The sequence below is a fragment of the Pinus tabuliformis genome, chromosome 6, assembly GCF_031772625.1.
Source record: "Pinus tabuliformis cultivar Carrire ecotype Pingquan chromosome 6, CPIR1, whole genome shotgun sequence".
Lineage (NCBI taxonomy): Eukaryota > Viridiplantae > Streptophyta > Pinopsida > Pinales > Pinaceae > Pinus > Pinus tabuliformis.
This window is the reverse complement of record NC_142292.1, coordinates 1,408,253,563-1,408,325,651: the sequence shown is the minus strand read 5'-3', so window position 1 is coordinate 1,408,325,651 and position 72,089 is coordinate 1,408,253,563.

The following is a 72,089-nucleotide window of genomic DNA, read 5'->3' as shown; positions in this document are numbered from 1 at the left end:
GTATGGAATCGCTCCACTCTCATCCAAAACCTCTTACCATTCAAGGGCGCCCCGATCAATACCACCAGTTTTCCAGAGCACAGGTCCCGCCTTTGTACTTTAGCGGTTGTACCTTTTCCGCCCGTGGTTCTCTAGTTCCCAATGCGACTGAGTGCTCGGGCTTCCCATTTCAGCCCTGTTCTCCAATCGCGCATCAAAATACACCTCCATTTCTCGATCCAGGGCTCCCAAGGGCTAATTCACCCTCCCACACAGTCTCCATGCGCCTCGATCAGCACCCTTTGACCGAGGTCCTCGTCGTTCCACGTTGGCTGCCATTGCCACTGGTTCAGGGTGTTTTTTATCATTGTTTGGATTCTTTAGAGATTTGTTCTGACTTGATACAGTCATGGTTCTTTGACAATCTTCTATGGATCCAATTCGAATCACGACCTTCCCACTGAAAAAGCTTTTGGACCACCAAAAGTTGGTTTTCAAGCATCGACTAAGTGAGGGTATTGCTTTCTCACTTGTCCAATCTCAATCCACTTTGTGCTGCTCGACTTTGAACCTTTGAGCCCAATCCTGAGGTATTCGACATTTCCCCTGCGTGTCGTCCTTACCTTCCTGTCCAACACTGTGTCTTCCTACAACTCATTGAGATATTCAGGTAGCAGGTCATTAATAGAAGGCAATTGACTCTGCTCTTCAGGGTCCTCAATCATTGAAGGTTCAAACAATCTCAAGAAATCTGCATTTATGACTAAGTAGATGTGCCTGTAAGCTAGTAAATCAAGGCAAAAAGCATTTTCCCCAATCTTCTCAAGTATCCTAAAAGGTCCATACCTGATAGGCTTTAGCTTTTTACCTTCACCTTGCATCTGGTCCTTGCTAATATATAGCCAGACTTGGTCTCCAACTTGAAAACTATGCTCCATCCGATGTTTGTCATGCCTAGCCTTATACTTGGCTTGGCTCTTTTCTAGCTATTCCTCTATTTCCTGGTGGATCTCCTGGATTTGTTCAATGAACCTAGTTGCCTTGTCCACATCACTGTGTCCATCAACCATGGTAGTTTTACCAAAGACAAAATCCAAAGGAGACCTTGGTGTGAAACCAAAATAGGTCTCAAAAGGAGATCTCTGTGTAGAAGAGTGTTTGGCTCAGTTGTAAGCATGCTGCACATAACACAACTGTTCATCCCAAAGCTTAGGATGCTTGCTGCAATAACCTCTCAGTAACTAGATCACTTTTCTGTTTACTACTTCTGTCTAGCCATCTATTTGTGGATGAAAAGTTGTGCTTTTCTTCAGTTTGGTGTCCATCAGTTCCCACAGACTCGACCAAAACTTCCTCACAAATCGGGTGTCTCGATTAAATATAATGGAAGTGGGTAATCCAAAATGAACCCATACATGTTCAAAGAACAATTTTGCAGTGTGTTCAGCTGTAATCTGTTTACTACAAGGCATCAAAATACACATTTTGTTGAACCTATCCACAACAACATATAAATAATCATGACCCTTCCTAGATTTAAGCAGTCCTCCAACAAAATCCATGGAAACACTTTCCCAAGGGTGAGAAGGAACTGGCAATGGAGTGTACAAGCCTAGTTTTCTATTGCTGGGCTTGCTTTTAGCACACATGGCACACCCTCTTACATACCTAGAAACTGTCTCATTCATTTTCAGCCAATAACAGAATCTTTGCAATTGTGCAATTGTTTTACTTACCCTAAAGTGACCTAATATCAGATAAGTGTGTGCTTCCCTAATTATCTTTACTCTCTCGGTTTGTGGAATGCAGAGTTTCCCATAATGATACAAGAGTTTGTCCTTCATGTGATAGTCCAATTCTTCTACTCTTTTGCCTTGACTCAAAGTTGCATATGCATCCTTAAAGTCCATATCCTGAGCATATTGTTCTATATAGCTTTCATGTAGCACAGAATTATGCTTAAGTATGGTAGATGCATTTATAATGGGTCTAGATAACATGTCTACAACCTTGTTATGTATTCCCTTTTTATATCTGATGACTAGATGAAACTGTTGTAGAAAACCCATCCATATATAATGTCTTGATTGCTGCAACTTAGTTTGGGAGTGTAGATATTGAAGTGGTTGATGATCAATATGTATTACTATCTCTTTTCCCATTAAATAATGTTTCCACTTTTTCACACTCTGAACTAATGCATACAATTCTTTATCATATGTAGGATAGTTAACTACTGCAGGATTAAAAGTCTCAGAATGATAACATATGGGTTTATCGTGCTGTGTCAACACTGCTCCCATGGCATAGTCACTGGCATCAGTTTGGATCTCAAATGGTCTTTGTAGATCTGGTAGTGCTAGTACAAGTGTTGTACTAATTTTTTCTTTCAATGTGTCGAAGGCTTTCTGATGTTTGCCTTCCCACTAAAACATCTTATTCAATCCTATTAAAGCATGTAAGGGAGCTGCAGTCGAGGAGAAGTTAGAAATGAACTTCCTCCAATATTGTGCTGCTCCTAAGAAGCTTCTCACTTCTATAGCAGACCTAGGTTTAGGCCAGTTCACAATGACTGCCACTTTAGAGGGATCTATTTTTAATTCACCTCCCCTACTATATGACCCAAGTAGTTTGGAGATGTTTTTCCAAATTCACATTTTGAGAGTTTAACATAAAGTTTTTCTCTTTTCAAAACATCTAATGTCTACTTAACATGCTTTAAATGTTCTTCCCACATTTTACTAAAAATCAGAATGTCATCAAGATACACAATAACAAAATCATCAAGAAAAGGTTTGAGTACATCATTCATTATTCTCATGAAAGTAGCAGGAGCATTGGTCAAGCCAAAATGCATAACCAGCCATTCATACAATCCATGCTTTGTTTTGAAAGCAGTCTTCCATGCATCTTGCTCTGCAACTCTGACCTGATGGTATCCACTGTGCAAATCCAGCTTGGTGAAATAAACAACTTCTTTTAATTGATCTAAGAGATCATCTATGCGAGGAAGGGGATAACAATTTTTTATTGTTATCTTATTCAGTGCTCGGTAATCAATGCACATTCTCCACAAGCCATCTTTCTTTCTCACCAAAACGATTGGTGACCCACATGGTGATGTGCTAGGCCTAATGAAGCCCTTCTCGAGAAACTCCTGCACCTACTTCTTGATTTCAACATTCTTTAAAGAAAACAACATGTACATCCCAATGTTAGGAAATGGAACATCTTGCTGCAAAATAATATCATGTACTATTCCCTTTTTGGGTGGCAGATCTTTAGGTTCTTGAAATAATACATCATACTCTGAAACAACCTTTTCTATATCAGCTTGTTGTTCAACATTACAGCCCTCAAATATATTGGTTTTATCAGGTTTCTTTTCCTTTACAACCATCAGTAAGAATTGTTTACATGAATTTATCATTCTTTTCATCTGTCCTGAGTTTATGAGAGTATAATTATTCTTGAGCTTATGAGCTCTTACAAAGTATTTGATTCCATCTTTAACAAGTAGATACTTGTTCTCACCTCTGTAGAAAATAGCCTTTCTATCATACAAGTAAGGACTTCCTAAAACAATTCCACATATGTCCAAAGGAATTATGTCTAACTCAACCTCATCTACAAATGCTGACCCAAAAGAAAACTTGAGTTTGCACTGTCTAGTCACTTGTAGTTGTGCTTTATCATTCAACCATCCTAATGGGTATGGTTTCTTGTGAGGTGTAGTTGCTAATCCCAATTTCTTTACAATTTCTTCAGAAATCAAATTTACTTGTGAGCCACTATCAAACAAAGTATCAATATTTTGATTTTTGGAAATAACTCGAATATGGAAAAGCTCATGTCTTTTTCTCTCATTTTCTTCATCAATAACAGATTGAGTAGAATTACTAGTAGATGCTTCAGAATTCTTACCTTTTATACCTGTGGCTGCTATAGTTGTTTCATCTCCCGAGTCTGACCCCAAATCTTTCTAAATAGCTGTAGTTGTCTTCTTCTTCTTGCCCTCGGACTTCTTAGGTCTTACCTCTGGATGCAGAATCCAACAATGCTCATCATCATGCCCCTCCTTTTTACAGTGAGTGCATGAAGCTTTGGCTTTCTATGTCGTGTTAGCCTTCCTTACTTTCCACTTCTGCTTTCTTTTCTCCTTGCTCTTGCTTACAGTGGGTTGGGATGGTCCCCCAACTTCTGGATTTCCATTCTTTCCTCTAGCTTCTAGATGAGTACCTTGTACAGATACCTCATCTATACTAGTGGGATTAAACATGAGGATGGTATGCCTCATGTAGTTGTGTAGACCACCAATGTACTTCAAAAGAGTCTCTGGTGAGTCTAATGAGATACCCAACATCAATGCTCTCTTTTTGAATTCTTGAGTATACCCTTGCACACTTTGCCCTTTCAACTGTCGAAGAGTTTGCCAACTCATCATGGCTTGTTGCATGTAGGCCAATGGATAGAACTGCTTTTTGATTACAGAAACAAAGTCACTCCAGACAGAGATTGTCTTACCATGTCTTTTCATATCAGCTTGGGTTTTGCCTTCCCACCAAACTAAGGCAGTGCCTCCTAGGTGTAGGCTTGCCAGCTGAATCTTACTCTTGTCTGAGTTTATGTTCTGTACCCTGCAATACACATCAATTTGTCTAATCCAATTGTCCAACTTTTCAACATTTAGCTCTCCATCATATATAGGCAAATCAAATTTAACATCTAGTTTAATCAAAGATGCTTTCTTATTATGCACAGGGATATTAGGAGGTGTGAGAAAGCTTTCCTCTTTCCCCTTTCCTTTGGAGTGTTCATGGCAGTGAAACTCATCTTCTTCCTTATCTTGTTTAGAACCTGATGAATCTTCAACCTTATGCTCTCTAAAGACTCTATACATTTCTTCTACCATAGACTTTATAGCTAGGAAACTCTCTATGAATTGAGAGTCTAGGCCTACAGAACCTTCTTCTGACATTGTCTTCCAAGAATAGACTCTCCCAATTTCAGGATTAGTTTCCACCAACTCTCCTTCTCCTAATTTGAGCTTTTATCTTGTGAGCATTCACAGCTAAACCAACACAAGCTTGTCTAACCTTACAGCCTAGAGCTCTGATACCACTTGATTTGATATTCACCCTATGAGTGACATCAGTTAAAGATTTATTAAACAAAGGTATTACAGACTCATGTGCTGGTGTGTGTTCTGTGTTATTTAAGCAACGGATTGATCAGATTGCCAATACACAGACATTTAAATGGAAAGACATCAGAGAAATATAGTAAGAAAACACAAAGACACAAGAAATTTAATAAGGAGTTCACCCTATTCTCCAGGGTTACATCTCCGGTCCAGCTTTCAGTGGTGGCCTTGTTTTATTGTGTCTTGAAGTAGAGAATTACAATGCAGGGACTCAATGTGAGTTCTCCTGAAGCAGGTTTTGCTTGGCATGGTGGTACTTGGATTCCCCAAGCCACTGGAGTGCACAGACTCTTCTTCTTCTACCAGCTCTGTGACCTTCTGGTCTACAATGGCAAGAGCCCAATGTGGTGCTCAGCCTGGACAAATCCTCTATGGGATGGCCTGAGTCTTCAAGCTCTCTGGTGCTTGATGTTGCCGCTGGTCAGCTCGACCCTCTGTCTCTTTTGCTTTTCTTTACTGTTCTCTATGTTCAGTCCTCCTCTCGGGGTTCACTGTTCCACTTCTTCGTCTCTCGACTTTGACTAGCTGTCTAAATTCCTTTTTTATTCGACTGTCTCTATTCATGGCTTTTAGCCATCCATCCCCTATGCCTCTTTGGGTCCTCTTCCACCTCTGTCGATTCATCTTCTGCAACTACGCTTGGAGTTCCCTGTTCGACGTCATCATCAGTGCTCCGGGGCTCCCAAGGGCTAATTTGGCCTCCCGCGCAGTCTCCATGGGCCTCAGTCAGCGCACTTTGACCGAGGTCCTCGTCGTTCCACGCCGGCTGCCATTGTCAGTGGTTCAGGGTGTTTTTTATCACTGTTTGGATTCTTTATAGATTTGTTCCGACCTGATATAGTCATGGTTCTTTGACAGTCTTCTATGGATCCAATTTGGATCACTAACAAGCATGGATTCCTTTGGGTTTCTTCACCAATACCTTGAGGGATTTTCCCATCCCCTCTCTTAGGTTTTTTCGTGTATCATGCGATTACTGATTAAGAGGTTCTTAGGCCCTTGGAAATTTTCTTGAGACCACCTCACCTAGTTTCGAAACCATCCGGAAATCCAGCTCAACCCAATGAAATAACCCCATCACACCATGGCTATCCGGAAATGGCAAGGCAAGGATGAAACCACTGTCACACCTAGAAAAACCCATGCCAATGATAACAAGAGAACCAAATACACACATGCATACCAAACATAGTAAGGAAATCATACATGCAACTCGATACCTACAAGTAATCCCACTGTATCCACTTGATCCAACTCTTCCTTGCTTGATCCTTTCTTCCCTTTGTTTTCTTATCCTTATTTTTCCTTTCTTTCTCCAATGCTAGAGTGCTCCAAGAATGCTATAAGTATGCAAGAGTATGAGAGAGAGAGAATATAGAAAGAGAGATCCAAGCTAAAACTGACAAAAGGTTGTGAATTGATCCTCAGAAGCCTTTTGATCAATGAGGCCTCTATTTTCTTCATTTTCCTTAATTTTATTCAATTTCCTCCTCACATGCAACCTGTGACCTTTCACCTTCCTTTTCTCCTATTTTCCATTATATTCATAAATAAAATGCCAATTAATGTCTCTTTTCCTTTTCAAAGCCTTTGCCAATGCCTTTTCCAATTTCCCTTTAACCATAATAACCAAATGATAACTTACTAGGATGTTTTTCCAACATTTAGCTTGGAATACGTGTCCCATGACCTTGGTCTTATTTTCCTTTTATTAACTTTATTACATGGATTTTTAACCAGGGTTGTTACAAGGGAAGTTGGGAGGTGAAGGTTGTGTAAATGCATTTATAGACAAAACCTGGAAGGTCACTAAAGGATCCCTAGTAATATCCAAAGGAGAAACAAATTTCACATTGTATTTATGCAATGGTATTTCTAATTCTGTTAATGCTTTAACCTCCACAACAATAGATACGACACTCTAAAATCATAGGCTCGGGCACATGAGTGAGAAGGGGATGCAAATTCTTCACTCAAGGAATTTGTTGTTAGGTTTGAAGCACGTTTATTTGGATTTCAGTGAGAATTGTGTTAATGGAAAACAAAGGAGAATCAGATTTCTCATATTTGGCAAAGAAAAGAAGAGTGAAAATTTAGAGCTTGTGCATACAGACATATGGCGACCTTCTCATGTATCATCTCTCAGTGGATCTCAGTATTGTGTTACTTTTATTGATGATGCCACTACGAAAACTTGGGTATATTGTATTCAAAATAAATATGCTATCTTTGATGCTTTTAAGAAACGAAAATCTTTGGATGATAATGAGACATGAAAGAAGTTGAAGTGTCTCAGATCAAATAATGGAGGTGAATATTGGAGCAAGGAGTTTGATAATTATTTTTCAGAGCATGGAATTAGTAGAGAGATGATAGTTCTAGGAACACCACAAGAAGAAGTGTCAGAAAGGACGAACAAGACAATCATGGAGCGTGCAAGGTGCACGAGATTGCATGCAAGATTGCCCTTAAAATTTTGGGAAAATGTTGTAGATATTATTGTTTATCTAATATATAGAGGGAATTCAAGTTCTTTGGATGGTGGTATTCCAAAGGAGGCATGGACATGTAAAAAGGTAAACTTTTGGTTGTGAAGTATTTTTCCACAATAATAAAGAAAACAATGCAAAGCTTGAGGAAAAATCAAATAAGTGTACCATTGGATATGGTATTCATGATTTTGGTTATCCCTTATATGATTATGAAAACCATAAAATCATCAAGAGTAGAGATGTGGTATTCAATAAAATGATTTTCTACAAAGATCAGTTGCAAGGAAAGAAACAAGAAAAAGAAAACACAATACACAGTGCTTGATGAGATCACAGGAAAACTAAATTCAAAGTTTTTATAAAATCATAATGATCAACAATAGCAACAATAGCAGCGAACTCCTAAAACTCTTGCTAATGTTGTTAGAAGATCCACCAAGTTAAGTAGACCCCTTGAAAGATATTCTCCTTCATTTTATTATGTAATGTTGACTAATTATGGTGAAATAGAAGGATATGAAGAGGCAATGTAGGTAGAAACTAGGAATAAGTGGGAGCAAGCCATGAAAGAAGAGATGGATTCCTTGGTACATAACCAGATTTGGGACTTAGTCAAATTTCTTATAGGTAAAACAACATTGCATAATTAATGGGTTTAAAGGTTGAAGGAAGAAGATAGAGGAAAATAAAGGTATAAGGATAAACTTGTGGTGAAGGAGTTTTCACAAAAGAAAGGTATATACTTTGATGAAATACTTTCTCTTGTTCTTAAAATGACTTCAATCAGAACTATTTTAAGTCTAGTGGCAACAAAAGATTTGAATCTTCAACAATTAGATGTAAATACAACCTTTCTCCATGGGGATTTGGAGGAAGAGATCTATATGCAATTGCCACAAGGGTATGAGGTCAAAGGGAAGGATAAATTAGTGTGCAAATTGAAGAAGAACTTGTATGGCTTAAAATAGGGTCCAAGGCAGTGGTATCTAAAATTCAACGGGTTTATGTTTGAACAAGGTTATACTAGATGTCACTCGGACCACTGTGTTTATCTAAAAAAGGAAATTTATGGTAGCTATATTATATTTCTATTGTATGTAGATGGCATGCTTGTTACAGGGGCTAACGTGCAGGAAATAAATGTGCTCAAATGAAAGTTGGCGAATTCATTTGCAATGAATGATTTTAGTGATGCAAATAAAATCCTTTGTATGAGAATAACTAGAGACAAGAAAGTCACAAATTATCATTGTCTCAAAGTGAGTACATAGAAAAGGTGTTGGAAATATTTAATACGTAGAATGAAAAACCAAATAATACACCATTGACTAGCCATTTCAAACTAAGTAAGGAGATGTATCCCAAGACCCAGGAAGAGATTGATTACATCTCTAAAGTTTCATACGAATCAATAGTTGTAAGCCTAATGTATGAAATGGTGTGCACAAAGTTGGATATTTCACATGCAGTGGGAGTTGTGAGAAGGTATATGAAAAAACCAGGAAAATAGCATTGGATGGTAGTGAAGTGGATTCTCAGGCATTTGATAGTTACCACAAATCAAGCATTACGTTTTGGAGGCTCAAACATTATTTTACAGGAATATGTTGATGCATATATTGCAGGTGATAGAGATAACATGAGGAGCAACATAGGGTATGTGTTTACTGTAGGTGAAGAAACTGTCAGTTGGGTATCAAAATTTCAAAACTTTGTTGCACTTTCAACAACAGAAGTAGAGTATGTTGCTGCTACAAAGGCTAGTAAAGAAATGATTTGGTTACAGATGTTTATGGATGAGTTGGGCAGGAAGCAGGAGATGAGAATGATATATATCGATAGCCAAAGTGCCATTCATCTTGCAAATGAATCATCATTTCATTCCAATAAAAAACATATACAACTCAGGTACCATTTCATACATGCAGATATGTTGACAAAGGTGGTAACTAGGAAGAAACTGAGTTTTTTCTCAATTTCAATTGGTCTTCAAGTATGATGGTGAAGATGAGAAACATCTAGGTACAAGTGGAATCATTGTCTAGTAAGTGAAGCAACAATGAAGTTAATATAATTAGTCTCCAAGTGGGATATTTTTGGGTGTGGAGCCTGATTATCTTCTTAATTGTTCAGAGGATTTTTTATTTCAGTCGTGATTGGATCCTAGTCCCTGATGGGGGGGTTGGGGGGGATTTCCACCCCACTATTTCTACTGTGGGGGTCCAAGTGGGGTGGATGAAATTCTTTGGATCATCTCCTAGCGGGGGTTCAAGGACAATGCCCCCAAAGAAAAAATTAGATGAACAATTGCCTTGTAAAATATTGTCATTTTGTATTCAAACTGGGTCGCTCACTAAGCGAAATATCTGATGGTAGAAGTTACGTTAATTTAGGGTTTTTATTCCCTAGAATGAAACCTTCGGTTTATATGAGGGAATTTCATTGTGGCTATGTATTACTCTATGCGTGAAGAAAAGAGGAGAAATTATGTGAGAGAAAAGAGAAAATTACAACAAATTTGTTGTAGGTTGTATCCCCTCATTTTGCTGGATAATATAAAGGAAGGATTGGATGTTTATCCACAGACATAGCCCAAATTGGGTGAACCATGTATATATGTGTCTCTCTTATTTTATTCTTTTATGTGTTTATTTTTTTGCAACATTTTATATGGTCCATTACTCTCTTAATTAATTTGTAACAAGAATATCCTTCATGATTTGTTTTGGTCAAAAGAAAATATGAAAGGGAATGTTATTTGTGACCCTTGTGAAAATAATAAAATTTGAATTTTGTAAGTTTCATTTGTGCTTCCAAGTTTCCAAATGGTCCCTCCTAGAAGATAAGTTGGCATACCCAAAAAATGCTTTCGAATGAAGGAACATCTATATATTAACACCTATCCTCTAACATTTGGAAACCAATTCAGTGGTCTTCTTTGGAAAAATAATTTGGGTTTGTGGCATGAAATCTGAGGCACCTTCTTATGTTGTATTCAATCAATTTGTGAGACCTTGTATCTTTGTGAATACAAGTTGTAGGAAGACACCAATTTCTTTGATGATAATGATGTGAGTTTCAGTGATATGTCTCTCCTGGATGATACAAAGTTCCTATGGTATATCTTTGTACTCATGCAAGTTCCTATGGAATCTTTCACTTTAATGAAGTAGTATTTCTATGGCACCTATATCTCTATGATAGGAATGTATAAACAATTTGGTTGACTATCTTGTGTACAAATGATTGAAAATATTGGAGGAATGAATTGGCACTTGGAACAATGGTTATATTGAATTGGAAATCTATTGTTGATGAAGAATCTATAATGAAAGGATTGATAGGTTTTCCCCTTGTGGTTTTCTCCTTGGCCTCTGGCCTAATCTATGGTGTCTCTTGTTTCTTGTGCATTATGATATCTATTTTTAATGCGTAATTTCTTGATGACATAACTAAATGAAGTAAATTCTAAAATAAAATATGTATATCAGTCACAATTAATTATCGAGTTAAGAAATTCTACATTACATTCGAATTTCAACATGGTATCAGAGCTAGGAAGATCAAAGAGCAATTTAAAGAACATAATAAGGATGTATATCTCACTGACAACAGAGCTAAAGAAGGAGGAAAATTCAAGTCTGATATAACTCTAAAAATAGGCTGAGTTAACCTCGTGAATTAACCAAAACTTTCTGTGAATAAAGTCATTTGTTTTGGGCCAAGTAAACTCTGAAATTCTATCTGTGAATTCAGTTGAGATTCAAGCCTCCCCTCTTAAATGTAATCTGAGCTACATCTTAACTGAACTCCTATGGTTAATTATGATTACTATGGATAAAATAATCTAATCCAACCCTCTACAACATGACAAGGAGCTTGTATAAGATATCAAGTCTGAGTTTGTATTAAGAAAAGAAATGAAACCCTAATCCAAGGCTATGGCATGATTCAAGTCCAAACAAATGTGATCATATTTGAGTTTGCAATTTTGATGAGATATGAGATCCAATATTATTACTGAAATGAGAAGTTTTGTGGATGGTGATTTGAATTTTTGAGGGATCTAAGTTATTTCCTAGCCAAGATCTAATCCTCCTCTTGAAAGCCTATACAAGCCCCTTTCAAAGACTCAATACTATTTCAAGACATTATGATAAAGTTGAAGAGACCTAATTCATTAATGGAATTCAAATCCAAGACTTCTCCTATCCAAAGTATGAAGCTACATGATGATACAAAGAGACCAAGCTCATTGTACAAAATTATTGTTATCACATAGTTACAAAGGATAACTCTTAGCATATGAATCTAGTTTAGAAGCAGATCAAAGGAATACTCAAAATCTCTTCTCTATTCTAGCTGATCTTATGAAGTATTAGTCGAAATGTTGAAGAAACCAATTTTATGAGGATATTTATTTGTTGTTTTGCAACTAAGCATTGCTAAAAGAAAGGCCTAGAATAGGCCTAACAATATATCTATTTTGTATCATAAAAAGGGCCATGATATTTATGTTGTAGAGGAAGGACTGAGAGAATTTGTTAATAATTATAGGAGGACCAAGAGGATTGTTTTATTGTGGAGTGAAGGCACAAATATCCTCAAGAAACAATGAAGGTATGGTGGATATATTGGGTTGTAAAGAGTGTTGCTACAAGACAAGGTTATATGGCCAAAATCTGAAGGACTGAAGGATTTAACATGTAAGGTTGAAGAGGTACATATAATCATTTTTCTTTCATATCTCAAAAGTTATACATAGATCTAATTTTCTCTTGAAAACAATAATGTCAGATATCTATAATCATTTTGCATGAAATATCTCTAGGGTATGTAGAGATCACATGTAAGCTAACAAATTGTATAAGGTATTTCCTCTCTTGAGAACAAAGACATAATAAATATGTTAGGTACTACTCTCATAAGAATTTAGAACCTTTCTTATGAAAGCTAGGTCTTGTGATCAAAGAATGGAATGAAATTCATCTCATATATAGAAATAACATTTTTAGGGTTTGCAACTAACACAATTGAATAATTGTAGAATTTGAAAATTTGAAGTATGGTAGATCTTGTAGAATTTGGATATTGAAACATATAGGGTTTGTAAGCACTAGAAAATGTTTGAATTAAAAAACCATAAAACTAATTGTTTTCGCTGAAGAAGAAGACCTAGCTCTTAAAAATGACAAAAAAGACATCATGTTGATGTGAGGACAAGGTTGGTGAAAAAGGTCCAAGATTAAGAGGGAGATGGCTTTCCTAAAAAAGATAAGTACTCTACATCTCCTTTCATTCATTACTACCATTGCTATTTTATCTATTCACTTTTCTTAATGATACTTTTTCTTTCATAGTCTTCTAACAGAGTTTGCAGGTCAATGATAAGATTTGCCAGCAGATGAAAGAATTAGAAGAATATAGAAAAGCACGAAGACTTTCCTCAATCATAAAAAAAAATATAAATGCAAAAGAAAGAAATAGTTTGAAGTATTAATGCACCAAATGATAGCATGAAAGAAAGAAGGCTCTTCTAGTAAGAGGGAGAGGATCATGTTAAGACGATTACCTCAGTTAAAATAGTTATCGCAAATTTTGAAGAAGCCTCGTGACTAAAGAAGATATTGTACTTTGAAAAGGAAGGACTCATGAAGAAATATTGACTTCAGAGGGAGCTAGAAGAAAAAGTTCATATGTATAATCTTACGCTAAAGGTTTATACTTGAGGATAAATCATTTGGGTTGGCAGTGCTAACAATGAGTAGAGATACTACTGATGGTTGGGATCTAGTATAGTTTCTTGGAAGAGTATGAAGTATAATTTTGTTGCACTGCGAAGGAAGAATATGTGGCAATTTGTACAATTCTTTGTAAAGAAGTTTGGCTCCATAAAATGTTTTGATAGACTATTTGATGACATTCTAGATTTAATCATGGTGCTCTATAAAGATTGTCAGAGAACTCAGTTTTTCATGGAAGGTCGAAGTGCTTTATGATTCAAGAGTATGGTGCAAATAAGAGTCGAGAAGCTACATCTCCATAGATGAATAGGTAGCTAATTTAATGGAGGTATGATTACTTCCGACACAAGCTTGGGCTTGTAGTTATCTCCTCCCAAGATTGAGAGGGAGTGAATATGGACACTGTATTCTCCATGTGTCATGTCCTATGGCCAGGAATAACTATCGTAAGTCTAGTGGCAAACATGAATAGGGAGAATGGTGGATTGGATAAGCATCTTGGATGAACATTCTTGAGTTATGTAATGTAACCAGGACTAACAGTCATAAGAGTCAAGTACATGGACTTGGTAAAGAATGGTCTAGTGGATGAAATTTTCCTTGGGATTAGGAAATAGTCTTGTCAAGACATAACTTAGTGAGCCTAGGTGGGGTATGTGCATTGAGAGGCATTAATGTCCAATTGAATTCCTCCCAGCATTGTGCTATGATCTAGTGGAGAGATAGAGTGTACTTGTTAAGGCCTTGGTAATTTGACAATATTAGTTATGATGATGTTATCATAATTGATTCTTATCAATTTGGATCCTTTCTTATAGAAATTACCAACTTGAGAATCTCATGATAATTCATTATGAATACCTCCCTAGTTAAGAGGGAGTTTTGAAATTGTAACTAGGTTTGGTCTTCATAATTGCCATTGTACTTGTATCAATAGGTATTTCATGTAAAAGCAAAAAGAAAAAAAGTATATTATTATCATTTTTATTTTCAAGCAAGTTCTTCATGCTTTGTTTTTGTCAAAAGAAAATATAAAAAGGAATGTTCTTTGTGACCCTTGTGAAAAGAAGAAAATTTTAATTTTGTAGGTGTCATTTTTCCCTCCAATTTTCCAAGTCGACCCTCCAAGAAGATAAGTTAGCCTTCCCAAAGATGTGTCCTTTTGGATGAAGAAACAACTATATATTGGCACCTATCCTTCAAAATTTGGAAATCAATTAAGTGGTTTTCTATGGAAAAGAAATTCAACTCTCTAGCATGGAATCTGACATGCCTTCTTCCATTGTATTTGATCAAGTTGTGAGACCTTCTATCTTTGTCATTGTGAGCTACAAGAAGACACCAAGTTTTGTGATGATAATGATGTGAGTTTTTGTGATATGTCTCTTGCAGATGATATGAAGTTCCTATGGTATATCTTTGTACTGATGTGAGTTCTTATGGCATATTTCACTGTAATAAAGCATGACTTCTATGGCACCTCTATCTCTACGACATGGATGTATAAATAGTTTGGTTGACTATCTTGTGGAAAAATCATAGCAAAGATTGGAGGGTTGACTTGGCACTTGGAACAGTGGTTAGTTTGACTTGGATTTATCTTATTGATGAAGAATCTATAAGGAAAGGATTGACAGGTTTTCCTATGTGGGTTTGTCCTTGGCCTTTGGCCTAATCTTTGATGTCTCTTTTTTCTTGTGCATTATGATCTCTATTGTTAATGTGTAATTGCTTGATGACATAACTAAACGAAGTAAACACTAAAAGAAAATATGTATATCAGTCACAAATAATTATCATGTTAATAAATTCTACATTACATTTGAATTTCAATAGAAGGAAAGTTAATTTTGAATAGAATACAACCATCAAACTATAATTGGAGGCCAAGAATTCTGTGAAAATTTAAAATAAAACTATTGGGGATTTCAAGCGACAAAAATGGCCTAACAGGCTATAGCATTCTAGAGGGAATAAATTTTAGCCTAGAGGTCGAAATGAAACAAATGGGTAGTCAATATAAAAATGTTGACAAGGATAAAAACTCTAAGTAGTCCAAAATTGGAACTGGGTGCGAAATTTGGAAGAAAAACTCACAAGAAATTGCAGATGACCAAAAGTGGTAAAATGGTGACTTAACAAGTTGAGTTTTCCTAGGGAATAAATTTTAGCCTAGTTATCATAGTTCAATATGTGAGTAGTCAATAGAAAGCTATTGAATAGAAGAACATGTTAGTGAACCCAAAATTTGAATCTGGGCGGGGATTTTGAAGAAATTTTCATAGAAAGTTGCAGGATTACAACAAATCCATGGTGTGTGTTATGGCAGAATCATGCCATACTCAAAAGGTTTATGGAACACCAAAATAGGTGTTGAAATAGGATTGTAATAGGGTCATGATGGCTTTTAACAGTGACAATAGTATGTATAGGAAACAATTAGATGCAAATGACAACTAGTATAACATGAAAATAGATATAAGTATAGTTGTAATGCCAGTAGAAATATGTGATATAGGTGGATAGTACAATAGAAAGGAATAATGGGAGAGACCATAAAATAGGAAAACCATGTTATGGATTCCATGTTATGTAGGAAATTGAGCAGGAAAACCTCTTTAATATTTCCCATGTTGCTTGGTCATGTGTTAAATCAGATGTATAATTTTATATGTTGTATATGCACATATATATGTGATGTTTATGCACATATGTATATGATGCATGAGCATGCACTTGATTATTGTATGTTTCTTGCTAAGAATATGATATAGCATATATATAATAGTAGATATGAGAAGCTAATCATGGTTTTTGTGTTGCTAATGTTGTAGTTGTTCAAGAAAACAACCCTATGAAGTACAAGCCTTATAGGACTACAATATTCCTTTATATGAGGACCTTAGAAAGATGGATCACTTGAGGAACTGTTAATGAGTGAAGGGGATGCCTGAGCCTAGAAGAGCAACTGTAACAAAAAATAGATGATTTCACCAGATATCCTATGTGCTAGAGAGTAAAGTGGATTACTTAAGGACCTAAAGGGTACCTAGAAACCTGTTTGAACTCCTAGAGCTACAAAATCTAGAACATCCATCTCCAGTAATAAGTCGCCCTAGTGATGGTGGCACAGAACCTGGGGGATGCCAGAGGCAGTGAAGGGGTGCACCACTTGGGTGTACATTGATGGGGGATGTGAGTCTGTAGGTTGGAGGTTGTTGGGGTTTGGTACCTTGGTCGATGAAGGGTACCGAGAATATACCCCATAAAGGGCGAGCATATTCCCATGAAGACAACATCATCTGGATGTTAAAATCTGAAAGTTATAGGCAAAAATTTAAAAATTATTTGCAGAAACTTGAAAGTTCTATGTAGAAAACGAAATTTACTTTGAAAAAAAATGAAGGCTCTTTGCAGAAAATTGAATGTTCTATGATGTTACAATTACTTAGAATGCATATTTCTTCAAAAAAAAATTCAAATCATCAATTTTAGATAAAACAACATAAGGATCTTATGAAGACAACCAAGCACAAATATGAGACACTGATATTTTGTTCTAATGACCAAGGAAAAACCCCTCATGCGGGAAAACCCAAATGATTTTTATTCTATTAGATTTATTCAATTGTTCAGAAAACTACACACACAAACACACACACATAGAATTAGAATGAATAAAGTCACCAATGTCTAATCAACTTGCAGCTAAAGTGCATTTGATCTTTTCTTGAATATCTCCTCCTTCTCTTGGTTAGATCATGTCCTTCACACTTCCTCTAGCTCTTCCCTTGCTCTTTCTATTCCCTAGATCTCACACTTCTCTTACACACTCAACACTTTCTCTCCTTTTTCACAATGAACATGTTACTCTCAATTCTCACTTGCTCTTTCTTAAATAGATGAGAAGGGAAGGAGTTAAAAAAATGAATTCATGCCTTGAGCCAATAATAGAAAAATTGAATTCCACGAGGGAGGAGTTACTTGAGGAGAAGTGTAACTCATCCCAAGAATAAAGAGAGATGTACACTTGTAATGAGGAGTTACAATTCGAATTAGGTAGAAATAGAGTTACACTTCGACATGAGAGAATATTTGGTGAGAGTTGTGCATCGAATTGAATGAGGGAGTTACAAATGCATCTAATGACGATTAGTTACACTTTTTCCATACATTGAATTAGTGAGGGAGAGTTACATTATCTTAAGTGTGGAGTTATTATTTTATTCCAAGAGAGAGGTTCTGTTTTCCAAGTAAGAGATTCTCAATTTAGTTTACTTATTCCATGAGACAATTCATTTTTATTAATCCATTAAAGGTGACTGCATTTAGACTATTTTATAAATAATAGTATCATAATAATAATACTAGTAAGGATAAAAATATTAATTCTTGACTTGTACAATTATGATTGATTTCCTTTTAAAGTGGATTCCATATGTCAAGATCATCCTTAATCATTTAGACACGACTTTCTATTTTTGGAAAGTTAGTTCCAAATTGAGATTTGACTTACTATTTTTGAAAAGTCATATTAGAATTGCCAGGAATGAAATGTTATTATAGGGGGTTCAAATAGAACTGAAAGAAATGATTTCTTCTAGGAAAAAATCATACCTAAGCTGCCAAATTTTAACAATCCCTCTCAGCTAGGGAGGAATTTATTTTTGCATCAAAGATCTCTGCTTCCTCTAATCTATTTCATTTATCTTAGTTCAACTCTACTCTGTAACATATATAACAATGAAGTCACAATCTAAAGAAGAATCATCCACTTGACAAAAATTGGGAAAGGAAAGGATAATCATATGGACAAGACTCAAGTCACACAGAAAAGAATGAAACACAACCAAGTTTCATTAAACGTCAAGTGGTGGAACACCTACATCCTAGACAAGTCACATAGACAAGTCTCACTACACCTATTGGCCAGATAGGTGGATCTTCCCAAGTCCTAGATGATGGGCCGGATGCATACTGAGGCCTAATATTGTGGTACACACTACACAATAGGTCCCTCATCCTTAGGATTTTTCAGCATCATTGCCTAATCCTGTAAGCTCTGATAGGGGGGAAAGGAAGCTCAGTGTTCTTGATCAGTTGTGACCACTTCGCGGAAGGGTCATGTCCATAAGTCCAAGTTGTTCTCTAAAAACCAAGAACTTTCCTTTTAGTAAAGGCTTAGTAAGAATGTTAGCTATCTAGTCATCAATGGAAATGTGATGGAGCCTCACTGCTCCACTCTGCACCATATCTAGAATATAGTGATACTTGATCTCAATATGATTGGCATTATCATGAAACACATGATTCTCTACAAGATGAATCCCACTCTTATTGCCACAATATATAATTGTTGTGTCTAGAACTTGCTCAAATATTTCCCCAAAAATCTTCCTCAACCAAACTGCCTCATAGCTAGCCATGCTAAGAGCAATATACTCAGCTCCAGTTGTACCCCTTGCAACAAAATATTTCTTTATGCACATCCAAGAGATCATGGCAGATCCTAAGCTAAAGGAACATACAGAAGTTCTCTTTCTATCAGCAGAGTTACCAACCGAATTAGCATCAGTATATCCATGAATTATTACATTTTTAGCAGTGTATTTCAATCCTAGATTGATAATTCCATGCAAGTATCTGAGTAAATGTTTTGCAGAAATATATTGGGCATGAAAGGGATCAATAATATGTCAACTTAAAGTGTTTACAAAAAAGCATCTATCAATCCTAGTGTTTGCCCAAAACATCAAAGCACCAATTAGCTGCCTATACTTTGTGAGATTTTCCAAACTAGGTCTTGCAACTTTGCCACATAATTTCTTAAAGTTCATTTCCATAGGAGTATCCATAGACTTACATTCTACCATAGCAAATATTTCAAGAAGCTTAAAAACATATTTTCCTTGAGAAAGATAGATTTCACCAGGAAAGTAATGCATCAAACCAAGGTCTTTTAATCCAAATTTAGAAGTTAACTCCCTCTTACACTAGAGGGTAAGAGGTTCTCCTCCTATCAATAATAAATCATCAACATTCAATACCAAAATCAAAGGAATACCTTGAACTGTATTGAAGTAGAGGTTTGGTTTTCATTGCTTCTTATGAAATCGAGCTTTATTAGGTAGTTATCAATGTAGGCATACTAAGCTCTTAGAGCTTTCTTTGACCCATATAAGGATTTCTTTAGTCTGCATACATGAGTTTCCCTATCATTCTCTTCAAAGCCTTAAGATTGTTCCACAAATACCTCTTCCTTGAGGAAGCCATGCAAGAAAGAAGATTTCACTCCATTTGGTGAAGAGTCCATCCCTAGCGAGAAAATAAGGCAACAACATATCAAATAGTAGTATACCAAGCTAAAGGTGAAAATTTATCATCATAATCTATTCCCTCTTTGTGAGAGAAACATCTAGCTACAAATCTAGCCTTATATTTTTCAATACTACCATCTGCACCATGTTTAATATTAAATAACCATTTGGAAGTGACAACATATTTACCTTAAGGTCTAGGAACCACTTCCTAGAAATCATTCTGGATGATGCACTCGTATTTTTCAGTCATGGCATCTTTCCAAACTTTTATTTTTCAACTTCTTCAAAGTTGCATGGTTCTGCCTAAATGATGTTACTCATGGCAGCAACATACCCTTAAAACTAACTTGGCTTCTTACTTTCTTTGAACGTTCCTCTTGGAGCAACATGTTGTTCAACATCTTGAAAGGTATCTTGCAGCCATAGTGGTCTATTTTTGGTAGGAAGATCATGAGGTGGAGGATCTAGAGGATTCGTGGAACACATTGGATTATCAACAAGCTCATTCTCAGGTTCCGGTTCAGACTCAAATGCAGGATCTTTTTCATTAACAACTTGTCTTTCAGCAATGTAGGAGGAGGTGAGTCTCTTTATTTTCTAAGAGCTACACCTTCATCAAATGTTACATCTATGTTAAACTCTATATTTCTTTGACCAAGTACATAAATTCTATAATATTTTGAATTATCACAATAAGAAACAAACATATATTTCTTACCTTAAGCTTCAAGCTTGTTCCTTTTCTCTTTTGGCACATGGAAGTACATAGTACAACCAAAGATTCTCAAATCACTCACTTCAGGCCTTTTACCAGTGGAAGTACATAGGACAACCAAAGATTCTAAAATGACTCACTTCAGGCCTTTTTCCTGTAAAGGCTTCTTCAGGAGTCTTATTGTCTAAATCCTGATGAGGAGTTATATTTATCACATAAACAAAAACACCCTCCAGGATGATCCTCCTGGCTTTTGTACTATCCTTCTTCTATTGGGCTAACTTTTGTTCATCTGATACTACTGCCTTTGGAATGCCATTTTTGGTGTACTTCAACACACTAATGTCATCGAGCACTGCTTCCATCTTGTCCTTCCAGATTATGAAATTGGAGGTTCCCTCAAGGGAATACTCCAATCTCAATCCATTGAAAGACATTTTCCTACATGGAAGAAGAACTACTCCACTGAATATGCAAATAAGAATATCTGAAAAAGAAGCTCTATTAATTGTTTTCTAGTGCGATTTATGCTCTGATACCATGTAGAAATCAAAATATTACAAATTTCCTCTACTATTCTGCAGAATGGAAAACATAATTTAGAAACACATGAAATGACATGCAACCGTTAGAATGCCACAAGAACACAATTATTTACAAGGGAACCCAATTAGGAAAAACACCTCCGCTGCTTTTCATTATTCAAAGAAAAATGAGAAACTATTACAATGTCTTGCTTCGATCCTGAAGCACACCCTACACTGTAAACTTTTTCTCTTGTTGATTGTCTTACTTTGGCCAACACTTAGCCGATTCAAGGCCCCATCTAGCTCCTATTTCTTTGAGCAATCCTAGACGAAATTAGCTCCTAAAAGATAGGAATTTTCTCCTATTTCCTTGTGCAATTCCCAAGGTATGATTCACCTGTGTAACTGCCAAGCCTATACACTAAACTAGTATACAATTGATAATTACAATGTTCTTTTTCCTCCACTCTAGCTAGGCAATTTGAATCCCATGCATGTCTAGGTTATTTTTAGTTGATTGACTAGTTTAATTGAGAGATCACTGAGTTAACAATAGTTCTACTACTCAACTAACCTTCAACTGACTCAACTAGGTATTTGATCTCAGTTAACTGGGTCAAACTGAACCAAATTACTAAATTTTAGCAATTACTACAAGCACAACTCTACTTCTATCCTATAACTCGAATTTATTGAGTGAACTAGTAGACAAATCCATGTCACACAAGTTAATTGCAATCTAAGTCATCTTGCTGATGTGGAAAATTGAATTGCTAAATTTGACTAAGGAACAAGTCAAACTTTTCCTTTCTTTCTACATTTTCTGACAAGAAGCTCAGGATTTTCATAAGTTTAACGTGTCATGAAAAGAGACCAAAATTTTGTGTCTCGGAATTTTCATTGATTAACGAGGATGAAAAGAAGGAAAAAAGGAGCTCGGTGTCTTTCGAGGTTTAACGAGCATAAGAAGGGCACAAATGAATCTTTTCCTAGAGGAACGAGTGGTATAAAGGTAGAAAATAATTTTGGAATGATGGAACTTCTCAAAGCATAAGAAGGAAGAGAGGCTAGAAAATCAGACCACTCGTCACAATCATTCCTCTATGAAAGGGTAAAACACCAAGTGAAAGTGAATGGTGGGAAAAAAAAATGATGATAGTGGTGGTCAAATGAAACCAAGGCTTGTCAACATGCATAAATAGGCTAATAAAATGTGTCAATCACAAGGGATAAAGTGTGGAATCTTCCTAGGGTAAGGCTAGAAAGTGATGAAGAATTCGTTTCATATTCTAAGTTGTGGCAAGTCAAAAGGAGGAATTCTTAAAATAAGATAAATAGACACTACATGGCCACCAACATGGCAAAGAGGTGCTAAAATAGGGCATCCATTTATAGGTAAGCTCTACTGCCAAGCTACGATGTGCATAAAAGAGGGTTAATACTGCAACCTGACAAGGTCAGACCTAAGGAAAAATGAAATTGGTAATGATGGTCAATAATGAAACGAAGATGGAAATATGTGACCTACTCCTATATTCCAAGTTCAAAGAAATGTACCTAAGGTTCGATGGATATCTCAATAAAAATTGCCACCCTATCCTATAAAATCCATCCAAAAAGACTAGACCCATGGTTAAATCACATAATGAAAGAAATAAAACATGGAGGAGGTAAAAGCATGATCATATATTTTTCATTTTTGGGGATTTTATAATTTTTTTGGATTTTGGCATATATGATGTACTAGAAAAATGCTTGCATCACACACCAAACAAAAAATAGATAAAAACATCACACTCCTATGTACAGTATGTACAAGCGTAACTCAGTTTAATAGATCACATCAAGGTGTTCCCATTGTCAGGCACATGCCAAGGATTTCGATACATGAACTCATGGAGGAGTGGAGGTACCATATGGTGCACCTTAAATGGGCCATCCCATGAAAATTTGAATTTCCTGATTCCTAAAGGTTAAAGATGCCAAGGAAAAACTAGAACCATAGCATTATTAGGAATGACCCAAGGACATACAAGGTGAGTGGTATGATAAACTAGTGGAGCTCCTTAACCAAGACGATCAAGATATAAAGGGGGTACAAGGCACTTGTCAACAAGTGGAGATGAGTTGGACAATTCATTGGCAAGTTCAGCATTAGAAACCCAAGACTTGACTCGGTCCATGGGTGGCACTTCCAAGGAGGTCTGAGGAGATACCAGTTGCATTGATTCAATATTTTTGTTTCCAATATCTACCTTTTCCAATTTAAGAATATTGGAGACATGAAGAGACATAATATCCCTAGGATAATCTATAAGTGAATCCATGACCTCCAAGATTACTTGTCAAGAAGAAGGCTCATCGTCAAGGGAGTCATGTGGAAGAGGCAGAGTGATGACTTGTTTGGGAAAGGGATCCTGGTTATATTCCATATTGGGATGGAGTTTCTGACCAACATCAGGAGGTACTAATGGAACTGCTAAGGAGGCAATCTCTTTCGCTAAAGGTAGAGTATACTCACCATGTTGATCTACATCTACAAAAATAGGCACCTCCCAAGGGTCATGAGACTGATGGGGTCCACAGGTAATCTAACAAACCATATTCATAGGAGTAGTGGTAGAGGAAGAGGGAATGTTAGGAAGGGGTAAGGGAAAGACACCCACAAGAGATCAAATTTTAAGCAACTCCACCCCAACACTCTCATAGCTACTAGGGTTATTTCCAATGAATGGAATTATACTTCCCATAGTGGTAGAATTGGTCGAAGGTATACACTACTCAAGTTGATCTATCATGACAATATTTCCTTAATGGAGAAAGTGAAGAACACGAAATATCAAGGACACAATAGCACACATGGCATAAAACTATTTACGGCCAAGGAGAAAACTATGATATAAGGGAGTGTCTACAACTTCGACATCAACATAGTTAGTCTTGCCCCATAAATCAATGGAAAATATTGGAAGCACTCCCTATGGTACAAAATGGTGTTCGTGGAAAGCTTGTAAAGTGGTACTGATCTGGAAATGGGGCACTAAAGGCTTCTTGTGAACTTACAAGAACCTCTCCCACTTCCAAAGCTTAAACATTCCCCAAGATATTATGATTAACCAATGCGGAATTAATAATGTGCTTGAAAATAAGGTGTATACTGGTGTTTATTTCTGACTGTTTATGCGCTTTAAAATTATGTTGTTTATGCTGATATAACATGCATATAACAGTAAAACAATGCAGTAAACATAAAACACATAAGACAACAATTTAATTAGGATTTCACCCAAAACTCTTGGGCTACGTCTCCATGAGCTCTAGTCAACTCGACTAGGCTCTCTGGGATTATGGCAACAGTCCTTTTACAAGCTCCTCACTCAACTCCATTGGTTTACACAGAACACAATGGGTTTAGACACCATCTTATCCCTGGCTCTGAAGCTCTCGGCTTTCTGGCTTTACGCTCTGGCTTTGGCTCTTGGCTTTGGCTCTGGCTCTGGCTCTTGGCTCTAGCTCATGGCTCTGGCTCGTGGCTCTAGCTCTGGCTCTTGGCTCTCAGCTCTGGCTTCTCTAAGCTCTCTCTCGGCCTCTGTGTGCATCAGTGGTTCGGTAGACCTCCCAGCGACCTTTTGCAGCTTTTCTACCTGTCAATCATGCTCTCTGGTTCACGTAACCTCCAAGTGACTCCCAAAAACTCCCTCAGCTCTCTGCATTGCATGCTTTTTGCTAGCCTATCCTCAATCGTGCTCTCTGGCTCTTTTGAGGTACTTTTCCGGCTCTTCGTCTTCCTCCAGCCATTTCTCTGCATATAATCATCCCTCTGTGGCCCTGTGGCTTCTCTGTGTGTTGTCTATTCGACTGGCCATTTGGCTCTGTGGCTCTATGGCTTCAAACACATCATTGTCTACCAAAAACGCTCGCTTGCAGTGTGGCATGATGATCAGGGGCCGTTACAGGGGATTTGGGGCCTTTTCTAGGCAAAAACCCAGAAATGGGACAAAATCCCAATACACAACATTTTACCGGAAATACACAGGAAAACACTATCGGGTGTGAAATCCAGACTCCAAATTCCATTAAATTGCCCTTATAAGCCCTTTCAGGTCTGCCTTTCATCACTATCGCAAGCCCACCGTTGATCTAGGTGACCTTAGATCCACGGCTAATATTCATTTCGGGTGGCTTATATGCGCAGAGATTACCTGCCCGAAAAGGCGGTTTTCTCTCTCTTGTGCCAATCCACGTGTTGGCCACTGTATGGGATTAGGCAGAGCCCGTCCAAAACCACTTACCGACTGAGGCCCACTCTAAATCCCACTCATTACGAAACTAAAATAATATAAGGTTGTGTCTATGATTCCTTTCAGGTCTGTTTTATCACTCCAAGTGCATTCCCTTTGTATTTTGGTTTTTATAGCGGAAAGACGCTAATACACAAAAAACACAAAAAACACAAAAACCCTAGATTTCAAATATTATGCAATCGGGTCCATAATCCCTATCGGGTTCGGGTCCTAATCGCTAATCGCAATCGCAACGGCCTGGGGGTCTGCCCTTTGGGTATGTCGACCCGCCAATGCCGATATCGGCGATCACATGTCGCATTGGCCCAGGGGTCCTTCCCTTTTGGGTGTGCCAATGACCGATCCGTCGATCGTCTGATCGTCGATATCGGTGATCGCAATGTCACATCATCCAGGGGTCCCTTCCTTATGTTATTTACATATGTCTGCCTCCAACCTGATATGTCAAGGATCAGCAATCGGGGTTTCCTCTGTCTCTGCTTAAGTCCGCCTCTTGGACCATCTCCGATGTGATTTCCCTTTATAAGGGTTGTTTGCCATTTTTTGAAGATTTTTCCTCTTTTTCAAAGGATAAAGGGCAACTTATTTTTGTGATAACTTCTACATCCAATGTCCATTTTAGCCCATTCAAGTTGCAGTAGATTTAGAATGAAACAATCTCTGCAATGGGGCTATTTCTAGTAACATCCTTGGACTTTCATTTTCCTCTGTGAGGAACACTTAGACTTAGAAGTCTATCCAAAATCCATTTTGGATCAAGTACTAGACTTCGTGAGTGTTAGAGACTGGAGATATTTCCAGCATGATGCTAACATGAAATAAGTGGAAGACCCTTCTGTTATAGATGTATTTGGGTACTGCAAACCCAATCTTATATGTCGATAAACCAAGGGCTCTTTAACCCCTAAAAGTGTTGTTTCATACCCTAAAGGATCATGGTCAATTGATTACATCATTCCCCAAAAGTTCCACCTGAAAAACCACTCAGAACTGGCCAAAACTAGACCATACTGACTGCTCCATTGTCAGGGTGCAATGCATACTGACTCCTACACTAGCCAGGTACGATGCATACTGAGGAAGCCTTCTGTGAGGTGCGATGAGCGAGAATGGACAAATGTCTGAGACAGTTTGCTAAGTGGATGCTCACAGAATATTCTAGAAACTTCTCCTATGACACTTGCCTCTCTGAATTCGCCCAGGGATGAGTAAGAGATCCAAGAAATCTCAAAGTGGAACCAAGAACAACAACTGGAATGACACTAATCAAAAACCCAGAGATGACTCACACCCTTGTAAACATCTATAAATGGATCCCTCATTTGAGAGATCTGGAGGCTGGAATTTTGTAATTTGTAAGGAAGTGCTGATAGTTTGTATTTGAGAAAGAGCATTGTATTGTTGGGTGATATTGCTTTTCATGAGGTGAAGAGGGCTTTGATGCTGGGAGGATGATACTGGATCAGACAGCTGGGTTGTAATTTTCCCTTCTATTTTAATGAAGTTCTTTGAGTTTTCCTCCATACAATCATGTATTTGTGAATGTTGTTATTTGTGAATGCCATGTATGTCTAATGTATTTCTGATTCTGCATTGCTTATGATATAATAGAACAAGATTCTTTGATGGTGTTTTGTTACTTTGTCTCTACAGGTATTCTCTAAGCGGGATAAGTAGGAGAAGAGGCGCAATATCTATCAAGGGAGAGAGAAATCAAGCAAAGGAGTCAAGCGGAAGATCCAATTTGGTCCCTTTGCTTTCTCTGATCTATCATACATAGGGGAAATCACAAATTTCTTTGATTGTTTGTTTCTAGGATCGCTGCCAATCCTAGTGGGACTAGCAGATCGAAAAGACACTAGTTTTCCTGGAAACAAAATGGCGACTTCACTGGGGATCGAATAGTTTGTTTTTTTGTTGTTGATTGTTTGTTTTATAAACTATAGATGGAGCCTGAAGTTAGCTAGATAGCCTTCGAACTGCTCTTGCTCTGCAATTGCAAAGTAGATGAATGTTGCTTCAGTCAATCTCCGGTTTAGTTTATGATTTGAACATCTGACCTACAAGAATTTTAGATTCCTTGTTGGTATCTCAATAACCTTCCAAGATCATACCCCTGTACTTTGTTCTTTACTGTCCATAATAGCTTAGATTAACTCAATGAAATCAGCTGCAAATTTGAACCAAAACCCATCTCAATTGTGCTCCCTGGCCCATCGCACTTTCTGTCACTAGAACTTAGTATGCATCGCACTTCCCAAGTGTAGCAAGTGAGATGCACCCCTATTTCTGTGAAGCACAGGTGCGATGACTGAGTGATCCTATTTCTCTCCTTGAAATTTGGGTTTTTATCCTTGTTTTCAGCTCTGTTCAATTGTTTTGTTGCTTATGAATAGTATCTCATTGCTGAAGCCTCCTTGCTTTACATAGTTCAACCTCCATTTATTAGGATTAGAAAATGTTTTTATGTATTTGTCCATCATTTGCAATCCTTTGTCGAAAAGTTTCTTAAATCAAACTATCGTTTTGGTGCAAAAAAGTGTCGTAACTGTCATTTTGTATCAAAAAGAGAAGTGTCGTTGAGTCTTCCTTCCTTGGATAGTCGATTGAACTTTTTGTCATGTATTTGATTTGATTTGTTGATATTTTGAAGTGTCGAAAGCATTCTCTATTCGAAATCGAAAAGTGTCGTTTAGTCTTCCTTTCTATTTTGGAAAAGAAATTGTTGAAATGTCGCTTTGAAGAAAATATTTCAGATCTATACTTAGTTTTCCTTTTGGCATTCTTCACATTAAGGGGAACAAAAAACAAATACATGCATTTGCATTTGCATTTAGACTATGTGCGAAAAATGATTTAGGAAAAGTGCATTTAGTGTGTGCTCTTTGCTCTTTGTTTGAAAGAATCGTAATCTTCTTTCCTTAGTAGCTAGGATTTTCATTGCTAAAAATAAACGATTGTTTATAATTTTAGATTGCATATTTAGGAATTTTACATCTACATCACGCGGTGAACCATTGAGAGGCAAACTTCTAAACAAGTTCAACTCTAAAATAAATTTCAATGAACTTAACAACGCTTTGGAACCTAACGCAACACATCTAGAGGTCTAGGCTAGAGACGTGTTCCGGCATCATAAAATCTAGTAACTATAGTTTTCATCGAAGGTTGGGTGATTCCTCCTCTTTGATACGACAAGTGCTAGCACAGACTTGTGCTCCCTGTATTGTCGCGTATATATTGGGAGACCACAATAGGCTAATATGCTTTATCCATAGGAATCCGTGTCTGCTGCCCTATTTATAGCAATGCACTGAACACAACATTCGGGAAGATTGACTGACGTACATAAGTCCTTGGTAATTTCTCTTTAATTTATCACCAAGGTGTATTTTGCAATTTTGTGATTGGTTGGGTAATCCCTCTGTCTAGATCTCCAGAGTAATCACTTTCATTCCTTTTCGACTCTTTAAAATAAAAGGTCCATCTGAGCACTTGTCACTTCAGGCTCATTAAAAATCAAAGGGGACTAGAGTCATCTTTAGCTTTTTCTCGACTCTTAAAAATAGAAAAAGCAAAGTTGTGTCAAAGCGTCATTAAAATTTATTAATTTCGGAATAACATACCTATTTCTGTCATTGATCTTAGGTTGAGATAATGGAGTCCACCAATCAAGGAATCCCTTTGGAGGGGATTCCTTGTCCTTTTACATCTTGGGCAAAAATTGGTGCACCTCATATGGCCACTTTGTCCCTTCCAAGACTTACTATTTGCCTACCAATATGGCTATTCTCAACCTTTGTGGTCAAAATAACGTGATTCCTCAGCAATCGAATCAGCATCCAGTTGATACTCAAGTTGACCCTTCACCTTCCTCTTCATTTGTTTCTCCCTCCCCTTCTTCATCTTCGCTTGGTGAAAATAGTGATGCTAGTAACCAAGTGCCTGTGAAGAAGAAGAAAGGGAAGGAGAAGAAGAAGAAGCCAATTAAGAAAAGGGGAAACCATGCAGCATTGAAAATCCAAACAGTGAACTTTCCAATCCCAGACATCCATGCATAATTTGCAAAGGAGACCATTTTCATCAAGAATGTCTGTGCATCCCTCGGATCTTGAGATAATGGTCTCCCCGTTCGCACCATCAGGTGTCATCAACCTCTAGTGATCATGTTGACAGCACACCATCAACTAGTAATAGTGAAGTCAATGGACAGAAAGGGAAGGTCAGAGTTCCATGTAGGTTATGTGAAGGTAGTCATTCTCTTCACCGTTGTCCTTTTTTGGAGGAAGCTAAAAGAGTCTTGCATAACCATCCTGCTTCACCACAACGACTTCCACCTGGATACAAGAAACTCTCCCCTAGTCCTTTACTAGTTGAAAATATGACTGACTTAACTGAACCATTGGTCGAAACAACTGTTGTTGAAAGTAAATCTTCTGAGTCCATATTGGACCAAAGTCAACAGGTTGAAGTGGTAATCGAACCAGTTTTTCCTTCAGAAGGTCCACCTTTAGATGATACCACTCCCAAAGAGAGTAAGAATGACACTGTTCAAATTCTTTTTGTTACTTTAGAGTCCGATCAACTTGGGGACAATCCACCTGTTCCTTCACAACAGGAAGAGAATCTCCCAGTTCTCATGACTCAAGGGGTTAATTCAAATGTTTATTTGGTACCCCCTCCAAGCACTCTAGTTACTTCCTTTGATTGGAATCGACTAGCAAGATCCTGCCTTCCTTCTAATGTACCATTCCGGATCATAGTACAAGCTTACAAAATGATCGTGTCTAGCACTATCATAGATGAAGGGGCTTCAGTGAGTATCCTTTCCTCAACTGCTTGGAAAGCGCTTGGTTCACCATCGCTTATGCCTGTTACACAAAATTTGTCAGGGTTTAACAAAGGAACCCCTCGACCGTTAGGGATCCTTCCCAAGTTGCCAATAACTTTGAGAAGAAAAATCGTTCACTTGAATGTGATGGTAGTCCAAGGACCGTTATATTACAATCTATTCCTCAGACGTGACTATGTTTACAACATGGATGCTATTGTTTCAAAACTCTTTCGAGTGATGTGTTTTCCACGTGAAGGCAAAATTGTCACTATTGACCAGCTTTCATTTCCTGGTTCAAACACAATTTCAAGTCAAACATCATCCCTAAATGGTCCTTTTGCATCGAGAATGTCTCTTCAACCTTCATTCCATCCACCTAATTACCGTGAGTAGTCTGGTGAATGTAACGAAGCTTGGGGGCATGCACCCTGGTCTGCTTAGGCAGACAAACCCAGCTGAAAAAATAGGTTTCCCTATAGGTAAAGTGATTGGAAGTGTTATCTCACACCATTCATCTTTGTCTATTTGATGGACAAAGCAAAGGAAGTGTTTCGCTGGCTTCGCTGACAAAAACAATCCTGCTTAAGTAGAGTGATTTCCATATGGTTACCTGGAGACTCTCCTTTTCTCGATGCCTGGGGGCATGCAAACCTTTTTATGCAAGAAAAAAACGACAAATTTCATTTTTATAGCTTTTTGGTTTTTTACCTTTTAAACTTCTTAGGTTAGGTTATTGGTCTGATCCACCATTCACCTTTGTCTACGCTATAGACGAAGCAAAGGAAGTGTTTTGTCTAAACTGCTGACAAAACCATCCTACCTAACCTTAGTAGTTCCTTAGCTTTTTAGTTTTTCTAGCTTTTAGTTTGGTCATTTCTAGTTCGCATAAAAGGAGAAATTCATTGAGCATGTTGTTGCATGGTTTAAGCTCATTAAAAAATAAACCTACCAAACTGAGCATAGTTTCCACAAGGTTCAAGCTCATTAAAAAATGAACCCGCTCCCAAACAGAGCATATGTTCCCCTAGAGTTCAAGCTCTTTTAAAAAAATGAACCTACCTTCGGTAAATAACCTTTGTGATTTCCATTACATTAGCTTCTTAAGCCATGGTTTTGTTCCTGCCATCAGCTCCATTCTTTTGGCCGATCATACACTTCCACTTGATTGTTTACCCTTTTGAGGAACAGCTGCGACAAGTGGTCTTATTAGCCACCGTCTTCACATCACCATGTTTTGAGAAGTTCCAAGCTTACCTGGAACCAGTTGCTACCCTGAAATGCCACTCGTTCCTCAAAAACGAGTCTCCTTTAAACTCTTTTCAGACTCATTAAATATGAAAAGATTGTCGAGCTATTGGCCTTTCCAGCTCGCTAAAGTGATTGGAAGGACCATCCCTCCTGTATATTTTAAACTTTTCAGACCTGAGGTATTATCTCATGAAAAAGTTCAAGCACTTGTCTTTTTCGGCTGACTAAAGTGATCGAAAAGTCATCCCTTTTGTATTATTTTAATCTTTTTCGAACTTAAGGGATTATGCTACGAAAAAGAACTGCTGGAGTTTCTTTTTTGTCCCTTTTCAAACTTTCTAAACATGAAAGGACTGAGTTATCTTTGTCGTTAAACTCGTTAAAATAATAGCGATAAACTTGTCCACCCAAACAAGAACGAGTTTCACTGTCGCTAGACTCGCTAAAACATAGCGACAGGTTTGCCCGAAGGGAAAATTATAGAACAAGCATATGTTATCCTCCTCAAGCTTGAAAAAAATAAAGAGGTACTGGTCAGCAATGGCTGGGGAAAAAGGGAGAAAACTTGAAGAATTTTATTGGTAGCAAGTTGCTCTTGAACATGACACTTTCACTCCATCACCATGATTGAGTCGGGTTGGGTTATTCCGTTCACCAGTCATATCACCATTGGTCCTCCATACCATCCATATTTTGTGGTTAACGCTACCAATCCATCTTAGTGTCTCCAATATGTTCAAGAGAAGTCATTCAGAGAATTCACCATCCAGTTAAAGCCTCATCCACTGCAATACCTTCACCCTCCATTTTTCATGACCGCCATTCTTGAACCTTGTATCATCAGATCGTTTTCACCTCCAGAAAATCATTTGCTTTGTTTTGTGTCATAGATGTGGGATACATTAAGGCCCTCCTACGACGAGTCACTTCTTGTGGACATCACCTCATTATCCAAGAAGTTAACTTAGAAACAACCCTTTCAGTACTTTGAAGCTTACATGCCTCAATGGCAAGTTTCTCACTTCCGGCAATAGGTTTACATAAATGGCCTTTGACCAAAAGATTTTGCGTGGTGTTCGACATCGGATCATATATTCACACCACATGAATTGTACTGTAGTACTTTGAGGGTCATTATCATTATCGATGATTCTTCTTGCGCATGTTAACGGCTTACATTATTGGCCAGTAATCAGGCGATGCCTTTCCATGTTCGACTTCAGGACGTCTTTTCACATGGATCGACTTGTACATCGGCCGAAGATTGAAATAGTTTGAAGACCCGAAATCTAGTTTCATCCATCCGGGCTATGATATATTCAGGAATATAAAGACATCAAATGTACACAGAAGCTGTACAGATGATCATCCAAGCTAGGGATGATGACTCTACATTTAAAGAATCACCAATCTGCAATTGCAGACGATTATCTATCCTACGTACATGAAAATGAATTTATAAAGCTAAGCATGGGAATGCCTGCCTCAACCAGATCATGAAAATAATATGATGATGATGTATTGTATTGTATCTTATACAGGTCACCTTCCAGTTTGAATACCTCGAATCCTCATGATAAAGAATTTCACCCGACATCAAAAGATTTACGACTTCATGCTTTAGGGGGGAACTGTTATAGACGTATTTGGGCATTGAAACCCCAATCTTATATGTCGATAAACCAAGGGCTATTTAACCCCTAAAAGTGTTGTTTCATACCCTAAAGGATCATGGTCAATTGATTACATCATTCCCCAATCTTTTCAACCTGAAAAACCACTCAGAACTGGCCAAAACTCGACCATACTGACTGCTCCACTGTCAGGGTGCAATGCATACTGACTCCTACACTAGCCAAGTGCGATGCATACTGAAGAAGCCTTCAGTGGGGTGCGATGAGCGAGAATGGACAAATGTCCAAGACAATTTGCTAAGTGGATGCTCATGGAATCTTCTAGAAACTTCTCCTATGACACTTGCCTCTTTGAATTTGCCCAGGGATGAGTAAGAGATCCAAGAAATCTCCAAGTGGAACCAAGAACAACAACTGGAATGACACTAATCAAAAACCCAGAGATGACTCACACCCTTGCAGACATCTATAAATGGATCCCTCATCTGAGAGATCTGGAGGCTGGAATTTTGTAATTTGTAAGGAAGTGCTGATACTTTGTATCTAAGAAAGAGCATTGTATTGTTGGGTGATCTTGCTTTTCATGAGGTGAAGAGGGCTTTGATGCTGGGAGGATGATACTGGATCAGACAGCTGGGTTGTAATTCTCCCTTCTATTTTAATAAGTTTCTTTGAGTTTTCCTCCATACAATCGTGTATTTGTGAATGCCATTGTATGTCCAATGTATTTTTGATTCTGCATTGCTTATGATATAAAAGATCAAGATGCTTTGATGGTGTTTTTTTACTTTGTCTCTACAGGTATTCTCTGAGTGGGATAAGTAGGAGAAGAGGCGCAAGATCTATCAAGGGAGAGAGAAATCAAGCAAGGAGTCAAGTGGAAGATCTAGGTTGGTCCCTTTGCTTCTCTCTTATCTATCATACATAGAGGAAATCACAAATTGCTTTGATTGTTTGTTTCTAGGATAGTTGCCAATCCTAGTGGGACTAGAAGATCGAAAAGACACTAGTTTTCCTGGAAACACCTTCATTCACCAAAGTGTGATAGATATCTCGATTAAAGGCATGCACTACAATATGAAAGGAAACCTCATGGAAGAGTCTATAATGAGGAGCATCAACATCAGAAGTGATCAAACTAGACTCTGAGGGATCCACCCCTTCGATAGTAGTTAATAAGGCCTTGAGTTGCTTAGGGAAGCTCTCTGAAACCTCCAAGGTAGAAATGGAACATGGTGCTTGGGCAAAGTCCTCAACAATATTGTAGTGTTAGGTAGCCCAAGCATTAGGGTTGTGTGTTGAATTTTGGACTACTCCCTTCGATGGGTGCTATATTGGTTCTATAGCCATATCTAAGTGAGAGGTCCAGTGGAAGCAGTAGGGGAGGTCAAATCCTTAGAAGAAAAACTTGACTCAAGAATGTCATAATATTTTTCTCATGTAGTCACATTAACCTCTTCTTCACACATAAGGATTGGTGCACTAGTAGCAGTGGGATGAAATTGTGCCCCCCCATTATCCCCTTGTGGAAGTTGAGGATCTTGTGCAACCACTTGTTATTGTGGCTAGGTGGGAAATGGATGGGTCAATATGACTAACTATTGGGAAGTTTTCGATGGTGCAAGGAGATGATGGACTTCATCCATATGTGGGAACTCGTGGTTTAAATGCTCACCTTGAAAATTCTTACAAGGGAACTTAATCTTATGACATTGTTCACTCATTCCCTCATCCTAAGTAGGTTGGGTTTGTTGATTCTCCTGAGCATTCTTTTTCTTTTGCTTATTCTTTTTTCTCTTTTTCCCACCAAGTTTTTGAGTATTCTTAGGTGATGTCGACTTCACCATAAGAACCTTGATGAGTTTCTCATAAGAAGTGGGTGCTTGTTGAAAACATTTCACCTGAGCAAGAAAATTACTTTTAAACCAGTATATCAAAGGATGATCTACCTAGATGTGAGTGTGTGATCATGAAAGAGATCAAAACGTGTCACCCTTATTCCTTCCTACACAAGCAAGCACATTCCACACTCATACAAGATGATGCAAAAGAAGGGTTGAAGGACTAGTACTAGTCTCCCTCGCAGGTTAGTGTAGTCTCTTGAGTCCAATGTAGAGAAAACTCTACTTCCACTTGAATATCTTGCTTCCCCTTGCAATAACAAATACCTTGCACACATGCACCACTAAAAAACCCATAATATCCTTCTTCAAAGGTCTTATTAGTCTAAAAACAACATGCACAAGTATAAAACATGATTCAGATCATAGATATAGGAAAGGAACATAGATCTATTAATCAAAAGACGTAATACAAATAATGTATGCCTCCAAGAAATAAGATTCTCTCCCCCAACTTTCAATTTGGTTTCCTTCTCCTAATATAATAGAGATCTCACACTATAATATGGATCCTCCCTATCCCCCACTTTCCTCTTGGTGAGATTATATAGGTTCATTCTATCCTTTGGGAGAATGTATCTAGACAACTAGGGACTTGAGAAGTTAAGAAACTTATACAATAATGGACCCCTAATCAACTCATACACAAGTGCGTAAAGTTGATCTCTTTGGGAAGGACAAACTCTAGAAACCTTTTTCTTAATTGTCCCAAATATGAAATAATTATTATCTCATAATTATAAAATTTTGACAAAATAATTATGAGAAATAACTCAATTATGTAATTCCTCCCTTTTAACATGGAATAAATCCCACATAAGTAAAAACGGTGAAAGGGGGTGCATTCTACCCAACAACTGAGGCAAGTTGAACTTGGGTCTCTCTCACTATAATGGATTCCAAAATATGGTTATAATATATACAAACCAATATTTGGTAATGATGAGTAGGCAAAAAACTATACCTCATGCTCCACTTCCCTCTTAGGTTGTATCCCTTTAAGATCTTGGAAAACTCCTTTATATGCCTATAAAAACTCGTCCAACTGTTGTTTTTTCTCTGTAGTACATCCCATAAAGGATTCCTTTTCTCCTACCAATTCATCACCTAGATGATTCTTTATTAAGAAAAGAAACACATATTTTTGGCTAGAACTAAACAATTTTTTAACTTATTTGGCACTTACTAGTGAGATATTCAACATATCTTTGTATGTGTTGATGATGTAGGACTTCCCATCCCTAATCAAGTAGCACTAGTCTTCTCTCTACATGAACATCACATCCCTCATATTCATATAAAGGCATCCAAACACTAAAACAAACATATCAAGGCGTACTACATCTAACTCCACTTCATCAATAAATTATACACTTCCATCAAATTTTATCTTACACTATTGATGAGTGTCAATATTGTAGCAAGAATGTTGCAACTCTCGGGGATACCTACTTTACTTCATCAACCCAGGGTTCATACAAACTTGGAGTTCATAGTGTTGTATATGAAAATAGATGTAATGGTCTACTCTTTGTCACTTTTCAACTGGGGTGATAGACCACTAGGGTTTCTCAAACCAGTCTTCTATTGACTATAAGAAGTCTGACTACCAAATGGAGAAGGGAAAATTATCCTTAATGCAAGAAAGGGAATTCTGCCTACTTTAAGGAATGAAAGACTAAATTATAAGATGCTTGTAAAGTGACATGAAATCCTTTAGCTACTCATTGACAAAATTTGCTTGCAAAATAAACGTAGATTATCTTTATTTATAACATGTGATGATCTAAACTAAATGATCGTGGAATCTGATATAGGGAGTATTATAACTGCTGCATTCATGTGCTAATTTAGAAGTTATAGATAAAGCTCTTTTTTTATGTTTTCATTTTATGAATGCAAATGCTAATCTTTACTTGTTCTTTGGCAAGGGAGACAGGTATGGAGGAAGAGGTCTAGACTAGTCTTAAGGGTATGGAAGCCAAGTGGAGGCCTAATCCAATATTAAATGAAAAATTTTCTAAATTCGAGCTCAAAACAAGCTACTACAGGGTTTCCTGTAGTACTACTACAGGGTTTCCTATAGTACTACTACAGGATGTCCTAGTTCTACTATAAGATGCCTTGTTTTATTACAGGAAACAAGATGAAAGCTTAGGAGATGGTAGGAAAGGTGAAATGGAGTGTGGGAAAGGTATATTATGGGGGAATAAGGTATGGAGGAGGTGAACACTATCCAAGGTTCAATCAAATGCTTTAAGATGGTTGGATTTGCTCAATGGAAATGGAAATTTTTCTTACAGAACAAGAATTTGGATTTAGGGTTTAATGGACTTTGGCAACATGGGTGGATAAGGGCTGGATGAGGCAAATGCGATGAGGTCTCCCTACAATTTAGAAGCTCCTAAAACAACATACATTCTCGTCTAGATTTATGCACAAATTCATTTATACATGGGAAAGATTTATTAGATGGAAGAAAACAGAGTTATTACCATCTAGTGGCTAAGTTCATGAATGGAAGTTCTTTGAAACCAATGCAAAACTTAAGAGATCAAAAATGACAATTGTAACTCATCCTAAGAAACTCAAAGACAATAACCTACTCATCAAGAAACCCTAGATTATGCAGCAAAGCAAGAAATCTGTTTTTGGGCTGAATAGAACCCTCAAGTCATGATCCCATAAGGGAGATGAGGTGAAAGCCATTATCACCATCTTTTCTGGAGTGCCTTTTGTCACTATGATACCACTGATTTAACTATCCACAAATGGAAGCAAACTAATTAATCATCCAAATACTTGCAAATTAACAAAACCTAAATTACTTCAGTAGCTAACTATGAATGTAATCTAAGCATACATGTACAAAAAGAGGAACCTCTACTTCTAGGGTTGGGAACTAACCCAAGAGCTTCAGCCCTCTGAGTCAACTTAGTGCTGGATCAAGGTAATGCTTCTCATTTTCATTAAATTATCAAAAATACATAAGTGTCATCAGCCACAATGTCTTAGCTCGAAAATGCCTCTTGGATACAATTAAAAAATTTGAATCCTAATGAGGCTCTAGGCCTTCTTATTTATACAACTGAAGTTACCAACAAATTCCTTAATTTTAGGGAGGCTTGGCTCCCAAACTCAAGATCAAATGGTCTTCAAATATGACTGGCTTGGCTACCAATGATCTTAATGGATTGGTTGCTTAGAACTTTGAGCTGATGAGATCTAGTGGAGGAATCTTCGAGTGAGTGAGGAGTTAAGGAGGGAGATCCAATATCCTAAAATCCCTCTTGCTTGTCTACTTCGAGTTCCTACACTTTAATTAGCCAAAATTTTCTCCAAAACCTACAATCAATGCACATTAGACCACAAGACATGACATCTCATCTTTACCCTTCTCATTAAGAAAAATATAACAAAACATGTAAATAAATGTGAGAAAAGTTGATTTTAGTAAGCTGGAGAGTGGCATTAAGGTCCATATAATTTACCCATTGATGAGCCTCATCATCACCCCCTACTGAAAGTGTTTCTCATCCTCTGAGCAACTCAATCTATGTCCATGTCTTTCATTTCTTTGGTGGCCTCCCTGACATTCCAGGCTTCTGTTGTAGTATCCTCCTCTTGTGGATAAAATCTTGCATGCTTCTCTATTTCCTCCCACTTCTTTCTTTCTTCTTCTTCCTTTCTTCCTTCTAACATACCCAAGAGAAATGGTGGACTAAGTTTCAAGCCAATCTAGTTGACTTTGAGTCTCTGCAATTCTTTCTTATACAGTGGGGTCCTTTCTAGTGAATCCCTCATTCTTTCAGGGGAATGATACTCCCTAATATTTAGAATGCAAGGTAAGGTGTTCCATCTCCTTTGGCATGCTTTCTGGCTTTCATCCCCTAGCAATCTCAAAGTGTCCTCAAAATGAGTGATTGCTTGCTCTTGTGTAGCTAGGTATCTTGGTGCAAGCTGGGGATCATTAGCAATGAGGTTGTGGGTGCTAATGATAGCCATGGAGTTGTTATGTTCTGCTCTGATGTAAAGGGGTTATGTTTCTTCTCTTTCCAATACCCTTTTTACTTCTTTAGCCTTGGCCTCTTCATGATTCATCCATGATGCCAAGGCCATTAGTTGTAAGTCCCCTAGCTTTGGATTTGGGTCCCACACATTCAAATATGTTAGGGCCAAGTTATGTAGGTATAATTCAGATATCTTGGCCCTGTCCTCCAGGGTGCTTTGGTCATAGAGGTCAATGAACTGCCTATAGTCTTGGAAAGGCATAGTTCCTCGTTGTGCTAGGGTTTTTATTTGAAACTGCAACCACTGTTCTTTGAGGTATAAGGCATATGATTTTGTTGGCATCCTGCACTGGAGTGCCCCATGGAGAGACTTTCCATAGTTTCCAATTGGATCTCTTTTCTGTACTTCCCTCCTCAGCCATGTGTTCTCAGCCTCTAGTTGAGATTTCATCACTCATTCCCTATCTCTTATGCTACTCAACTATCTTCCCATTTCTAGTAGTGTTTATTCCATATGGCCAGCATTCTCTACACTTTTTGATTTAAAAATTTGCATCCATTGAGTGTCCTTGCTCTCTCCTTTTTAAGCTCAAATAATAGAGGGATAGAAATTTTTTGTGGTATTACTCTGTCCCCCTCAATGAATCTATAATAGGAGCTGAGGTTTGGCTATGGGCTAGGTTCCTTCAGCTCCTATGACTCTCCCTTTACTATCTCTTGAGTATTTTTTCGTCCTTGTATTTGGGTTGATACCTCTTTTCTTTCCCTTTTCCTTTGTTATCCTTCTTGATCTTGTTTCTTTGTTTCTTGTAGTTTTGACATAGTTTCCTGTAGGACTGTATATGTTTCTTGTAGGAGACCTTTCCCTTATTGAAAAGGGGTCAAAGGTTATTTAACTTGTTTTGTTGAGGTTGACCTGGTGACAAGCCTCCTAACATAGGTGATTGGTGACCTTGGGGAAGCCTGTTGTGTTGTGCCTTCTTCACCTCTCTTTCCTAGAGGGACTAATTTCTCTTGTTCTTTTAGTGAGTCCTCTATGATTATAGGAATCTTGGTAGGTGTTTGAGGTCTCCCTTGTTTTATCCTGGTGCTCCTCCTTGTTCTAAAGTGTAGGGGAGTCTGCCTCTACCTCTTTCCTTTTGATTTGATAGGTGTACTTAGAGAAATTAAGGCAGCAACTACCTCCTTCTCTGTGGGCTCCAAAAACACCCTTGGAGATTCCTCTTCTTCATTGCTATGTATTTCAAGACTTGGTTCATCCTTTTGTGCCTCTTTCATTCTGTCTTTTTCATCCTTTTTCTCATTTATTTCTGCCTCCTCTTCTTCAGGCTATTCTTCTTCTTCTTTATGCTCCTCTTCTTCAGTTTCTTCTTGCTCTTCTTCAGACTCTTCTTTTTCTTCTTCATGTTCTTCTCCCTCTTCTTCACCACTAGAAGTAGGGTCTCTTTCATATTCAATGGCTTGAATTGCATCTTCTTTGTTCATGTCTGCAAATTTTGACCACATAATAGGGATTCTTAAGTTTTTTAGGGCATCTTCTAGTATGAGTTTGATCAATCCATGATGTGTCAGCTGCTGATGCTTCCCTTCTTGTACTTTGATTCTCATGTCTATTATTGATTGCAACAAAAATTAAGGCACACTAAGTCTTCTATGAGGAGGTAACTCTTCTCCAAATCTCAGCTCATGGAGGAGTCTAAACTGGTACCCATAGACTATACTGAGTCTACCCTCACAAGAAATATACTTGAGAATGTGATAGTTTACTTCATCCAAAGGATATGGAATTCTCCCCCTTCTAATCCCATTTTTTTCCTCAATTGGTTCCTCTCCTTCCAAGAAAAATTTCTTCTTGGCAAGAGTGTTGCTATCTTTGTCCTCTTTTCTCCATTGCAACCCTAGAGGAAGTGTAGTGATCCTACTAATGCTTTCATGGGTAATTGTTACTGACAAACCCCTCACTACAATAGTGGCACTGACTCTAGCTAGAGGTATGAGTGACATTGCAAATTCCCTAGCTATATCATCATCATATCCCCTAAGTAGCTCGAATAATCCCAACCATTGATGCCTTGTAAAAATTTCTACCACAGGAGGATGTTGATGTATTCTAGTTGTTCTAGTGGGCTCCCTTCTGTTGAAACCCCCTGTCATCTTTTCTCTCTATTAATATGTTTGTATGAAGTTTTGGTGGCTATAGCTTAAGAGCTTCCCTAGGTGATGAGGGTTTAGAGTTTAGGAGGGTGATGACTACAATTCTCCTTTTACTCTACATAATCCTCCACATAATTCTGCCTATCTCTATGCACACTATAATTACTAAAAGAAATGACAATTTATTTTCTTTTCCTCTTTACAAATGAAAGCACAGAGGATATGGCACCTACCTTTCACTACAATGCTTTGATTGAGGATAATTCTTGAATTTCTGGCCCTAGGCACCCCCTCACAACATTTTTGACAATCCTCCCTGTTTCCTGTAGTTTTCCTGTAGGTGCTCACTGTAGGATGCAGAGACTAGATTCCCTCACTATTTCTTGTAGTTTCTCTATGTTTCCTATAGGTGCTCACTGTAGGATGGCCGAGACTAAATTTTCCTTTCAATGTCTCTTCGAGGTGGTATCAACTTGCAAAATATCAAAATTAACAATACCTTGCATGAAAGTTAGGGAATATTTCTATTTATGGTTGATTTCATAGAGCGATGTACTGGCCGGCTGAGTACGTATTTCTCTTTTTGGATCGTTGGTCCCACTATTATTTATCATGCAACCCTTCCCCGTAATCATCACCCACTCTTGTTCAACATAACTTGACCACATTTCTGATTTATTCCCTTTGATGTCACCTTGCCACATGTTCAATTGACTAGCACTTTAACTTTTTGTTATCTGGACGAGGGTGGCCAAGTTAATCGGCCACCTTCGCTTATAAAACCAACTTTCTACATAGTCCTACAACTTTAATCATATTCATAATTATGAAAGAGTGTAGATGAGGTGACATACCTATGGCTCCATTTGCCTTGTTGATGCATGCTGGAGGGTGGTTCTATTGTGCTGCTCATGACTCAGGCACATCTTCTCTACTGCTCTTTTTTGTTGATTTTATTTTGTTGATAGATTTTCTTCTTGTTGATGTGCATGTGCTAGCTTCCTTTGTTTTTGCTGAGCTTTGGAGAGGTGCCATGATGCCAAAAGTTAAGCTTCTCCTCTTCTAGTGCATGGGTGCTGAAGGTTAGGCTTGGAGCCTACTACTACTTCACAATAGGCTATTACAAGGTTTCCTGTAGTACTACTACAGGGAATCCTGTAGCTGCCTTTTTTATTTTTTATTTTTTTTTCCTTTCTATGCTTGGAGGGTGAATAGGTATTAGAATGAGTGGAAGGTGTGGCCATGGAGTGGTAGGTGAGGTAGGTTGTTGTTGGTATGCCCTTTTGATATTTCTTTTTTTTCTTTTTTTCTTTTTTCTCTATTTGTTTTTCTTCTAAGTAGATTTTTTTTATGGACATAGAGGGTGACATGGTCATGAAGGGTGTTGGATGAGATGTGGTGAAGTCAATGGCCTCCTTTTTTATCCAAAACAAACCTGCATCATAATTTTTCCATTGTACTTCCTTTCAGGTAGATTTTCAAGACTTCTTGTAGTACTACAGGAAACTCTTGTAATAACTACAAGAAATCCTATAGAAGTCACATAATTGCCTGAAATTTGGATTTTTCTATTGTTGGAGATGAGTATGGATGAATGAACATGGGGGTCATGGAGGAGATGAAATGGATGAAGAAAAACATGGGGTTTTGCATGGCTTGTTTCCCTCTGATATCTATTTCCATTATCTTTTTGAAAACCTGCAAAAACCAGAATTGCTATGAGTGGGTAGGTTTGAGGTCCATATCATTATTCTTGTGTTTTTTCTCTCTTTTTCTTCTCTTTTTTTGAAAGACAACCAAGTTGCCTCAAAGGAGGTTTTCACCCGGGGGTCTTTTATTTTTCTCTCTCTCTCTCTCTCTTTTTTTTTTAAACTCATGGGCTGCCTCAAAGAAGTTTTCAACCTAAGAGTGGGCCTCAAGTGCCTCATGGAGGTTTTCACCTAGGTCTCTTATTGTTTTTTTTTCCTTTTTTTTTCAAAGATTCAATAGTCCTCAAGAACTTGGTGAGGTGGAAGCTGAGACTCCTTCAATCACCATTACTACCTTACTGATGCTACTGATGAACTCCTTCTTTGACAAAGTATTTTTGTAGACTTTCAATATTTACCCATTGACAAGCAAAGGGATACCTTCTTCATCAATGGTTATTATTTGAACATCCCCATTGTCATGGCACTTTTCTATCACATATGGGCCCAACCATCTGGTCATCAACTTTCCTTTGAAATCTTTAAACCTTTATTTATACAGAAGAGCCCAATCACCTTCCTGGAATAGTTTGTCTTTGATATTTTTGTTATGCCAAACCTTTCTTTGTACTTGAGTCACTCTATGTGCAGGAGGGACTGCATCCTGAATTCATCCAACCCATTTAGCTAGAGAAACCTCTTTTGTTGTGCCCTTGTAACATATATATCCAATTATGCTACCATCCTTAAATTGTTGTACTCAAACTCAATGCATAACAAAGAATTCTTCCCATAGACCAAATCATAAGGGGTGAAGCCAGTGGTTGTCTTCCAAGTTTTATTGTAGGCCCAAGTGGCCTCCACTAGTTTGTCATCCCAATCCTTCCTACTGCTGCTAGCCACTTTTGTCAAAATTCTTTCCAATGCTCTGTCGGTGACTTCCACTTGCCCATTGGCTTGAGGGCGGTAAGGAGTTGACTTCCTGTGTTTGATCTTATGTTGGCTTAACAAATTCTCAATCATGTGTGAGGTGAATTGAGTGCCCTGATCAGTGACTAGCTCTCTAGGGTATCCAAACTTGTAAAACACATTCTCCCTCAAGAACTCAACCACTTTCTCTTCTGTGGCTACCTTGACAACCTTATTTTCAACCCACTTTGTTAAGTAGTCAGTGCACACAATGATGTACTATTTATGTCCCGATGGAGGATCAATGGGCCCAATGAAATCCATGCCCCATTTGTCAAATGGCTCAAAAGTCACTTGAGGTTGCAAAGGCATTTCATCCCTGGGAGTAGGTTTCCCCATTCTTTGGCACCGATCACACTAGCTGGTATACCTTCTTGCATCCTGGTGGAGAGTGGGCCAGTAATAGCCAGCTTGTAGTACCTTGAAGGTTATCCTTTTGGCTGCAAGTGACCTCCGCAAGGACCATCATGATAGGAAAGAAGGATGTAAAAAATTTCCTCCTCCCTGACACATCTTCTCAAAATTTGATTTGAGCCCAACTTGAAGAGATTTCCCCCAATCCAAGTGAATGGGGCGCTTTTCCTTATAATTTTTCTCTATTCCTTGGAGGTCATATTTGGAGGGAATTGTAAAGCTACTAAGTAGTTGGTTATGTCATAAAACCATGGAGGGAGAACTGAAATGGTGAATAAATTCTCATCTGGAAGTTGGTCATCGACCATTCCTTCCTGACCTGCAGGCACAGTAAATTTGGACAAAAAATCTGTGACTACATTTTCTCTGCCATTCTTATCAATAATAGTTAGATCAAATTATTGTAACAAAAGTAACCATCTAATAATTCATGCATTCACATTAGGTTTGTTCATCAAATATTTAATGGCAGCATGATCAGTATGTACAAAGGTCTTGTAACCAGTAATGTAATGTCTAAATTGATTCAAGGAACGGAAAACAACTAGGAGCTCTTTTTTAGTCACTTTCTAGTTCAACTCAGCTTTGGACAGATTTTTGTTGATGAAGTAAATGGCATAAGGTAGCTTGTCATCTATCTGGTGCATAGCTTCTCTTATATCTTTGTGAGAGGCATCAACATGTACGTGAAAAGGAAGAGCCCAATTTGGGCCTCGGAGTATAGGTGCAATAGTCAACTTGTCCTTTAAGGTTTCTAGGGCCTCTTGGCAGCTTTCCGACCATAAAAATTTGAAGTCCTTGGCCAACAGTCCAAACAAATGCAAGGCTACTTTGTTGAAGTATTTTATGAATCTTCTATAGTATCCAGCTAAGCTAAAGAAATTTCTGACATCCCTCTACTTCTGAGGAGTAGAGACCCTCTTTATGATAGCTATCTTATTTGGGTCTACTTGCAATCCTTCATGGGATATTGAGTGACCTAGAACAATCCCTGCAGTCATTAAAAACTCACACTTCTTAAGACTAAGGGATAAGTTAATTTCAATGCATTTGTTTAATAACTTTCCCAAGTTAGAGAGAGCCTCTATGAAATCACACCCATAGGGGGTGAAATCATCCATATAAATTTCCACATAATCATGGACTAGCTCTGCAAATATGCTCAGGACTGCCCTCTGGAAAGTGGCAGGGGCATTGCATAAACCAAAAGGAAGGACCCTATAATAAAAGGTACCCCAGGGACATGTGAAGGTGGTTTTATCCTAGTCCTCTAGGCTGATCTGGATTTGATTGTAACAACTGAATCCATCCAAGAAAGAGAAGAACTTCTTTCCTTCCATACCATCTAATACTTGGTCAATGAAAGGTAGAGGGAAATGGTCCCTTTTTATGGCTTTGTTTAGCTCTCGGTAATCCACATAGATCTCCCATTTCCATTTTTCTTTGGAACCAAAACTAGAGGAAACATCCACTCACTATTTGAGATGGGGTAAATGAATCCTACATCCAACAACTTTTGTAGTTCTTCTTTGACTATATCCTTGAGGGATGCGTTCATTCTCCTCTAAGGTTGGTGGACTGCCTTGTAGCCTTCCTTGATGTAAATGTGGTGAGTACACACTGAAGGGTGAACTCCCTTAGTTTCCTTGTAACTCTAGGCACAGGCATCCAAATGCTTTCTTAGCATGTCACATAAGTCCTCTTCCTAAGGTATAGAGAGGGGTTGATTTTCAATGTTCCTTCTGGGCCAAATTCTATCATCGTGACATGAGTAGGGCTTGAGTCAGCTAAGCATAAATCAATCCAAGGGTTATATTTGGCTTCCTTCACTAAATCCTTAAGAGACATGGTGTTGGGGGGTTGATTCTAGAGGGTTTTCTCAATCAGGTCATCTTCATCAGGTTGCCCCCCTCAAATAGTAGCAACTAGGGTACAAATTGGGGAAGAGTAGGCTTCATCTTCTTCCTCCTCTTCTAACCATAAAAGTAATTCATGCTCCGTATATGGTTGATCAAGAGGGTACAAGACCAATTGCTTGGATATATGCCCATTTTTAATGGTCATATTCCCAGCCCTACAACTTATGTAAGCATCGGTAGTGGCTAACCATGGCCTCCCAAGGATGAGAGGATAACCATTGAACTTGGTCTTAGGTTGGAGAACTAAGAAGTCAATAGGGTATTCCTAGGAATCAATGCAGACCATAACATCCTCAACAACTCCCTCGGGAGCTACTATGGACCTGTCCACAAGCTGGAACATTGTTGTGGTCTTTCTTAATGATCCCTGGAGATTCAGTTTAAGCATAGTCTCCTTAGTCATCACATTGATGGCAGCCCCAAGATCAATCAAGGTATGGGGGACAATGGTGCCATCGATGTGTACATCTACTACAAGACTTCCAAGATCTAGATACTTTGGGCAAATCACCCACCCTAGCATTAAGTCAGATAGTTTTCCAATGACATTAATGGTAGGGGTGTCTTTCTTTCACCTTCCCAGATGTTTGAAACACTTCTCCTTTATTAACTTGTTGTAGATGGGAACATCTTTGATAGCTTGGAGAAGTGAGATTTTAACACACGTATTTTTCAACTCACCTAGAAGTTCAGTCTCTTCTAGGGTGTGCTGGACAGGATGGGTTAATCTCTCAGGAAAAGGAGGTGGATTTTCTTGAGGGACACTTTCCTCCTTTTCCTCTTCACACTCCTCGGGTGGAGATGGAGGTTGATTATCTGGAAGCACTCTTCCAGAATTGAGGTTAATTTCTTGAATTTCCATAACATAGGTAGGGTAGGATGTTTCTCCATTGTAGACTTGTTATGCATGTCTATTGTTTAGGTTCAGATTTGGTTGGGCAGACATACGAGGTTGTTTAGGTGGAGCAAGGTGTAGGATTTGTGGTTGAGATGAAGGTGGAGGCAATAAATCTGTAGCTTGGTTGTATGGGGGCCTCCACCCTTGGGATGGTGCATTCCAGTGAGGTTGTGGAGGAGCATATGGATGAAATGGTTGGTTGGTAGGTTGGGAATGGTATTGAGGTGCAAAATACCAGGGAGAAGGTGTGGACCACGAAGGATGAGTAGGAGGGCACTAAGGGGGAATGGATGTATTCTATTTAGGGTTGTAATATGAATAGGATTCTCCTTACATGCCTTGTTGGTATGGTCAAGGTCCTCGAGGCCTCCTTTGGTTGAAATAGCAAAGTTTTTTAGTCACCCCTTCAGTTCCCTGATACACAGATTTTAATCCAGGCATAGAAGGGCACTTATCTATGGAGTGGTTTTCCTCACAGACTGCATAGATTTCTATAATATTTAATGGACATTCATTCCTAGGGTGCCTCCTAGTGCATTTATGGAAAAAGATAGCTAAGGATCTTTCTGCTTCCTCCTACTTCCTCTTGATCTGCATGGTGTCCATTTGTAGAGCAAGGGTATGCAACATTTCACTCTTAAAATATTCCAACATGTTCCCAATTTCACTTTTTATGGATGTGTTGGAGGAGGACGAACTAACCAAAGCTTGAATAGCCCTACCCTTCTTTCTAGCTTCCCTATAATGATTCCTGAAAACTGTCTTGATATAATCATAGGGTAACGGATAGATGTCCCCTCATGATAGCAGGTTTAGAGTTTCTTGGAGATCTTCCTTGACCACCCTAAGAAGGACTAGCTTAAGCGATTCAGGATCAAGGGTGCACCTAGCCCTTTTGTAGCTGAGTTGGAATCTTTCCTCATAATCTTCTAAAGATTCATCATGTCCCAAGGTCATTCTAAAAATTTCCTCTTTGGTATCTTTGGACCTACAGTAGTCCCTATACTTATTTTTGAAGGCTTGTTGAATCTAAGCCTAGGTGGTGATATTGTCCCCAGGTAAACCCATGAACCAGCACAAGGCTACATATTTGAGAGTGGATGGGAATAATTTCAACATTTGATCATCAGAGGTGTAATCATAAGTTCTTAATATGACAGAAAACTCGAACAAAAAAGTATCCAGGTCTTCTGAGGTCAGGCCATGGAAGTGAGCAAGAGCAGAGGGGCTTATGTTTTTCATCCTAGCATCCCCATTTGATCTAAAAATGGGTCACTTAGGCTTCTTGTCTAACTTACAAGGACCTCTCCCACTTCGAAAGCTTAAATATTCCCAAGTCTTATTGATTAACCAATGCGGAATTAAATGTGTGCTTGACAATATAGGTGTATTCTTATGTCTGTTTTAGAACTGTTTATGTGTTGTGAATTGATTTGCTTAAACTGATATATAAATACATATAATAGTAAATAATTGCAGCAGTAAAACAAACACATAAAACAACAATTTAATTAGGAGTTCACCCAAAACTCTTGGGCTACGTCTCCGTGAGCTCTAGTCAACTCAACTAGGCTCTTTGGGATTATGGAAAAGTCCTTTTTACAATCTCTTGGCTCAACTCCACTGTTTTACATAGAAATAATGGGTTTAGACACCATTTTATCCCTGGATCTTGAAGCTCTCGACTTTCTGGCTCGTTCTCACTCTGGCTCTTGAAGATCTCGGCTTTCTGGCTCGTTCTCACTCTGGCTCTCAGCTCTAGCTCTGGCTCTTGGCTCTTTGGCTCTGGCTTTGGATTTCTGCCTCATTTTAGCTCTCTGGGATTTTACTTGACCTCCAAGTGACTCCAAAAGGTGCTCTGTGCATTCGCTTTTGCTCCCTCGGCCTCTTTTTGCTTTTGCCTTTTGATTTCTGCGCTCCTGCTCTCAATTGAGCTCTCTCTGCTTTCTTTTGCCTTAGCTTCCTGCTTTGGCTTCACTCACCTTCCTCGTGTGCTCTCAATTGTGCTCTCTAGCTCTTTGGAGGCATCTTCCTAGCTTTTCGGCTTCCCTGGTCGTTTCTCTACAATTCATTGTCCCTCTGCAGCTCTGTCGCTTCACAATGCATCATTCCCTGTAAAATTTCCTATTGCAGCATGGCATGATGATTAGGGGCCATTACAGAAGGAATCAGGGCTGTTTCATAGAAAAAAGCTGAAAATGGATAAAATCCCATACACAGATATTTTTCCAAAAATACACTATCGGGCATGTATTTCAGACGTGAAAGTCCATCAAATTGCCCCTAAAAACCTATTGGGTTGTGTTATATTCTTTCCACGTAGTTAACAAGGGGTTTGAGGGGCACCTGTAACCCCACTTTATGGGGTCTAGGGCAGCGCCCCAGAAAATTTTGGTTTTGGACCCTATGTTAGGTTGGGCGGACCCACCTATGGTTTTATGCATGATTTTCGCACATGTTATTTTGGACGCGATGATTTTCGGTACATGGTATTGGACGCGATGGTTATTGGTCCATGGTATTGGATGCTTTGGCATGTATAAATATGTATTATAAAACTGAAAGGAACATAATGAAAAATCAAGCTGGTAGTCCCGGTTTTGGGGTCCAAGGAAAATCTCTGTGTATATGTGTTTTATGTGTTCTGCTCTCGCATTATTTATTTTCTATGTTTTAGAATTCGTATGCAAGTAATTTCTGTATAGGGTTAAAACCTACATTTGGTATCAGAGCTGACTTGGCTTCAAGGGGAAGCCTTTGTTGTTGAGGGGTTACGCTTAGGCCTGTGGTAGACCCTGTTCAGTGGGAGATCTACGAGATCGATTCTGGTGGTGGAAGAAGATGGTGAGCAGTGGAAAGATAAAGATCGAGATATTTAATGGTCAGAGTTTTGAGTTGTGGAAACTAAATATGGAGGATCTGTTGGTGGATAAAGATCAATGGATGGCGGTAGATCCGGGTACTAAACCAACGGGAGTGTCTGATGAAGAATGGAAGAAGTCGGATTAGAAGGCAAAGAGCACAATATGATTGTGTGTCTCAGATTCAGTATTACTGAATGTATTAGGGGAATCTACAGCAAAGGCTTTGTGGGACAAGTTAGGGACTTTGTACCAATCTAAGTCTCTGGTGAATAAACTGTTCTTGCAGAAAAAGTTGTATGACCTGAGGATGAAACATGGAGACTCGGTGACAAAGCATCTAAATGCATTTAATATTGTGGTAAGTTAGTTAGCATCTATTGATATTAAAATTTTAGATGAAGATAAGTGCATCAGTTTGTTGTGTTCTCTACCAAATTCGTGGGATAGTCTAGTTATTGCAATAGGTAGCAATGCAACTGCCTTGCAGTTTGATGAAATAGTCTCAGCCTTGTTGATGGAGGAGATGAGACAGAAAAATATGGAGAGCCAAAATGGTGATGCCTTGTCTATACGAGGACGGTCCCAGAACAGAAACAAAAATAAGTCATCGAGTGGGAGATCTAAATCTAGAGGGAGATCTAAATCTCCAGGAAAACCTGTAAATGTGGTGTGCTGGAAATGCAAAAAGGAAGGTCACTTCAAAAGGGATTGTAAATCTAAAGCTCCTAACAAAGGAAAGGGATCTGATGAGGCTCCTTCTGCAGAGGCGAAAACCACCTTAGATGAAGGTGGGGATGTGTACTTGGCTTCTTCAATTACACATGTAGATCATGAGGCATGGTTGATTGACTCAGGTGCATCCTTTCACTTCACTCCCCATAGAGAGTGGTTCTGTGAGTATGTGAACTATGATGGTGGTGATGTATTCTTGGGGGATGATAGGAAGGCTAGAATCATTGGTCGTGGAAAAGTAAAGTTGAAGCTGCAAGGTGGAAGGGTTAGAACACTTCCGGGTGTTCTGCATATTCCTGCATTAGCCAGAAATCTGATTTCTGTTAGTAAGATGGATGATGCGGGTGTAAAAATAGTGTTCGAGAAGGATACCTGCAAGATGGTTTGGGGAGCACTGGTATTGATGTGGGGAGTTCAGATTGGAACTCTGTACAACTTGCAAGGTAGCATTGTTGTTGATGGGTGCAACAGTTTCGTGGTTCCTGAAAGTGGAGCAGAAAATCTAGTGGTCTCTAGAGAAAATACCATGCTATGGCATCAAAGGCTTGGACATATTGGAGAGAAGGGCCTTCGAATACTTCTTAGTAAAGGTATGGTAGAAGGTATGAGTAATAGCTCTCTAGATTTTGATTTCTGTGAAAATTGTGTATATGGGAAGCAGAATCGGGTGAGTTTCCCCTCTGGTGGTAAGAGGGCGAAACATATATTAGAGCTTGTGCACAGTGATGTGTTTGGACCTGTGAAGGTTCCATCATTGGGTAAGTCTATGTACTATGTATCATTTATAGATGACTTCTCAAGGAATACATGGATATATTTCCTTAAGAAGAAATCTGAAGTCTTTGATAGGTTTAAAGAATTTAAGGCTCTAGTGAAAAACTAGACAGAGAAGAAGATAAAGGTGTTGAGGACAGATAATCGTGGAGAGTTTTGTAGTAAGGAATTTGAAGAATTCTGCAAGAAGTGTGGTATAGCATGGTATAAAACTACTCCATATACACCTCAGCAAAATGGAGTTGCAGAAAGAATGAACAAGATGTTGATGGAGAGGGCAAGAAGCATGCTCAGTGGTGCCAGGTTAGGGCAGGAATTTTGGGTAGAGGCGGTGGATACTGCATGTTACCTAGTCAATAGGTCACCTTCATCAGCGTTGGAGGATAAGACTCCACAAGAGGTATGGACTGGTAAGAAACCCTCTCTTTCACATCTGAGGGTATTTGTATGTGATGCATATGTACATGTTCTAAAGGAGAAAAGAACAAAGCTGGATAGTAAATCTGAAAAGTGCATCTTGATTGGGTATAAGGATGGTTTAAAGGGTTATAAGCTTTGGAACCGAGTAATAAGGAAGGTTATGTATAACCGAGATGTGGTGTTTAGAGAGGTGGAAGATCTTATTAAACATGAAGTCCAACCAAAGGAACCTGAGAAGATAGAGTCTGAGCTAAAGGAGGAAGAATCAGACTCTACAGCAGAGGAGGAATCAGAAGATGAAGAACCACAAACTCTAGCTGTGAGAAGATCAGTTCGAGAAAGAAGGCAGCCAGAAAGGTATAGTCCATCTGCTTTCTGTTCAAATTTTTCTTTGTCTGTTACTGATGATGATCCCAGAACTGTGAAGGAAGCAGTGGATTCAGAGGATGGAAAACTCTGGAAAGAAGCCATGGTTGATGAAATGGCATCTTTGCACAAAAATGAGGCTTTGGATCTGGTGGAGTTGCCGACTGGAAGGAAACCCATTGGTAGCAAATGGGTGTTCAAAAAGAAGACAAATGCAGAAGGACAAGTGGAGAAATACAAAGTTCGATTGGTAGCAAAAGGCTATTCCCAGGTGCCGGGAATTGATTTTGGTGATATTTTTTCTCCTATTGCCAAGGTAACTTCTATTAGATTACTTTTATCTGTTGCTACTGCTTTTGATTTTGAGGTAGAATAGGTGGATGTGAAGACAACATTTCTTCATGGGGATCTGAAAGAGGGGATCTACATGAAGCAACTTGAAGGCTTTGCGGTGAAGGGTAAGAAAGAAATGGTATGTAAGTTAAAGAAGTCTCTATATGGGTTAAAACAGTCACTAAAGATGTGGTATCAAAAATTTGATACATTTATATGGGGACTTGGCTTTACCAGAAGCAAAGCAGATCACTGTGTGTATTTTAAATTAATTGGTGACCATGTTATTTATCTAGTCTTGTATGTGGATGATATTTTGTTGGTTGGAAATGACAAAGAAGTTATCGAGGATTTAAAGACCCAATTGTCCTCCAAATTCGACATGAAAGATCTTGGTGTTGCAAACTATATTTTGGGCATGGAAATTAAAAGAGATCAGGCAAAGAGGAAGCTCTGGTTAAACCAGAGGAAGTATGTCGAGACAATATTGCAGAGGTTTAATATGCAGGATAGTAAACCGGTGAAGGGTCCTATTCCTGTAGGTGTGAGGTTATCTGCTGAACAGTGTCCTAAGACACAAGAAGAGGAAGAGGACAAACCCCCGTGTTCCATATGCAAGTGCAATCGGTAGCCTGATGTATGCAATGGTCTGTACTAGACCAAACATTGCACCTGTAGTGGGAGTATTGAGCAGGTTTATGTCAAAACCAGGGAAGGAGCACTGGACAACAGTGAAGCAGGTTTTCAGGTATTTGCGTGGCACTAGTGATTATGGTTTGTGCTACCGAGGAAGACCAGGATTGGACAGAGTGTTGGATATTCATGGCTTTGTTGATGTAGACTGGGCTGGAGATCTGGATCAGAGAAGATCTACAAGTGGGTGTGTTTTTAACCTATTTGGAGTGCAGTTAATTGGATGAGTAAGAAGCAATTTGTAGTAGCACTGTCAACTACAGAGGCAAAATACATGGCAGCCACTCATGCAAGCAAGGAAGCAGTTTGGTTGCAGAGATTGTGTTCAAGTATGGGGTTAGTACAGGAAGCTATAAGGATAGACTATGACAGCCAAAGTGCAATTTTCTTGGCAAAGAACCCTGCATATCATTCAAAGACAAAGCACATTGATGTTCAGTATCACTTTGTGAGGGATATGATAGAAGACAAAAAGGTTTTTCTGGTAAAGGTGGACACTTTGAAGAATATTGCAGATGCATTGACAAAATCTGTGATCTCTGAGAAGTTCTCTTGTTGTAGAAAGACAATGGGCATTTCAGGGCTGGAAAAATGACTAAGTTCTCTTGTGGCCCCTTGTGGAAAGAAAACAACAAGTGGGAGAATGTTGGGTTGTGTTATATTCTTTCCATGTAGTTAACAGGGGGTTTGAGGGGCACCCATAACCCCACTTTATGGGGTTCGAGGCGCTGGTTTTGGACCCTATGTTAGGTTGGGCAGACCCACCTGTGGTTTTGTGCATGATTTTCGCACATGTTTTTTTGGACACGATGGTTTTCAGTCCATGGTATTGGACGCGATGGTTTTCGGTACATGGTATTGGATGCTTCGACATGTATAAATATGTATTATAAAATTGAAAGGAACATAATGAAAAATCAAGCTGGTAGTCCCGATTTTGGGATCCAGGGGAAAATCTCTATGTATATGTGTTTTATGTGTTCTGCTCTCGCATTATTTATTTTCTGTGTTTTAGAATTCGTATGCAGGTAATTTTTGTACAGGGTTAAAACCTACAAAACCTTATCGGGTCCAGCTTTTTATCGCTTATCACATCGCATATGTTTTTTGGGTAAAATCCCAAATACACGGGAAATACATGAAAATCTGAATTCTCCGACCTCAAATTTTATACAATCGGGCTTTGAAAACTTATCGGGTCCGCCTGCAATCGCTATCGCAAGTCGCAAGTGCCCCTGTGCCGTGGTTTCCTTTATATGAAAAAAATACATTAAAACACTGAAATCCCAAAAAAATGGCTCATATCGAACCTGAAAGTTTATATACTCGCATCTATAAGTTCCATCGGGTCTGGATATATATTGCAAGTCGCGTTGTATTCGCCTCGTTGCTCCGATGCGATATTGCGATATTGCAATCGCATAGTCCCCGGGGTCTTTCCATATGGCATGGCCTATGCCGATGTCGATCCGTTGACGCAGATATCGGTGATCACAATATCGCTCAGCTTGGGGTCCCGCCTTAAGTCCCATGCCATCATCGATGCCGATCCACCGATTTCGGCGATCGCAGTATCGCATCGGCCCGGTCCTTATGTTATATCGCATGTCTGCCTCCGACCCGATATGTCGGGGATTGGCGATCGGGGGTTTCTCCCCTTTCCGCTTAAGTCCGCTCTTTTTCCCTGGTCCGATGCAATTTCCATTTATAAGGGTTTTTTGCCCATTTTAGAGGATTTTTCCTCTTTTTCTAAGGAACATAGGGCATCTTCTTTCTTGCTTTAACTTCTGCATCCTAAGTCAATTTTTGCCCATTCAAGTTTCAGTAGATTTAGAATGAAAATATATCTGTAATGGGACTATTTCTAGGAACTTCCTTGGACTTTCATTTTCCTCAATGAGGAACAATTAGACTTAGGAATCTATCCAAAATCCACTTTGGATCATGCCTTCCCCCTAAAATAACTTTTGGTCTCCAAAAGATTGATATACTGATCTGAACAGTACCTGAGAGTAACAACACCCTCTTCTTCCAGCCTACATACACTTGCCTTGCATAGTGCCTCTGAACCAAAGCCTTTGACCACTTTCCTTCCTGGATATGCTGGTCCTCCTGGGAAGAGCTGCCTTCTTCTTTGCCTTCCTGCAGAACTCCTGCTTAGATGGTCACAGAAGGTAGTTTGAACTTCTCTACCTTGATCATTGATCCAAGGTGGCTCAAACAAATGTGAAGTACACCTGCTCCACAAAACTTTCATTTGTTCCTGTTTGACAAGATTTCAACAACAATTGTTAACAACAACAAGGATAAAGACAACAAATGGATGGACTAAACTCCTACTTCAACAAAAGAAATAGATTTCACATCTTGTGAACACCTCCATGTCTTACATCTGCATACAAATGATGGACTAGACAACAAGCCCACAAAACATGCCTTTAAAACAAATGACCCTTCAAGTCAAGCATGTAGAAAAAGACCATTAGGACTCTTTTCAAAAGATGAAACATTTCATCACTATCTCCATCTTGGAGACCAAGTCAACTTTTCCCAAGTCAATATTACATGCATGTTTACAACAAAGCAATCAACCCTTCAATTTACTTACACATACATGTTCAAATTCAACGAAAACATCAACATCCCCATGTTCATGCACATCATGCTTATGCATGCATTTCATCCTTCAACTTTCACTTAAGCACATTGTACTTTCGAAGCTGAAATGAAATATAATGTTGTAGAAACAAAGTGAGTCTCCTACTCAACCTTTTTCCATTCACCATCTTGGTAGAAACCTGCAACTTGCATCTCATCAACAAAGAAATGCAAATAGATGCATCAATAGACATGAAACCTTAATTGGAAAAGAACTCTAACCATTTCTTACCAATCCAGTTCAAAGGTCTTTCCTTTGTCTGCACATCAGCATCAACATGTGAATCATCCTGAGACACATCATTCATGGAAACTTCCTTTCCATTTTTTCCATCTTCTCTTTCCACCTTCTTCAGCTTTTGTGGAAGCATTGTTGGATTCAAAGTCCAACACCTTTCAGCAAGATGCCCTTGCTTATGGCAGTAAGTGCAACACATGTGCATCCTCTTGTCAGCATGATTTTCCTTGTCCAATGGACCTTTGGCTTTTTGCTTCTTTTCCTTCAAAATTTTCCTGTATGTGGCCATTCTCTTCCAACATCTAGAAACATGATGGTTATCCAAACCACAAAAGGAACATGCAATTATTTTCCCATGCTTATGTGGAAATTTACCATGCTTTGCAAAATCAAAAGGAATATGATTAGAACCAGATTTATACCTGCCTCTTTCACCTTTATTGCCTTCATGAGGAGGTGAAGCAAATGAAGAAGTGGCTCCCTTTGGAACACCATCAATCTCTTCAAGGTTGTTAGAGTTTCCACAACTCTCTGGTTCAAGTGTGTGCTTCTGAACACCTGCATCCTGCAAGTGATGTTTCAAGTTATTGCATTCCTCCTAAATAGAATCTTCACACTTCTGAGGTAGAGGACATGAAATGAAACTCCTTCTTGGGACTATTTCAATGGCCTTCATGGCAGCTTTGGAACTCTCTCCATAAGACTTTCCATAGCCAAGACCCAAATACTTAGGCCTTTCCTCAACCATTATTGGTTCAACAATACCTTGTGCATGCTTTCCCAAGCCCTTTCCTTCATAGCCCATCTTGGACATTAGCTTGGAACCTATGCCTCTAGTATGTTTTTCAAAAGAACCAATATAAGCATTCTTAAAGGAATTTGAAGACAAACTGGAATGGTTTACCTCTTCTTCAAGCTAATACTTGGCCAAGGCTTCTTTGGCAACAAAGAGCTATGACTCCAAATCATGCATCCTTTTCAAGTTCATATTTACAATATGAAGTTGCCTCTCCATTTCCTACATTCTGTCAAAAAGAAATTGCTTCTCTTCCTTCATGGAATTCAACTGCTCTCTAAGTATGCTACTCTTCCTTCCATCCTCATACATTTCTCTCACCTTGTCCATCATGATGAACAACTTGCTTCAAGTCTCCATCATAAAGTCTTATGATGAAGGAGGAGTTTGAGGATTCACTTGTAGAAGTTGTCATTATACCAAGGAACAAAATAACTTCAAACAAGATTAATAGAGGGCTCTATTAAGAAACCTTTTGCAACAAACCTCTTATGCTTCAAGGATTGCTTTGAGGTCCTTTGGAATAGAAGAATGCCTTCAACCCTTCTTTCTTCTTGTCCTTCCTGGTCTGAGCTATCAACAGCTTTCCCTTCACCTCTGCAAACTCAAACAATAGTCAGTCTGCAAATAAGAATACAATCAATCAAACAATCAATCTTTGACTGCCCAAACACCTTTCAGACAAGCAATATTTGCTCTTGTCAATCAAGCATTCTGATATAACCTTCTTTGAAGGTGGGGTTAATCAATCAAAAGCTCTGATACCACCTGATCTGAAAATGGGGCACTTAGGCTTCTTGTCTAACTTGCAAGGACCTCTCCCACTTCCAAAGCTTAAATATTCCCAAGTCTTATTGATTAACCAATGCGGAATTAAATGTGTGCTTGACAATATAGGTGTATGCTTATGTCTGTTTTTGAACTGTTTATGTGCTGTGAATTGATTTGCTTAAACTAATATATAAATACATATAACAGTAAATAATTGCAGCAGTAAAACAAACACATAAAACAACAATTTAATTAGGAGTTCACCCAAAACTCTTGGGTTACGTCTCTGTGAGCTCTAGTCAACTCAACTAGTCTCTTTGGGATTATGGAAAAGTCCTTTTTACAAGATCTTGGCTCAAATCCACTGTTTTACCCAGAAACAATGGGTTTAGACACCATTTTTTCCCTAGCTCTTGAAGCTCTTGGCTTTCTGGCTCTCGACTTTGGCTCTGTCTCTCGGCTCTAGCTCTGGCTCTTAGCTCTGGCTCTGGCTCTTAACTCTAGCTCTGGCTCTTAGCTATCACTCTTAGCTCTGGCTCTTGGCTCTAGCTTTGGCTTTCTGCCTCCTTTTAGCTCTCTAGGATTTTACTTGACCTCCAATTGACTCCGAAAGCTGCTCTACGCATTCGCTTTTGCTCCCTCAGCCTCTTTTCACTTCCGCCTTTTGCTTTCTGCATTCCTACTCTCAATTGAGCTCTCTCTCTACTTTCTTTTGCCTTAGCTTCCTACTTTGGCTTCGCTCTCCTTCCTCCTGTGCTCTCAATCGTGCTCTCTGGCTCTTTGGAGGCATCTTCCTGGCTTTTTGGCTTCCTTGGCCATTTCTCTGCGATTCATTGTCCCTCTGCGGCTTTATCACTTCACAATGCATCATTTCCTGTAAAAACGCCTACTGCAGTGTGGCATGATGATCAAGGGCCGTTACAGAAGGAATTGGGGCCGTTTCATAGGCAAAAATCCGAAAATGGAGAAAATTCCATAGATAGAGATTTTTCCAAAAATACACTATCGGGCGTGTATTTCGGATGTGAAATTCCATCAAATCACCTCTAAAAACCTTATTGGGTCCGGCCTTTTATCGTTTATCGCATCGCATATGCATTTTGGGTAAAATCCCAAATACACGAGAAATATGTGAAAATCTAAATTCCCAAACCTGAAATTTTATACAATCGGGCTTTGAAAACTTATCGGGTCCGCCTGCAATCACTATCGCAAGTCACAAGTGCCCCTGTGCCATGGTTTCCTTTGTATTAAAAAAATACATTAAAACACTGAAATCCTGACGAAATGGCTCATATTGGACCTGAAAGGTTATATACTCGCATCTATAAGTTCCATTGGGTCTGGATATATATCGCAAGTCGCATATGTATTGGCCGTGCTGCTCCAATGCGATATTGCGATATCGCAATCGCATAGTCCCCGGGGTCTTTTCATATGGCATGGCCTATGCAGATGCCGATCCACCGATGCCGATATCGATGATTGCAATATCGCTCGGCCCAGGGTCTCGCCTTAAGTCCCATGCCATCGCCGATGCTGATCCGCTATTTTCGGCAATCGCAGTATCGCATCGGCCCAGTCCTTATGTTATATTGCATGTCTGCCTCCGACCCGATATGTTGAGGATCGGTGATCAGGGGTTTCTCCCCTTTCTGCTTAATCCTTTTCTTTTTCCCTGGTCCGATGTGATTTCCCTTTATAAGGGTTTTTTGCCCATTTTAGAGGATTTTTCCTCTTTTTCTAAAGAACATAGGGCATCTTCTTTCTGCGATAACTTCTGCATCCTAAGTCCATTTTTTCCCATTCAAGTTGCAGTAGATTTAGAATGAAAAGATCTCTGCAATGGGGCTATTTCTAGGAACTTCCTTGGACTTTCATTTTCCTCAGTGAGGAACACTTAGACTTAGGAGTCTATCCAAAACCCATTTTGGATCACCATTAGTTTCTCTGATGGGAAAAGCATCCTTGTCTCTATTCTCAACTCCTTCTTTGTCTCCAATCCCATTTCTATTTTTAGCCATGGTGTAAGTTGGTGGAACGATATCTTCTTCTTCCCTGATAGGCTCTTCAAAAATCTCTAGTTGTTCACCTAATGGGTCCTCTAGCTCACAGCCACTGAAGAAGAGGGAAGGTTGGTTGTTTGATGTGGTGGGGGTATTTGGAAAAAATTTCCCTAAGTTTTCTATACTCCTACGAGGCATGAAAGGAGTTTGTTTTTTTTCTTTAGGGTTTTTTCTCTTAGAACTTCTTGCATAATGGAAAGAAAGAAAAACCAGATTGCAACTACTTGCTGAATGGAACTAATTGCAGAATTGGAAAGAAAGAAAAACCAGATTGCAATTGTCTACTAAATGGAACTATTTGCATGAGAAAGAAATAAGGAAAGAAAGAAATAAAGCAGAAATCACATCTACTCAGACACCTCCCCAACAACGGCGTCAAAAAGTGATGAGAACCAGTATTGCAACAAGAATGATGCAACTTCTGGGGCTACCAACTTTACTTGATCAACCTTGGGTTCGTACAAACTTGGAGGTGACAATGTTGCATACACAAATAGATGTAATGGTCTACTCTTTGTCACTTTTTAATTGGGGCGATAAACCATTAGGGTTTCTCAAACTAGACTTCTATTGACTAGAAGAAGTCTGACTCCCAAATGGAGAAGGGAAAATTATGCTTAATGCAAGAAAAGTAATGATGCCTACTTTACGAAATGAAAGACTGAATTGGAAAATGCTTGTAAAGTGACATGAAATCCTTTAACTACTCATTGACACATTTTTCTTGCAAAAGAAACCTAGCTTATCCTTATTTATGTGATGATCTAAACTAACTGAGCATGGAATCTGATCTAGGGAGTATTACAACTATTGCATGCATGTGCTAATTCAGAAGTTGTAGAAAAATCTCTTTTTTGATGTTTTCATTTTATGAATGCAAATGCTAATCTTTACTTGTTCTTTGGCAGGGGAGATAGGTATGGAGGAAGAGGTATAGACTTCTCTTAAGGGTATGGAAGCCAAGTGGAGGCCTAATACAAGCTTAAATGACATTTTTACTAAATTCGGGCTCAAAACAGTCTGCTACAGGGTTTCCTGTAGTACTACTACAGGATGTCCTAGTTCCACTACAGGATGCCTTGTTTTACTACAGGAAACAGGCTGAAAGCTTAGGAGATGGTAGGAAAGGTGAAATGAAGTGTGGGAAAGTTATATGATGGGAGAATAAGGTATGGAGGAGGTTAACATTATCCAATGTTCAGCCAAATTCTTTAATATGGTTGGATTTGCTCAATGAAAATGGCAATTTTGCTTACAAAATAAGAATTCGAATTTAGGGTTTAGTGGACTTTGGCAACATGGATGAATAAGGCTTGAATGAGGCAAATGACATGAGGTCTCCATGCAATTTAGAATCTCCTGCAACAACATACATTCTTGTATTCATTTATGCACAAATTCATTTATACATGGGAAATATTTATTAAATGGAAGAAAATTGAATTATTACCATCTAATGGCTAAGTTCATGAATGGAAGTGCTTTGAAACCAATGAAAAAATTAAGAGATCAAAAATGAAAATTGTAACTCATCCTAAGAAACTCAAAGACAATTACCTACTCATCAAGAAACCCTAGATTATGCAGCAAAGCAAGAAAATTGTTTTTGGGTTGGATGAATAGAACGCTCAAGTCATGATCCAATAAGGGAGATGAGGTGAAAGCCACTATCACCAGATTTTCTGGAGTGCCTTTTGTCACTATGATACCACTAATCTAACTATCCATAAATGGAAGCAAAATAATTAATCATCCAAATACTTGCAAATTAACAAAACCTAAATTACTTCAGCAGCTAACTATGAATGTAATCTAAGAATACATGTACAAAAAGAGGAACCTATGCTGCTAGGGTTGGGCCCTAACCCAAGAGCTTCAGCCCTCTGAGTCAACTCAGTGTTAGATCAAGGGAATGCTTCTCATTTTCATTAAAATATCAAAAATACATAAGATTCATCAGTCACAATGTCTTAGATAAAAAATGCCTCTTGGCTACAATAAAAAAAGTTGAATCCTAATGAGGCTCTAGGCCTTCTTATTTATACAACTGAAGTTACCAACAACTTCTTTAAATTTAGGGAGGCTTGGACCCCAAACTCGAGATCAAATGGTCTTCAAATATCACTGGCTTGGCTACCAATGATCTTAATGGCTCGGTTGCTTGGAACTCCGACCTGATGAGATATGGTGGAGGAATATTCAAGTGAGTGAGGAATTAAGGAGGGAGATCCAATCTCCTAAAATCCCTCTTGCTTGTCTATTTTGAGTTCATGCACTTTAATTAGCCAAAATTTTCTCCAATACCTAAAATCAATGCACATTAGACCACAAGACATGACATCTCATCTTGACCCTTCTCATTAAGAAAAATATAACAAAACATGTAAAGAAATGTGATAGAAGTTGATTTTAGTAAGTCGGATGTGGCATTAAGGTCCATATAATTTACCCATTGATGAGCCTCATCAACTATTTTATGACCTTGATTTCTACATCCTTTTTAACCCACCCTAGTGAGTATGGGCTTAGATGATGATGAACCTCCAACCCAAGCTTGTTGAATAGATAAGTTGGAATGAGAGTTGCCTATGAATCAAAATTTTAATATTAGATCATTTACCTTGGTCTTCTTGACCTAGATCATGATATGGAATATTGTTTTCATCTCCTTATATTCCCGTTAATCAAGGCTACTGAAAGTCACTTCCTTCTACATTGAAGTGTAGGAAATCATCTCATCCAAATTTGAGCTACTCTCTACCTAATTTCTTGAATCCATGGATAGAAGGATCTTCTTCTTGGAATCATTCTTATGGTTCTTAGGCTTCAACTCTGTAGGCCTGTCTCTAACACTTTTTTTAATGTGATCATGAATATTGAAATAGTTACAATGATTACATGGATCCTTGCATTGATATGCAGTGGTTGTTTTCTTCTTACCTTTCCATTTCCATTTCTTTTTTTCCCTCCTTGGAAGCATCTTGGTGCTCTTTCTATTTGGAACCACTTTGCTATCATTTTTGTGGCTTATATTTTCTATATATTTTTCTTGCACACAAACCTCATAAACTATCCTAGGATTGAAGAGCATCACTTGCTTTAAAAAATAACTATGTGGATCCCCCAAATACTTGGGAAGGACATTTGGGTTCGTAGGAGAGATACCCAACATGATATCCATCTTCTATGTTTTGTGGTGTACTCTTGTACACTTTTCCCTTGGATTTACCTGAAGTAATGCCAATAGATCCATTGGTCATATACATACCGAATAGGGTAATATGATGATTTAATAAAGTTTTGTAATCTTCCCACTTAGTTATTGGAAAATCACCTTCCATCATAAGTTTATTTGTGTGACTTTTCCACCAACTTAATGCATGGCCCTCTAATTTTAGTCTAGAAAATGAAATACTCTTATTCTATATGGTGGACACTGAAATAAACCTCTAACTATTACAACCAATAATTCAAATTTACCACGTTGATCTCATCTTGGTATGGCTTGATATCCACTTTCCCCTCCATTTTAAATGAGGAATATGAAGGAGTAATGGCATTGGAACTTGGTTGCTCTTTCTTGAGTTCTTTCCTCAACCCATTTTCTTTATCTTCACTTTCTCCCAATTTTTACTCCAATATAATATTTGAGTGAGAGCCTCTATTCTCCTAAAACAATCTGAGCTTGATTGCTATATTTTCCATGAGGAGGAACATATTGCAAGTGATATCAATGAATTACTATTCCAACTTCACAATATTTATTTTTCTAGACCTCAAGGGTTCCTATGAACAAACTCATTCACCATTGTCACAGTTTTCTGACCTTTTTTCTTAAGCAAATTCCTAGATCCTCTAATTTCTCACAAATACTCCAAGAAAAAATGCTTTGATACTAATATGATTTGTAAATTTACATGGATATTCCACTATAACATTTTGTGACAATAGATCTTATAATATCTAAAATATTATATTATGCAAGTTTATTTCCTTGGATCTCATATTTGTTATCTCTAACTTATGGATATAATTTAAGAAATAATTGAAATATGAAATTGTAAGAATAAAAAAAAATACACGCCATCCACATGATTGAACACAATATTTATCCTAGGAAACCTTATATAGGAGAAAATTTAGCTAGAAGCTGAGGCCTATGCTCTCCTCTCTTTGCTTTAGTTATCAAAATACACATACAAAGGAATGGACACTCATTATGGAGTCACATTTTGACATTGTGGCATGAAGCTTGTTATGGAATCCTCATCTATTATTCTCTCAAAATCACGCTCTTATATTTTTTTATCAACTATTGCACACATAATTCGAAATAATGGAACCCCTTCTCCTCCTAGTAACCCAATAAGTTTAACATAGCCAAATAATCATCTAGGGTTAGGAATTTGACTTCCTAAACCCTTGATTAGTGATAAGGTTTTTAACTCTCTCGAATATTCTTGAAATTCCACACATGTCTAGCCCTATATTCATGAGTAATGGGGCTTGACATAGCATCCAATCATACCATCTTGTTCAAAAAGGTAGGTCAACTTGCAGGAGGCATAACTTCCGCATGCTATCTCTGATTGGGTAAAATCTAACACCATTATAAAGGTCACAGTGTTAGAATATTATATCTTCCACTAAACAATATTTTAGACAAAAAAAAATCCATATTATGGATCAAAATGGATGTAAATTATTTCAAGTTGTTGTTGACTCTAGCTTTCCAAATTGGGACTTGCTGGAAAAATGACCCTACCACATTATTCCTCCTATTTTTTTCCACCTAAAAAGTATCAAGATAGATGAAAAATTGTACGATGATGCAATCCAAATGAATGATAATATAATAATAAAAGGTGCACTTCAAATTATATCTCCTTAGGAGAACCATGGGTCTAATGAACCAATGAGAGGAGAAATAAGGGTAAGTCCAACAAATATTGTTTTGTTAAATTTTAAACTTTTGTGGTCATTTTTTGGAAAAATATGACCCGGATTATCCACAATATCTTTTTCATCAGGTTGACATTTCGAACCCCAAAGGGGATCCATCTGTCCTGATGATGGATCCCCTTTGGGGTTCGAAACGTTGACATGATGAAAAAGATACTGTGGATAATCCGGGTCATATTTTTCCAAATATTGTTTTATTAATGAAGCCATGTGTCTAGATCCAAGGCCTCCCTATTATTCTTGTATTATGTGTCATATGTTATTTTTATTAATATTATTAGGTGGGCATGTGTTTACCATTTAAGTTTACTATGCATGTAATCCTTAGGAGGGGAGTTCTCTTAGTTTTAAGAAAGAGCATTCATCCACTCTATTCTTATGTATGTTGGTGCAAGATATGCTACTGTATTGTTGCTAACATTGTTTGTTGCCACACATGTACATGGAAATTGTAGTTAATTTTATGTTATGGGTAATTGATGAGTTACAGTTGATATTCCCTAGTTCTCAACATTAGATATTTCTTGGTCGTTCTAAGTTAGGGCATCAGAGGGAAGTGAGATGGCTTGATGACCTATTTAGTAGTGAAGGGAGTTTTATTTCTTCTATTGTGCAAGGATGAAGGGGCAAGAGAGGTTGGTGAGTGGGATGGTTGTTGTGGAAATGGGAAGAAATATTATTTATGTAGCTAAGATGTTTATAATTTGGTTTGACTGAGGAGACCAAATCCATAGTGAATAAATATTCCCTTATCATAGCATTTCCTAGTATGGAAGTGGTACTTACTTGAGCTAACGCCTATGGTTGGGAGGTGAAATGCTCCCATGGATCTATTTACCCAATTTCATACCTATAATGGATAATAAATTCGGTCTTTATTCATTATATGTTGATGACTAGTGCTTGTGGTTGTTGTTTTAAATTAGTAATTTGTGCTCATTTGAGGAAGATATGAGTATACAAATTATTATTGGCTTGGGAATCTAGGTTGTCTAGAATATATTCAAGTGCAAACTTAAAGTTGAAACAACATTATTTATAAATTAGATGACATGATTATGCCTCTTTTATATAATTTAATTTCTGGCCATGTGAACTTGTTGTAAATGACCTTTTCGGGATGTCAAAAAAGGATAGCATCATGAAGAAAATGTAATTGTTTATATGCAAAAGTACAATATGTGCAAGCTATTGAATTTTCCCATGTACCAACTATGATTGATTCATGTAATATCAAAGCATATTTTTATGTGCGAAAATATAAGTTTCTTAGTGTCTCCCTTCTTATACTTGATGACTACATGAAATTGCTATAAAAACCCCATCCACTTGTAATGTTTAGTTTGTTGAAGCTTACTCTAGGCTTTCAAACATTGTAGTGGTTGGTGACCTATGTGGATAATGGTTTCCTTAAAAATTAGATAGTGTTTCCTTACAAATTAGATAATTCTTCCACTTCTTAACAATTTGAATCAAAGCATAGAGTTCATTATCATAGTTAAGGTAGTTTAAGACTCCCCCATGAAACATTTCAGAATGATAGCATACCAGATTCCCTCCTTGCATCAAAAATTACTTCCATATCATATACATTTGCATATGTCTCCAGTTTGAAAGGCTTCTATATGTGATTGGAAATGTGAGAATTGGTGCTTGAATAACCTTTTGTTTCATATGATCGAAATCTTTTAGCTGATTCCTTCCTCAATGGAAATTATTACCAGTTGTTGTTATGCCATTGAGTGGTGTAGCTACCACTAAAAAGGATGATATGAACTTCCATAAATGTTTAGTTTCCCAAAAAAGTTCCTTATTTTATTTACATTAGTAGAAACAAGCCATTTTATGATGGCCTCCATATTTATGGGATCTAACTTTAGTTCCCCTCCATCGATCACATACCGCAAATATACAAATGAATTTTGAGAAAACTCACATTTCCTATGAATAACCAACATTTGGTCCCTTTTTAGAGTCTCTAACTTGCATAATATGTGAGATGTTCTTCTCCCAAGTAGAGTTATAAGATAACATATCATCCAAATACCTATAACCAATGAATCTAAATATGAGTGTAACACACTGTCCATCAATCTCATAAAAATAGTTTGTGCATTACATAAACCAAATGGTGTGCACAACCATTCTTATAGCCTTTCCTTGGCTGAAGGAAATATTCCATGTGTCTTCTTCTTTAAAACATATTGGTATCCTCATTTGAGATATAAATTGGTGAATTACTTGGCATGTTGCAACCGCTCTAACAAATTCTTGATCCTCGGAAAAGGGTATTAATTCTTGAGTATAATCTCTTTCAAAATATTTGTATTCAAAACACATTTGTGAAGTCCCATCCATTTTTGGTATGTTTATGATAAGTGACCTAGAAGGTGAGGTGCTTCGTCAAACTATTCTCGTCTCTAGAAATTGTTGCAACTTATTATTCACTTTATTTTCTCACAAAATATACTATCTATACCTCCCAATATTTGGTAACGGGAATTTGAGTAACAAGTGTATCTCATGTCACTTCCCTCTTAGGTCGTATCCCTTTATGATCCTAGAACACTCCTCTATATTTCTATAGAAACTCCTCCAATTATTTCTTTATCTATAATACATCCCTCCAAGAATTCCTTTTATCCTACCAATTCATCACATGGTTAACTCTCTCTTAAGAAAATAAACATACTTATTATTAGAAATAATCAAACTTTTGGATTTGTTGGTAGTTACTTGTGAGATATTCAATTTAGTTTTTTTTGCATTTATGAGGCATCACTTCCCATCCTTGATCAAGTAGTATCAATTCACTCTATTCATGAAAATCAAAACCATTGCATACATGTAGGGATTTCAAACACTACAATGCACACATTGAAAGGTATTACATTTAACTCCACTTCATCATAAAATTTGTAATTACAATTTATTTTTTATCTTATGCTATTTTTTGGCCTTGTTTTCTACATCATTTTTCATCCACCCCAATGGGTATGGGCTTGGTTGATCATGAACCTCCAACCCAATATTTCTAACTAGATTAGATGGTACAAGAATGACTTGTGAAATAAAATAAAATAAAGCATCTACCTTGGCCTTCTTAGCCTAGATATTGATATCAAATAGTTTTTTCATCATCTTCTCTTCATTGTGATGAACGCTACTTAGATTCACCTCCTTCTACAATTAAAGTGCATGTAATCGCCTCATCCACATCTATGCTACTCTCTACCTAATTACTCACATCCATTGCTAGAATGTTATTCTTCTTAGCATCTTATGGTTCTCATGGGTTTAGCTCTGGATGTAGTTTCCAACATTTTTTTTTCATTCTGACCATCTATATGCCAATGGTTACAATGGTTACTTCAATTCTTACACTTACATGAAGTGGTCATTTTATTCTCCTCTTTACCTTTTCATTTCTTATTTCCATCCTTGGAAGCATCTTAATGCTCTTCCTATTTAACTTGGATATCATTTTTAGTAGCTTGTATTTTCCAAATATTGATCTTGCACACATGCCTCAAAACCTGTATTAATATTGAAGATAATCACTTGCTGTTGAAAATGGTTGTGTATACCCCACAAATAATTGATGAGTACATCCAATTTCTTGTGATATATACCCAACATGATTTACATCTTCTTGAATTCGATGGTATATTTTGCACAATATTTCCAATGGATCCATTGGTCCTCTACATAACCAAAATGTTGAAAAAAGACTTAATGAAGATTTTGAAATCCCCCCACTTAGTTACTGGTGGATCACCTTCGAGTGTAAGTGTCTCTATGTGATTTTCCCACCACATTAATGTATGGCCCTTTAATCTCAATCTACCAAAGGAAAAATTATTTTCTTATTATATATGGTGGAAACTAAATAAACCTCTAGTCAATGCAACCAATGACTCAAATTTCCCACTTTAATCTCACCTTGGTGTGGCTTGATATACACTTTTTCTTCCATTTTCAATAAGGAATGTGAAGGGGTAATAGAATTGGAACTTTTGTCCCTTTTCTCGAGCTTTTTCCTCGAATCCTTTTCTGGGTCTTCATTTTCTCCTGATTTCCACTTTGATATGATCTTTGAGTTAGAGACTCTATCCTTCTAAAATAGTTCAAGCTTGATTGCTAGAAATGCCATGAGGATGACCATATTATCAAATACATTAGCATATTTCTTTTCTAACCTTGTAAATATCTCTTTTTCTATATCTCTATATTTTTTGTGAATGAACTCATCAACCATAACTAGGGTTATGTGACTTTTTTCTTAAGCTAACTCCTAGATCCTACAATTTTCAGACAAATATTCCAAAGAGCATTGCTCTAATACCAATATGATATGTAAATTGTTGTGGATATACCACTAGAAAATATTTTGAATTTTAACCCTGTATAATTAATTGTTGCAAATAGGTTCTTAATAAAATAGAAATACACAAATTTATATAGAGATTTTACCCTGGATACCTAAGCCCAACCATCAAGATTTTTCACTATATTTTTTGTACAATATTACAATAAAATATATATATATATATATATATATGTGTGTGTGTGTGTGTGTGTGTGTGTGTGTGTGTGTGTGTGTATATGTGTATATGTGTATACACATATACACATAGACACACACACACACACACACACATATATATATATATATATATATATCCGCGGAGTACATGAACTACTAATCCAACCATGGTTATTTAACCGGAATATAACACCATGGGAAAAACCACATTGCACCACAAAATCTCTTTTAGAAAAACCATGGGCCAAAAACTACGAAAAATGAACACAAAAAATCACCCAATTTTTTTAGGGTTTTGCCTCAAACCTCATGCAAGGGGACTCCTGTCCCCCTACACCCCCCTGGGACCCCCATTTTTTCATGGTGAATATAATTCATGCATAGAATATAACACATACCCAATAAATATTGTCACTATATACCTTATATTATTCTAAAATCTTAGATTAGGTAAGTTTATTTCTGATCTCAAATTTGTTATCTCTATCTTATGGCTTAAATTTAGGAAATAACTAAAATATGAAAATGAAAGAACATGCAAAAAATACATGCTCACAAATGAAAACAATATTTATCCTAGGGAACCTAGTATGGAGGAAAACTCAACTAGAAGGTGAGGTCTATGCTGTACTCTCTTCGCTTCAATTATCAAGATGCACATACAAAAGAATGGACACCCACTACGAAGTTACCTTTTGACATTGTGGCCTAAATGAATGCTACATAATCCTCCTCCTCCTCTGTTATTCTCTTGAAACAAAACTCCTAGATGCTTTTATTAGTTATGGAATAAGTACAATGCTAAATAATGGAACCCCTTCTACTCCCAGCAACTTGGTATTTAACATATAGCTCAATAGTCATTTAGGGTTAGGAATTTGACTTCCTTAACCCTTAGTTAGTGATAAGGATTTGGAACTTATACAATATACTTGAAATTTTACATATTACTATCCCCACATGCCTGAGTAATGGGGCTTAACATGACATCGACTTGTACCATAATGGTCAACAAAGTAGGTTAGCTTACAGGAAGAATAACTTTCACATATGATCTCTTATTGAGGTGGATATTGCACCATTGAAAAGGTCTCGATGTGTATAACATTGCGTATTGTACCAAATAGTGTTTTGGAAAAAAAATGTTATTTAATGCCTCAAAATGGCTTTGGAAGATTTCAAGTCGTTTCTAACCTTAATTTTCCAAATTGGGGCTTACTGCTAAAATAGTGTTTCACGTTAACTCCTATTTATTACAACCACAAAGTATTGGGATAAATGATAAATTATATGATGATATAATATGTATCAATGATAATATAATAATAAAAGGTTCATTTTGAGTTATATCTCCCTAGGAGCACCATGGGGCGAATGAACCAATAAGAGGCAAAATGCGAATGTGTCCAACAAATATTATTTTATTAATGAATCCAAGTGTATATATCTGACACCTCCCTATTATTCTTGTCTTATGTGCCATATGTTATTTTATCAAGCTTGTTAGATGAGCATGTGTTTCCCATGGAAGTTTATTATGCATGCAATCCTTGGCAGGGGTGTTCTCTCAATTTTAAGAAAAACCATTATGCTAGTGTTAGATATGCTACCACAATGTTGCTAACATTTTTTGTTTCCAAACATGTATGTGAAAATTATAGCTGATTTTATGGGTAATTGATGGGCTACAATTGAGATCCCTTCATTCCCAACATTAGATATTTTTTTCCCATTTTATGTCAGAGCACTGGAGGGGAGTGGAATTTCCTAATGAATGTTTTAGTAGAGAAGGTAATATTATTCCTTCTATTGTGCAAAGATGAAAGGGAAGGAGAGGTTGGTGAATGGGATGGTTATTGTGCAAATGGGATGAAATATTATTTTCCTAGCGAAGATGTTTATAATTTAGGTTAAGTGAGGAAACCATATCCATAATCAATAAATCTACCCTTATTGTTGCATTGCTGAGGATAGGGGTGGTACCTACTCAAGCTAGTCCCTATGGCAAGGAGGAAAAATGCTCCCATAGATCTAGTACCCCAAATGCGTACCTGTGATAGATAACTAATTTTGTCTTTATCATTTATATGTTCATGACTAGTTATTGGGGTTTTTCTTGTTGCAAATGAGTAATTTGTACTCATTTGGGGAAGATACAAGTTTGGAATTCATGTTTGGCTTAGGAAATCAATTCTAGATTGTCTATAAGATATTCAATTGTAGATTTAAGGTTGGCACAACATTATTTGTAAAGCAAAGAGCACATTTATGCCTTTGTTCTGTTATTTAATTTCCAACAATGTGAATTTGTTGTAAATGGCCTTTTGTGCATGTTAGAAAAGGCTAGAGTAATTGTTTGTTTGGAAAATTAAAATATGTGCATGTTATTTTTTCCCCATGTCCAAACCATAATAAATTCATACAATATCAAAATATATGTTTATGTGGTAAAATGGTTGAATGTGTGCATGGTTGTTGAACACATATGTTATGCTAATATTCTTTCCACTACCAAATTGTTTAGTTCATATATGATAAATAATAATGTTGAATACAACTTAATTATATGATTGGTTGTGTTACACTTGTTTCTATTCTTAAATTGGTAATTGATAAAGGTTTTGACAATCTTCAAATGATATGGGATTCAAAGCTCATAATCAATTGGATGATTGGAAATGCATCATTCCATAACACTATCTTTCAATCACTAATAGATTAAGGTCAATTCCACAAGGATCCTCTAGATTTTGTTTCTTTCAAGCTTGTTTATCATGAAATAACATTGCAATGGACAAATAGTTGAAGGATGGGATACAACTACAAATAAGAAACATAATATTTATGAATACATGGAGGGTGTAATAACTAAGCACCCCCTTTACAGTTTCTTGTGATTTATCATGATGGGTGAGGT